The sequence below is a fragment of the Gossypium hirsutum genome, chromosome A04 (assembly GCF_007990345.1).
Source record: "Gossypium hirsutum isolate 1008001.06 chromosome A04, Gossypium_hirsutum_v2.1, whole genome shotgun sequence".
NCBI classification, from domain to species: domain Eukaryota; kingdom Viridiplantae; phylum Streptophyta; class Magnoliopsida; order Malvales; family Malvaceae; genus Gossypium; species Gossypium hirsutum.
Window position 1 is genome coordinate 13,752,021 of NC_053427.1, and position 72,089 is coordinate 13,824,109.

Sequence of the window (72,089 nt, forward strand, 5' to 3'; positions counted from 1 at the left end):
AAGTTGAAAAGATCACCTTTGAAGGGACATGGACGGAAGCGTCAGCCCCGTAATGCGAAAAAATGATGAATACTCATTGAGAAGGCTAAGAGCGGATTCTAAGCCTCATAAACCATTTTTGGGGAATTTTGACAATTTGGCTAGATAAATTTAGTGGCTCATGCTTTTTGGGGAAAAAGAAATAAACATAATGAAAATGGAATTTTTATTGAATAATATGAAATGAACAAAGGCTAAACTTTTTGGGAGAGGGAGTGTTTACAGAAAAGATGAGTCAAATTTGTGTCACTCCATCCCCTATTTATAGTATTAGGAAACTTAGTCTATTCCTAATTAAATTCTAAAAGATAAATACAAATAAATAAAGATAACTAAAGATAAAAGCTAAAATTAAATCTAAATAATAATCTTTAACAATTATCCTAATATAATTAATATTTAAATAGAGTCTTGTATTTATAAAATCCATTCTTTGCACTTTTTCCCTCAAGTCTTCCATACTTTGCATTTTCGGCACCACTTCTTTCCTATTTTGCATTCTAGCTCATTTTATCTTTAAATTTACTCTTTTTGCCCCAAAATTTCCTTTTGCCTTCAACTTAGTCCCTTCAAGATAAAAAAACCATACATAGCTCAAATTTGTAGGATCATACTCAAAATAAATGCGTAATTAATACATAAAAATATGTCATTCTAGAGTATTATCAAAAAGTCCCCAAATGAAAAGTTACGAAGTCACATACTGGAAATAATTAAAAATTACAAACCAAAACCAATAGAAACTGATTAATACTTCTTAAAAATAGTCTGAGGTCCAAGGTGATTTTTCGTATACGAGGTCTGGCCCTAATCTCGAGGTTTACCTAAAAAGTTAAACACTATGGGGGTGAGCTTATGAAAGCTCAGTGTGAGTCGAACAATTATTTAAACAGAAATAAATACCAAATACAGTGAAACATATTAGCATTAAGAGAACATAGAATCATCATTGGAATTTCATATCATTACATAGCCATTATTAAATCGATGTCAAGCGGTGTATAAGCATAGGCCATTGTTCATTCTAGTGTCAATCATTAATTTCGATACCATTCAGTACAACATAAGACAATACATTGCATAAATCGATAACACTCGAGTATGTCGTAAGCATGATGCAATACAAAACGGTTCCTACCAAAACCATCCGCTACACACCACGAGTTCCCCAAAACCCGTCTACCAAACTCCAATGTTTGTGAGCAAAGCTCGATGTGTTAGAAACCACCGTATAACATAAATGCAGAAAATTTACCTAATAACATATCATGCATTAAAATCTCCAATCCTCTTAATACTCCAACTGTAGTGCACTGACTACGTATAAATGCGGACTTAATATGCTGCTAGTACTCCATAGAACTCCTCCGTCAACCACAAAATAATCTACCCCAATGCATATGCAATATGTCATACAATCTCATACATAGCCATAATTCAATACTTTCACATTTAATTGACATTTACAACATATGCCATTAATTATCAAATACTTTTAGTGAATGGAAATAATATTGCAACTTTAAATTTACCAATAAAATGGTATCATTCAACAAATCACACTTTTATGTTCATTTACAACTTTTCTTTGCGTGCATGTGTAGCAGTCTTTCGAACATATCATAACAAATCATGTAACAGCCCGATTTAGGGCCTAGTCAGAATAGTAGTCTTGAGACCACAAATTCGAAGTTAAAAAAATTATTTTATTATTTTTATGAGGTTATAGTATGATTTTATTAGTGCATGAAAATTTTGGTGAGCTAATTTTAAGGTTTTCTAGCCCAATTTTGAAAAAGGACTAAATCGCATAAAAGGCAACAGTTGCATTTTAGTGCCCAAATGAGTTAAATAGCTAAAGAACTTAAATTGAGGGCTTTTAAAGGGTAATTACACCCTTTTTATTAGTGTTGGCCGGCCATGTGAATGATTTTAAGCAAATGGTCAAAGTATTAAGTAGGTGATGTCATGTTTTGGTGATAAAATAATGCCTAAAAGCCTAGCTATCACTTCTTTCTTCTCAACCAAAATTATCAGAAAAAATGGAGTTTTGAAGGCTGAAAAATTTCAGCAACTTAAAGCCCTCACAAGTAAGTGATCCCCACACCCTTTGTTGATGATTTTTGCATTTTTGAGACCTTTGAAGCATGAGCTTTCAAATGAGGGTGATATTTTACAAAATGGTCAAGAGTTTAGGGTGTTACCATGAAATGATTTGTGATGTTTATTGATTTTTTATGGAGGAATATGAGTCCTAGTTGTGTCATGAACAACTTTGGTGAAGGAGATTTCATGGAAAACACCTAAAGGGGTTATTTTGCAAAAGTTGCAAAATAGTTAGTAAGCATGTGAAATAGTAAAAATTCGAAGTTGCTATAAGAGTAAAAATAGTTCAGTTAGGCCTAAGATACAAAGAAATTCGATGAAAATCAATTTTCGAGCTTAGGGGCAAAATGGTTATTTTGTCAAAGTCTAGGGGCAAAATGGTCATTTTACCAAAGATGTGAATTTATAATTGCCTAATTGTAATTAGTGACTCAATGAGTGTATATTGCTATTATAGATCAAGATTTACCAAATCCGAACTTAAATCAAGGGAAGGCCAAGCAAACCGACTAAACCGAATAGCCAAGTACTTTTTGTAATCCGAGGTAAGTTGTACGTAAATGATACAACTACACTATTAATAATTGTATTCATATCTCCATTGAGTTGATATTGTATGAGTTGTCAAGTTATGAATTGAGAATGTCTAGTAATATTTGAGATAATAGAGATATTCCATTGAAACATTAGGATACGAACTGGATATTCATGCCAAGGCATTGGGTGAATTGTGTGCTAGTGTAAGACATGTCTGGGACATGCATCGGCACGCGTCTATGAGAGCCAATATAAGACCATGTCTGGGACATGGCATCGGCATCCAGACGAGGGCTAGTGCAAGACATGTCCGGGACATGCATCAGCCATACTATGATAGCCAGTGTAACACAATGTCTGGGACATGGCATCGGCACAGAGACGAGTGCCAGTGTAAAACATGTCTGGGACATGCATCTGCCTCGACAGAGATAGCCAGTGTAAGACGTGTCTGGGACACGCATCGGCTAAGAGTTATGCTAGTGTAAGACATGTCTAGGACATACATCAGCACGCGTATATGAGAGCCAGTGTAAGACCATGTCTGGGACATGGCATCAGCAATATATCCCATGTTGAAGGTTCATAGAATATCCAGTAGTATTCCAAACGTTTCAATGATGAGAGTTATAGATCAATTTTGATAAAGAAAGAATAATCATGTTGTGAGTGGTACAAGTACCTATATGGTAAGAACGAATAACAAGCCTAATTTAGAGAATGTGACTCGAATAGATGATAATGAGTAAGTTAAATTATGTTTACCTTTGAGCTATAAGTCTGATGACTAATGGTGAGATTGTTGTTGTATATTTATTTATATGCAACTTACTAAGCTTTATGCTTACCCTCTTTCTTTTCCCTCTTCTTTTAGTGTATTCAAGCTAGTTTAAGGATTCCTTAAAGTTAGAGATATCGATCACACTATCAGCCGCAATACTTGGTATAGTTTGATTTATATTTTTGAAAGTGGCATGTATAGGGCTAGAATAGGATATTGTATTAAGAGAATGATTCATGTATTTTAGCTTAAGTAAAAAGCCCTTCATTTTGTAATCAAACCTGGAATAATGGCTATTATTCATTGTGATGAGTGTATGTAATGTTCTTTTTATGGATGAATTAGTGCCCATTGTGAGGAAATTTATATATTGAAATGATCTTGTGTAGGTTGTGCAAAATGGGTGACAAAAGGGCTTTGGAAATAGCGTAGTTTTTCCACAAGGGTAAGACACACGGGCGTGTGTCTAGGCCGAGTGTCACACATGTTTCACACCCATAGGCGTGTGTTATAGTCGTGCGTCCCCTGCACTTAAATTTTCAAAATCATTTTAGCACACGGGTAGGACACACGGGCGTGTGTCCCTACCGTGTCATCAAGTCAGTATGCATGCTAGTAGTACACAGGCAAGAGACACGGCCATGTGTCTTGGCCGTGTGAATGACACGGTTATAGGGCACGGGTGTGTGCTTGGGCCGTGTGGTTTTGGTAGAATGCCTAGGTTTTCAGACACAGGTTTGGGACACGGGCATGTCCCTAGCACACGGTCGTGTGCTCTATACCCACACGGGCGTGTGTAGCTTTGTTGCATGAAATTTTTCTAATTTTTTTTATGAGTTCTCGATTAGGTTTCGAACCACCTTGGATGAACGTTTTGGGCTTGTAAGCCCATGTTAGGGGCAAATTATTTGTGAAAAGAAAAGTTTTAAATTACTTGAGATTTCACGGCCAATTTTGTTTAGTTAGTTGAGTTTAAGTCAGGTAGCACCACGAACCCTATCCTAGCGTCAGATACGGGCGAGGGGTGTTACATTTGGTGGGATCAGAGCATGGTTTAGTTGATTCTAGGACTAACTAGCCAGAGTACGAGTCTAGCTATACATGCCACGTACATGCATATTGATAGTGTGATGACTCCTGACGATTAAAAATTGTGTTTGTTATAATAATGGATCCTGATAGAACCACGGCGGATGACGTGGAAAGCAATACGTTGGCTTCCGCGAAAAGGACCGTACCAGGAGAGAGTGAGCCCGTAAGTATGGGCCAAGGCGGAGGGGCTAGGGAAGCCTACCTCTGAATGATGGATGCTTGGTATATGAAGTTTGTTCGTGCAAATCCAAACACTCCACCTCCCCCACCTCCTCTGATTCCTTAGTATGTCCCGATGGCTCCGCAAGGTGTGGATGTGTTCAGATGAGAGAAAGCCTCCGATAGTCAAGATCCAAAAGCAATGAGCCAAGGAATTTCAGGTTAGTGTAGATGATGACCCAGAGAGAGCAGAGTTTTGGCTAGAGAATACCATGAGAGTATTCGATGAACTGTTATACACGCCTGAAGAGTGTGTGAAGTGTGCCGTGTCACTTCTACGAGACTCGACTTATCAATAGTGGAACACTCTCATGTCTGTAGTATAGAGAGAAAGAGTAACCTGGGAATTCTTCCAAGGAGAGTTCCAAAAGAGGTACATTAGCCAAAGGTTTATGGACTAGAAAAGGAAGAAATTTCTAGAGTTGAAGCAAGGTAATAAGACTGTGACAGAGTATGAGCGGGAGTTTGTGAAACTCAGCAAGTATGCACGGGAGTGCATATCCACTGAAGCTACCATGTGTAAGAGGTTTGAGGATGGCCTCAACGAAGACATTTGAGTATTTGTGGGCATTCTGAAGTTAAGAGAATTTGTAGTGCTCGTTGAGAGAGTGTGCAAAGCAAAAGAACTGATGAAAGAGAGGAAGAAAGCGGCCAGCGAGTCACGAGACTTAAAGAGAAGCCAGATGGGGAAAGCATACCTGTCCTCATCCAAGAGATCAAAATAATTTTCTACCCGATCGAATGCTTCGGTGGGGTATTCGAAGAGAAATAAGAATCAGCAGAACATGGCGTCTAAAGCTCAAACTACTTCAGTTGCAAGTGTTGGTAGTGCTCGGCCAAATAGGCCAGAGTGTTCGCAATGTAGAAAGATGTCACTTGGGTGAATGCCGAGTAAACGAGAGAGGCTATTTCATGTATGGGTCACTTGACCACTTTATCCATAAATGTCCTAAGATGGACGAGAGAGAGAGAAAACAAAATGCGAAAGCAAGCAGTGCTCCCTTTAGGGGTAGACCTCAAAGGAACCCCGGGAGTGGAACTGGTAGTAGAAGTGCACTGAGAGATACTGCGATGAGGTCCGAAGGCAAGGCACTAGCAAGGACCTATGCTATACGAGCTCGGGAAGAGGTAGAATCTCCAAATGTGATCACGGGTACCTTTTCTATTCACGACATAACTGTTGTCGCTTTAATTGACCCGGGATCTACCCACTCTTACATATGCATAGATTTGATACCTCGTATAGACATGCTTATACAGTCCACTGAGTTTGTTGTGAAAGTGTCTAACCCATTAGGCAAGCATGTATTGTGGACCAAGTATGTAAAAATTGTCCTTTGGCGATTAGAGGCTATTTTTTTCTGGCCAACTTGATGTTGTTGCCGTTTAACGAATTTAATGTAATTCTTAGGATGGATTGGCTGACCTCCCATGGTGTTGTAGTAAACTGTGGGAGAAAAGTAATTCAGCTAAGATGTGAGAATGGTAATGTTCTTCGAGTTGGGCCAGATAAGTCAGATAACCTACCTGTGGTAATATCGTCTTTGACCGCTGAAAAATATTTGAGAAAAGGTTATGAAGCTTATTTAGCTTTTGTGCTGAATACCCAATTATCCGAGTCGAAGATTGAGTCAGTACCAGTGGTTTGTGAGTTTATAGATGTCTTTCCAGAGGAGTTACCAGGGTTACCCCTAGAGAGAGAGGTTGAGTTCAGAATCGAGTTGGCTCCTGGTACGACGCTAATCTCGATTACACCTTATAGGATGGCCCCTACCGAGTTAAAGGAATTAAAGGTACAGTTACAAGAATTAACAGACAAAGGTTTTGTTAGACCAAGTTGCTCACCATGGGGTGCTTCAGTACTTTTTGTGAAAAAGAAGGACGGATCAGTGAGATTATTTATCGACTATAGACAGCTTAACAAGGTGACAGTGAAGAACAAGTACCATTTGCCGAGGACCGATGATCTCTTCAATCAACTAAGGGGAGCCACTGTATTCTCTAAGATAGACTTGAGATCAGGTTACTAGTAGTTAAGGGTCAAGGAGCAAGACATGTCGAAGATTACTTTTCGGATGAGATATGGGCATTACGAGTTTCTTGTTATGCCTTTTGGATTAACGAATGCCTCGGTAGTGTTTATGGATTTGATGAACTGCATCTTCCGGCCGTACTTGGATAAGTTTGTTGTCGTTTTTTATCGACGACATATTGATTTATTCGTGTGATGAGGGTGAGCATGCAGAACATTTGAGAACTGTGTTACGGACTTTGAGGGATAAACAACTCTATGCTAAGTTTAGTAAGAGTGAGTTTTGGCTTAAGGAAGTTGGATTTCTGGGACACATTGTGTCGGGAGGCGGGATTAGAGTTGATCCGAATAAGATCTCAGCTATTGTAGAACGGAAACCGCCAAGGAATGTGACAGAGGTCCGCAGTTTTCTGGGGCTAGCAGGATACTAAAGAGATTTGTAAACAGATTCTCCATGATAGCTACACCGATAACGAGGTTACTGCAGAAAGGTGTCGAGTTCAAATGGTCAGAAGAGTGCCAACAGAGCTTAGAGAGATAAAAGGCTTTGTTGACTAAAGCCCTAATTTTAGTGCAACCTAAGTCGGCAAGAAATTTTTAGTTTTTAGTGACGCTTCCCTAAATGGTTTAGGGTGTGTGCTAATGCAAGAAGGCAAGGTTATAGCCTATGCCTCAAGGCAACTAAAACTTCATGAGAAGAATTATCTGACCCATGATTTAGAGCTAGCAGCTGTGGTGTTCGCACTGAAGATTTAGCGACATCATTTATATGGTGAGAGATGTCAAGTATTTACTAATCATAAGAGTTTAAAGTATCTCATGACTCAGAAAAAATTGAATTTGAGGCAACGACGATGGTTAGAGCTAATAAAAGATTATGAGTTGATTATCGAATATCATCCGGGAAAGGCGAATGTAGTCACCGACGCTTTAAGCAGATATTCGTTGGTTGCTTTGAGAGCTTTGAATGCTCAGATGACCATATCTAATGATGGTTCGATCCTAGCAGAGTTGAGAGCCAGACCGAATTTTCTTCATGAAATCCGAGAAGCTCAGAAAAATGATGAGAAGTTACAAGCCAGGAAAAATCAGTGTGAGTCAGATGTTGAATCAAATTTTCAGATTGGTACCAACGGATGTTTAATGTTCAAAAATAAAATTTGTGTACCTAAAGATGGTGAGCTCGTTCAGAAGATTTTACGAGAAGCACATAGTTCGTAGTTTGTCCGTCCACTCGGATAGCGTAAAAATGTATAACGACCTGAAGAAAATGTATTGGTGATCGGGAATGAAAAGGGATATTTCAGAGTTTGTTTCCAAGTGTTTAGTATGTCAGCAAATAAAGGCTGAAAACCAAGTACCTTCTGGGCTACTTCAGCCTATTATAGTTCCAGAGTGGAAATGGGATCGTATCACTATGGATTTCGTAACCAGTTTACCGTTAACCCCGAAAAAGAAAAATCCTGTATGGGTTATTGTCGACAGATTAACTAAGTCAGCCCACTTCATACCAGTGCATACCGATTACTCTCTTGAGAAATTAGCTGACTTGTATGTTTTCAGGATTGTGAGGCTACATAGTGTACCATTGTCGATTGCTTCAGATCACGACCCAAGATTCACCTCAAGGTTTTGGAAAAAGTTACAAGAGGCTCTAGGAACCAAGTTAAGTTTCAGTATGGCTTTTCATCCACATACTGATGGACAATCAGAAAAAGCAATACAGATCTTAGAGAACATGCTAAGATGTTGCGTCCTTGAATTTCAAGGAAGTTGGGAAAAATATTTACCATTGGTTGAATTCGCCTACAACAACAGCTATCAGTTGAGCCTGAAAATGGCACCTTATGAGGCCTTGTACGGGCGAAAGTGTCGAACACCCTTATATTGGACAGAGTTGAAAGAGAGTCAGATTCATGGGGTTGATTTGGTTAAAGAAGCCGAGGAAAAAGTTAAAGTGATTCGGGAATGCCTAAGAGCCACTTCAGATAGACAGAATCCTACGCGGATTTGAAGCAAAAGGAGATCAAGTTTGAGGTCAGTGATAAAGAATTCTTGAAAGTTTCCCCTTGGAGGAAAATCCTCAGATTTGGTAGAAAAGGGACCTTATGAAATTATCGAGAGAGTAGGGCCTGTGGCCTACAGATTGAAATTGCCGCTAGAGTTAGAAAAGACTCACGACGTGTCTCACGTGTCTATGTTATGCTGATATAGATCTGACCCTTCACATGTAAATGCGCCTACTGAAGTTGAAATTCTTCCAGATATGACTTATGGTGAAGAACCAGTCAAGATCTTAGCTCGAGAGGTTAAACAATTAAGAAATAAGAACATACCACTTGTAAAAATTTTGTGGCATAGACATTGAGTCGAGAAAGCCACATGGGAACTCGAGGAGTCTCTGAGAGAATAGTATCCAAATTTATTCACTGGTAAGATTTTCGAGGACGAAAATCCCTAAGGGGGAGAAATGTAACAGCCTGATTTAGGGCCTAGTCGAAACAGTGGTCTTGGGACCACAAATCCAAAGTTAGAAAAATTATTTTATTATTTTTATAAGGTTATAGTATGATTTTATTAGTGCATGAAAAATTTGGTGAGCTAATTTTAAGGTTTTCTAGCCTAATTCCGAAAAAGGACTAAATTGCATAAAAGGCAAAAGTTGTATTTTAGTGCCCAAATGAGTTAAATAGCTAAAGAACTTAAATTGAGGGCTTTTAAAGGGCAATTACACCCTTTTTTATTAGTGTTGACCGGCCATGTGAATGATTTTAAGCAAATGGTCAAAGTATTAGGTAGATGATGTCATGTTTTGGTGATAAAATAATGCCTAAAAGCCTAGCTATCATTTCTTTCTTCTCCACCAAAAATATCAGCAAAAATGTAGTTTTGAAGGCTGAAAACTTTCAGCAACTTAAAGCCCTCACAAGTAAGTGATCCCCACACCCTTTGTTGATGATTTTTGCATTTTTGAGACCTTTGAAGCATGAGCTTTCAAATGAGGGTGATATTTTACAAAATGGTCAAGAGTTTACGGTGTTTCCATGAAAGGATTTGTGATGTTTATTGATTTTTTATGGAGGAATATGAGTCCTAGTTGTGTCATGAACAACTTTGGTGAAGGAGATTTCATGGAAAACACCTAAAGGGACTATTTTGCATAAGTTGCAAAATAGTTAGTAAGCATGTGAAATAGTGAAAATTTGAAGTTGCTATAAGAGTAAAAATAGTTCAGTTAGGCCTAAGATACAAAGAAATTCGATGAAAATCGATTTTCGAGCTTAGGGGCAAAATGGTTATTTTGTCAAAGTCTAGGGGCAAAATGGTCATTTTACCAAATATGTGAATTTATAATTGCCTAATTGTAATTAGTGACTCAATGAGTGTATATTGCTATTATAGATCAAGATTTACCAAATCCGAACTTAGATCAAGGGAAGGCCAAGCAAACCGACTAAACCGAATAGCCAAGTACTTTTTGTAATCCGAGGTAAGTTGTATGTAAATGATACAACTACACTATTAATAATTGTATTCATATCTCCATTGAATTGATATTGTATGAGTTGTCAAGTTATGAATTGAGAATGTCTAGTAATATTTGAGATAATAGAGATATTTCGTTGAAACATTAAGATACGAACTGGATATTCATGCCAAGCATAGGGTGATTTGTGTGCTAGTGTAAGACATGTCTGGGACATGCATCAGCATGCGTATATGAGAGCCAGTATAAGACCATGTCTGGGACATGGCATCGACTTCCAGACGAAGGCTAGTGTAAGACATGTCCGGGACATGCATCAGCCATACTATGATAGCCAGTGTAACACAATGTCTGGGACATGGCATCGGCACAGAGACGAGTGCCAGTGTAAAACATGTCTGGGACATGCATCGGCCTTGACAGAGATAGCCAGTGTAAGACGTGTCTAGAACACGCATCGGCTAAGAGTTGTGCTAGTGCAAGACATGTCTGGGACATGCATCAGCACGCGTATATGAGAGCTAGTGTAAGACCATGTCTGGGACATGGCATCAGCAATATATCCCATGTTGAAGGTTCATAGAATATCCAGTAGTATTTCAAACGTTTCAATGATGAGAGTTATAGATCAATTTTGATAAAGAAAGAATAATTATGTTATGAGTGGTACAGGTACCTATATGGTAAGAACGAGTAACGAGCCTAATTTAGAGAATGTGACTCGAATAGATGATAATGAGTAAGTTAAATTATGTTTACCTTTGAGCTATAAGTCTGATTACTAATGGTGAGATTGTTGTTGTATATTTATTTATATGCAACTTACTAAGCTTTATGCTTACCCTTTTTCTTTTCCCTCTTCTTTCAGTGTATTCAAGCTAGCTTAAGGATCCCTTAAAGTCAGAGATATCAATCACACTATCAGCTGCAATACTTGGTATAGTTTGATTTATATTTTTGAAAGTGACATGTATAGGGCTAGACTAGGATGTTGTATTAAGAGAATGATTCATGTATTTTAGCTTAAGTCAAAAGCCCTTCATTTTGTAATCAAGCCTGGAATAATGGCTACTATTCATTTTGATGAATGCATGTAATGTTCTATTTATGGATGAATTAGTGCCCATTGTGAGGACATTTATATATTGAAATGATCTTGTGTAGGTTGTGCAAAATGGGTGACAAAAGGGCTTGGGAAATAGCGTAGTTTGTCCACACGGGTAAGACACACGGGCGTGTGTCTAGGCCGTGTGTGACACACGGCTCACAACCATAGGTGTGTGTTATGGCAGTGCGTCCCCTGCACTTAAATTTTCAAAATCATTTTAGCACACGGGTAGGCCACACGGGTGTGCGTCCTTGCTGTGTCATCAAGTCAATATGCATGCTAGTAGTACACGGGCAAGAGACACAGCCATGTGTCTTGGCTGTGTGAATGACACGGTTATAGGGCACGGGTGTGTGCTTGGGCCGTTTGGTTTTGGCAGAATGGCCAGGTTTTCAGACACGGGTTTGGGACACGAGTGTGTCCCTAGCACACGGTCGTGTGCTTTATACCCACACGGGTGTGTGTAGCTTTGTTGCATGAAATTTTTCTATGTTTTTTTATGAGTTCTCGATTAGTTCTGAACCACCCCAGATGAACGTTTTGGGCTTGTAAGCCCATGTTAGGGGCAAATTGTTTGCAAAAAGAAAAGTTTTAAATTATTTGAGATTTCACGGCCCAATTTCGTTTAGTTAGTTGAGTTTAAGTCAGGTAGCACCACGAACCCTAACCTAGCGTCGGATACGGGCGAGGGGTGTTACAAATCACTTGTACGAGTATATCATGCATAAGCTTTATTTTCATTCGTAAAGATACTATACATACAACCAATCATACATCAAATTAACCAAACATTCATGACAATGTCAATCATTCAACCATTTAGTCAAACTAGCAACATTGTTACCATGCCAAATAGTTAGGGCTCTAAACGTACCTGATTCAGCCACTTATAAATTAATTACTTAGCTAATTAAGCCAAGCCCAATCAGCAAGCTAAACCATCAATTAAATCATAATAATCATTATTATCGATCAAGTTATTAAGTTTAGGACCTACATATTATTTTCGCTCTTTCGTAGCACACTTGTAAATCTTGTGGTTTCTCTAATAAGCTTTAAAATTAACCTAAATTAAAAATTAGAATTAAAATCAATCAATATACCTTTTAAACAGCCCCAAAAAACCCACTTATAGGTTTAACCCAACCATTACAATTATATCAATTTTTCAAATCCAGACTAGTTAGATTTCTTACATTGAATTAATGTGAATCGTACGCGCAAACGTCTTTCGGCTTTACTGTTGGTTTGGTGGCATTTAATTCGACACCTAAAACATTTAAATAATGTAAAATAAGTATCTAATCATTAATTAAAATTCTTTATTTAATCAATTAACATTCTTTTCCCAATATCTAAACCGAAACTACACACTAGTCCATAATTAACCATACTTACACTTCTCGAATTGTCAAATCTAAGTCGCCGATCAGTCCAAATTGATTTTTTTTCCTAATTACACATGATTCAGAGATGATTAGGAAGGGTTCAAGAACCTAAGACATTGATAAAAAAAATAAAAGGAAAAAAATAAAGAAACAACAACCCCTTTTTGTGCCTCTAAGTGCGGTGCACCACTAGCTAGCTTGGAATCGGGGTTGTTTAAAATAGCCCCAATTCCTAATCATCCCCAATTCCACCATAATTGAAATCACTTTAAAGGCTGAAAAAATACTCATTAAATATTTAAAATTCACCCAAATTCCAAATCTTGAATTTTGAGTTTTTAACTTAGACGATTCATCAAGAAATTGTATGAAAACAAGAACTTCCACAAGGTAGGTGAAATGGGCAGCAAAGGAGTTCGTTTGGGGCATTAGTAGAGGCCAATATTGAGTGCTAAAATTCCATATTTAAGGCTGGAAATTTTATGATAAAATTATAGCAAGAATAGGAAAATAATGGTGCAAGAACCCGTTGTAAAAGGAAGAGAAATTAATGGTGAATTTTGGTGGCTGGGGTGGCAGCACACAAATGAAAAAAGAAAGAAAATTGATGAGAAAAGAGAAAGGAAAAGGGTGAATGACTAGGGTAGGGAAAATTGACTTAAAGGCTGAAAAATATAAGAAAAATTTGTATTTATACCTAGGGTTCAAGGGTATGGATGGCACAGACATTAAAAAAACAAAGGATTTTGCAAAACTTAATTATTTTACAAGGGAAAAGATTCAAACTTGGGACCTTAATCTAGTTTCCATGCTTTTTAATTTATCAATTAACCACAAGTTATTTCCTTATTTTTTACATAATTTTGTAATATTTATTTTAAAAATAAGACATGCCATATACTAAGGTTTGAGACAAAATTTGCAAAATAATAAAAATGGTGCGATAAAAGGGATTTGAACTTAGGTTTCAAGGAATGTTTCACTAGCATTTATCCAACAAACCAATACCTCATTTATTTCCTAAAAATGCATAGATAATCTCAAAAATTAGGGTATGACCACTCTCTCTCGATTCACAAACTCGGTTCTACTAACCCCCAATTTTTAGGATGTTATAGGCGTAATCATTTCCATCATCTGCTTCTTCGTCTACGATATCATCCTGGACATCGTCTACATCAGGGTCACTAAAATCTCCACCTTCATGATCAGAACGACCATTATTATCGGATCCATCTTCACCATGCACATCGGTCTCAATAACGACTAGACGAATCTGTAGAGCAACATGGTGTGGATTTTCGACCCATGTCGATGTGGCTCCACCGCCGTATTGGTCTAAACATCCAACATTGAGATCGATGTTAAAACAGTGCACAAACGACCTCCTATCGATAGATACTTTAGGAATCTCCGTACACGGGTCTTCAACTCCATCTTGTTGACTTAACGGAGTTACATCTTCAAAAGGCATTGCATCGGCTAACTCAAATGAATTGGTTCAGTGTTCACTCTCTCTGGCATGCAATATAGTGTGACCATTGTCTTGACATTGCCATCGTCTAAAAGTTCCATCTAGGTAAATTTGATAGGATTTGACGAAATTAGAAATTTGTAAAATAGTTTCAACATCCTTCTTCCACAATGTTGGGAAATTTTTGCAATGATCTTCTCTTTCATATCATCAACAGACACATTCTTATCGAACCTCATTCCTATTTTCTGGCGAGTTTCAAAAATACAATCAACGGTTGTTTCTAAAATAACACCATTGAAATGAATAGTTGCAAAAAATTGATTCTCCATTTTTTTCTAAAACTGCAAAAAAAAAACAACTAAATTTAGAAGTATTAAACAAACACTACAATATTGACATACACGATTCTAATTATTTAAATAAAAATATAATCCTACAAATATCGAAACTAACACAATTCTAATTATTTTCAAAGTTAAAATACCTTAATACTAATCTTGTCAAATAATATATCAATAAATAAACTTTTAACACAAATAAACTATTGCTAAAATAACTAATACTATTAAAAAAATCATATTGTTTCTTCTTGATTTTTTTCGAGAGCCTTCAGCTAGGGAACTCGGTTTTGTTTTTTCTTTCAAATCAATGAATGAATTTGTGGGGGTCCTTTTATAATAATGAAAATAATATAATAATATAAATATTTTAAACAAAAGAGAAAAAATAAAGCTAAAATATTTGAGTATTGGAATCCAGACGCATGACTGACGATTTATTGATATATTAATATATTAAGCACGCTAGCGGCACCAATAAAACATAATTTTTTATACGGTTTAATATTATACAATAGACAGTATTTTTTGAGGTGAAAGATACTGGTATCGTTGATTGCTCAATGACACCTTAAAAAAATTATTTTTTAAAAAGAATTAACTATTCCTTCAACTATCGATGGTAGGGGAAATTGGTGCCACTGATTGCTCAGGCGGCACCATGCGTACATTATTCATTTTGCCTAATTATGTAAATAATCATTCGAGTATCCCATATCAGTATTTAATTTTTTTTATATTATTGTGATAAAAAAACCCAATCAGAATATATAAGAAATTAAAAAATTTTACTTTTTGAGATATATATTACTTTTGACAATCATTTATTTGTAGTCAGGAAAGTCACATGAGATGACCCCACTAACTCTTAACTCTTCGTCTATAAATACAATGCCAAAAACCCTTCAGTTTCATACATTATAACCTTAAAGAAAAAGAGTTAAAATCATTTTGAATTTGTTTTGAGTTTGAAAAAATGGGAGATGAAAAGGTAGTATTGTTGGATTTCTGGCCAAGTCCCTTTGGGATGAGAGTAAGGACTGCTTTGGCGGTGAAAGGGATAAAATACGAGTACAAGGAAGAAGATTTGAGTAACAAGAGTGATTTGCTTTTGAAGATGAACCCTATTCATAAGAAAATCCCTGTTCTAATCCATAATGGTAAACCTATTTGTGAGTCCCTCATTCAGGTTCAGTACATTGATGAGATTTGGCCGCATAAATCTCCCTTACTCCCTACCGATCCTTACCAAAGAGCCATCGCTAAGTTCTGGGCTGATTTTGTTGAGAAGAAGGTTCTCTCTTCTCTTTCTTTTCATTTTTATGGTTTTTTTTTTTGCTTTACTAGCTTTGAATTTTTGAGCGTAAGCACTGCTTGCATAGGCTGATTTGGTTCGACTCGATTTTCCTATGTTTTACGTACTTTCCTTTTTGGGTAATTTTGTCTTGTATGGATAAATTAATGGTGAATGAAATGCAGATATACGATCTAGGGAAGAAAGTATGGACAACAAAGGGAGAAGAACAAGAAGCAGCAAAGAAAGAGTTCATTGCGTGCCTGAAATTGTTGGAAGGAGAACTTGGAAACAAGGATTATTTTGGTGGGGAGAATCTTGGTTACGTTGATGTTGTGTTGGTTCCATTTTACAGCTGGTTTTATGCCTATGAAAAGTGTGGGAATTTTAGCATTGAAAGAGAGTGCCCCAAGCTAATTGCATGGGCTAAAAGGTGCATGGAGAAAGACAGTGTTTCCAAGTCTCTGCCAGATCAACAGAAAATCTATGGCTTTGTTTTGCATTTGAGGAAAGTGGTCGGACTTGAGTAAAATATTGTGCTTACAACACATTTCAAGACACTGCTAATAACTATGTTTCTTAAATAAGCGGGTACTTAGTTGTGCCGTGGATGGTGATTTGATATTTGTTTTGTTTAAGGAGTGGAATTAATTATAATTTTTATGTTTCTTAAATAAATGGGCACTTAATTGTGCTTGGATGGTGATTTGATATTTGTTTTGTTTTAAGGTGTGGAATTAATTGTAATTTTTATGTTTCTTAAATAAACCGGCACTTAATTGTGCCTTGGATGGTGATTTGATATTTGTTTTTTCCCTTAATGTTATTGTCAATTGTCCAATTTTGGACTATCAAAAAATTGTGGACAAAACTGTACTAAGTGGAGTTTTTTTCCTTTTTTGTTATCAAACTTATCATTTAATGTAAAAAAAATTTAAATGTTTTATTTTATTTTATTTCTATTAATATTATCTTTTAAATACTTTACTTTTAATTCTAGGTAAATTACACTTGTGGTCATTCTAAAATAGGAATTGTCTTTGGTCATTATATTTCTTTTTTTAATTTAATCACTCTAAATAAAATAATTGTGTGAATTAATCACTTTTGTTAAAAATTTTGTTTTCCTCTAATGAATTGTTGATGTGTTACAATAGCCATTGAATATCTGTTACGTGACTTTTTTTTTGGTCAACTTTTAACAAAATTTTAGGACCTCCCTATTCACTTCATTGCTGCTATTAACATTACACGATCATCCCGAAACCAAAACCCCAAAACAACCAGCTCATCAATGAAGTCTTTAAGAATCTTTGATGTTTTTTCATCTCCATTTATAGTTTTGATCATTTGGATAATCTCTTTTATCTTCCTTTTGTATATTCTTAGGGTCAGTTTAGCATTATTTCTCAGAAGCATTTTTAAGTCAAAATGCACTTGTGAGAAAAGTTAAAATTTTTTATTTTGATTTTTGACAGAAAAAGTGCTTTTATAAAATATTTTTTATCTGGAAAGTACTTTTAAAAAGTTTAAAAGCATTTTATTTAACAACAATTTTTATCCCAAAAATACTTTTCAAAAATAATGTTAAACTCACCCTTACTATTTTTTTAACAGTTAAAAGGAAATAGTTAAACATGTGATCACTCAAATTTTACATTTTGATCTTTTCGGTTTTACTGCATTGATTTTTCTTCTATTCAACAACAGTGTCTACTTATATCATTATTGGATACCTTCTTGTCTCCATATGGAGTTGTTAACATTATCTTGACTTTTTATTTTCCTCAAAAATACCCATGGTTTTACCAAATATTTTAAAGTTTAATATAATATTTGGTATACGAATTTGACACTTTTTCTTAATTTGATACTTAATTTTTTCGGCCCGATGTGGTACTTGAACTTGATATTTTTAACTACAGCAAAATAGGTTTTTAGCGGCACTTTTTAAAAACGCCGCTAAAGATCGATTATTAGCGACACTTTTTTAAACACGGTGCTATATGTACACCTTTAGCGACGCTTTTTAGAAAACTCCGCTAATGCTTGATCTTTAAAACGCCACAAAAAAAATTAACACAACGTCGTCGTTTTGTATTGAGCCTTTAGTGGCTTTAGCGGCGCTTTTTAAAAACGCCGCTAAAGATCGAGTATTAGCAGCGCTTTTTAAAAACGCCGCTGTATGTACATATTTAGCGGCGTTTTTTAGAAAATGCCGCTAAAGAATTTTGCAAAACGCCATCATTTTGCATTGAGCTTTTAGTGGCTTTAGCAGCGCTGCCAATACTCGATCTTTAACGGCATTTTTTGAAAAATGCCACAAAAAATGAAAAAATTAAAATACTATTATTTAAAATAATTTTAAAGATTTTTGGTATATGACTAATTTTTTTTAATTTATATGTTAAATATTTTCTTATATAATTGTAAAAGAGATAGTATTAATTTTAAAATATTGAATTAATTATCATTATAGTTTAGGGTTTACAGTATATGGTTAAGGGTTTAATGTTTATGAGTTACTATTTTAAGGTTTATGGATTATGGGTTTAGGGATTATGGTTTAAAGGTGGTTTAATGGTTAGGGTTTAAGGGTTAGGTGCTAGGGTTTAAGGGTTAGGTGTTAGGGTTTAGGATTTATGTTTTAAGATTTATGGTTTAGGGTTTAAGAATTTGGAGTTTAAGATTTAGATTAATTAGTGTTTTTTAATTTAATTTATATGGTAAATATTTTCTTATATAATTATAAAAGAGATAGTATTAATTTTAAAATATTAAATTAATTATCATTATAGTTTATGATTTAGGGTTTAGGGTATATAGTTTAGGGTTTAAAGTGTATGAGTTACTATTTTAAGGTTTATGGATTATGGGTTTAGGGATTATAGTTTTTGGTATAAGGGTTGGGGTTTAAGGCTTAGGGGTTAGGGGTTAAGTGTTAGGTTTTTAGGGTTTGTAGATTATGTTTATGATTTAGGATTTAGGGGTTTAAGGCTTAGATTAATTAATGTTTTGTAATTTACATATTAAATAATTTATTATATAATTGTAAAAGAGATAATATTAATTTTAATATATTAAAATTATGATTATAGTTTAAATTATAGTTTAAGGTTTGGGGTTTGGGGTTTATGGTCTAGGATTGATGATTTAGGGTTTGGGGTTTAGGGGTTTAAGGGTTGGGGTTTAAGGGTAAATATAGTGAACTACTTAACTTGTGTATCTTGGATTTTTTTATAATATAAATCTAAATAAGATAAATATAAATTATTATTTTAAAAATATATATATCAAAATGGGTTAAATCCCAAAAGCATAAATTATGAACACAATTATTGATATAACATCATTTTATATTTATATATTGCATATATAAATATTTATATTTATTCAATATAAAAATATATTGATGTATTTATTTCTTTAAAATGTGTATGATTAAATCAAAATTAAAGTTTCAACTATACATTTAAACCACAATTAGAATTTCACGTCTACAATTACACATTAAACCGAAATTCATATATAATTCTGAGATGTATCTCTATCAAAATTTAGGTGTATGCATATAATTAAATATAGTTTAAATTATTTAAGAGATAATGATAAATTTTATATATATTAAAACAAAATAAGGGATTTTTAGCAGAGCAAAATGGTGAGAAAATGACTTTTTATGGCCGCAAAAAATTTTACACAAAACGGTGCCGTGTTGTTACCCCAAAATGCATTAGACTTTTTCCCCAAAATCGGTTCCCCCCTTCCCCCCGAAATCCCAAAATTTGACAAGAAATCTCTTCTTTTTTCCCTCCTTTCTTTTCCCAAAATTGGTTCCCTCCCCCCTCCCAAAAGAAATCCTAAAACTTCACCTGAAATTTTTTCTTTTTTTTTTCCCATTTTATTTTTCCCAAACCATTTCTCCCCTACCCCGATTCCCTTTATTTTTCCCCCAATTTCCCCAAATCGGAAGCCCTCTGCATCTTCGTTGGCAGCCCGCTGTTGTATCTCCGTCGACATTTGTTGTCAAGTATATTGAAAGAAGACCCAAGGTACGTACTAGGATTTTCTTTTCTTTTCTTTTTGCTTTCATTTCATATTTACAATTTTGATTTCTTCAGTTAATTTTCATGATATTGTATTTGTTTGCATTTTCTTTTTATTCATCGGCTAAATTGGGCTCCTTTTTTCTTGTTTAGACTCAATGGATTGATTTCAAGGGTTTCTTTAACTAGTAAACTCCCCTCTCTCTCTTTGTTTACTATGACTGTTTTTACTTGTAATTTTCATATTAACAACTATCTCTTCAAATGGGTTTTCTTTTCAATTTATATGCCATCGGGAATAGACCTCTTTAGTCTTCGAAAACACTTTCCCTGATCGTTAATTTTACTACAGTTGACAGTGTTCTAAGGGTTTAGACTTGAGAGTGTGCTATTGGTATGCTTGAAAAAGCTAAAAAGTAACTTCATTTGTTAAGTTCTCCTTGTGCTCAGAGATAAATTGATTCTTGTTTTTTTGAATTTTGCAATTTGAGAAATGCACTGCAATGTATTGATTTTATTTCTTCCTTTGATGATGAAATTTGTGCAAAATGATTAGGAATAAAAGTGGTTCAACAGGGGAAAACCCTTGTGATTTTGCTCTTGCTTACTACTTCGTATCATTCAAAGATCACTGTCTTTAAGAGATATACATGAATAGTGAAGGATGGCCGGTCTGGTGTTGATGACTGCTGAAGAATATATATATTAAAATGAAAAGCATTGATATTATCTTGGAAAGCATGTCTTGCTTTGTGTTTTGGTAGTCATATACATCAACCTCTATGCTTTGACTAGAAGAGGTTCCTTTAGTATGTGAGTTCTATTGATACCGTAACCTATGGGGCCATGATAGGTTCAACGCCATAACAAATTTAAGAAACACTGTTGACAAGTATGCGGACCAAGTTGTAACTGTGATTACTATTTTGGCTGTCTCATATTTTAAAGGAAAAAAGTTTCGTTTTCTATCCATTAATTTAAACAGACTAAAGGAGTTTTTCTATTAATTTAAAGTAGGCTAAAAGTCGGAAGCATATTTTTTACCCCATGTTCAAAACATGTAGAACAAACATGGGTGAGGTATATATATTGAATTTAACTAGTGTTTTTTATATTGAATTTCATTCTTTTCCATTTTTCATTAACTGTTATTTGCTTTACTGCGTCAGGCAAGGTTTTTCTTTCAGCAACTGATATCAGGAGTGAGTTATTGCCATGCAATGGTATATATACTAATTCTGAAAATAGTTTTCCATTTTTTGCCTAATATCTTATCTAAATCTAGATTTTTCACCCTTTTTTATACAGAAAATTTGTCATAGGGATCTTAAGCTGGAAAACACGCTGTTAGATGGGAGTACTGTGCCGAGACTTAAAATATGAGACTTTGGCTACTCTAAGGCAATGAACCTTTATTGATTTTCAACATCAATCTTGATTACTTGATATAAAAGCTATGTTACTTGGACTTAAGTGTATATGTTTGATATGCTATAATATTTGACACGGGCTTATTTAGTTTTTTTTTTTTTACTTTTTTCCATACACTTAGCTTGGATGTCAAACACCGACCAAAGAGTCCAAAAAACATAGCTATAAAAATTAAATTATTAACTTTGTACTACATTTTTCAGTCAAGTTTGTTTCATTTCAGTCAAGTTTGTTTCATTCCCAACCCAAATCTACTGTAGGAACCCCAACCTACATTGCACCAGAGGTCTTGTCTAGGAAACAATATGATGTGAAGGTAATTCTTATTCCCTGTTTTTGTACTTTTTGGTCTAAGAAATACTATTCCTAGTTGAGCTGAGTAGAACTTCATATGAATGAAAACTTAGAGACTCAAAAATCTATTCTTGCTACTTAATTATCAAAAATGGGTGCATCAACAGACTTAGCCCTCGATCTCGATGAACAGATCTCGCAGCTCATACAATGTAAGCCACTTTCGAAACAGCAGGTACTTTTTTTTTCACGATCTATTTGTTTCTCAAGAAAGTATGGAAATTTTGAGCTCTTAATTTAATTGTATAATTATTTTAATAGATCAGGCTATATTTGGCTGCGAAATGAATACCAAAACGATTTTGAATTGAATATGTTTTAAGATATTATTCCAATAGCACTAGGTTCTATCGTCGTGTGAATTTTTAGTTATAATTAATGAAAAAAATCAGCTTTTTTCTCTCTTCCATTTAAAACATTTATATATTCTTTTGATTTATTTGATGTAGTTGATTTCGAAAGAACTTGGTGTATTTGCACGAGAACTTTTGTTTGTTCGCTGCAAGACTTTTCTATGTTTTACTTGTATTGTTTTGTTCTCAGGTTGATCAATAAAAGTCCCCGTTTTTCTTCCCTGTTTCATCTGGGTTATAATTGGTTGTAACTCTGTTTTAGTGTTATCTTGTTTAGGTTAGAGCATTATGCGACAAGGCAAAGGAAATATTAATGGAAGAAAGCAATGTCCAGGTTTTTTATTTTACTGTGTTTAGTCTCTAACATCGGGCTTCCATGATCAATATGTGTTTATTAACTGATGTATGTTAGAGATGTTGAGATTCCTTATTCTTGAACAAGAAAAAAAATTGATTTGTTTTTTTTTTTATTCTTTTTCTCTATCATAGCCTGTAAAAGCCCCTGTTACAATTTGTGGTGATATTCATGGGCAGTTTCATGATCTTCAAGAACTTTTTTGAATTGGGGGGAAGGTACTTGTTTTGATTATGGCCTTTCTTTAAATTGGGTTTTTTGTAGGCTGATGTGCAAGTTAGACCCTTCCACCTATAATTAATTGGTTTTAGGTTGGATAATGTAGTCGTTACATTGTCATCGTGCACTAATATTTTGTCATGACAAATAGTGCATCCTAACTCAAATCTTCATTACAGGATTGGACTGGTTTGAACTTTCAGGAAATAATGGATGAAGTAGAAAAAATTCGAATAACGGTATGTGGCATATTTTATGTTGTATTCTTCCTAAATGAGCCATTGTCTGGTCGTACACTTTACAGCCCCATCTCCATGAGTATGCTTACAGGTGCATACTTTGGCTTTCTGTTCCGGTGTTTTGGATTCTCTAGCGGTTGAATTGAAAGCATCAAAGGACTTCTCTAAGTTATATGCAGGCATTGCAATACTTTGGCTTCATCCAAGCTTGAACCAGACCTCTGTTATATATTGTTTTTTCTTCTTTTTGATCTTTTTCCTTTGATTAATGAGAGGTGATGATCATTTGGCATTCCTTTCTCATCAGGATGAATTTTGTTTTAAAAATAGTAATACTTTGTGTGGTTTTTATGTATTAAATTACATATTGAATCAATGTTTATGTATTAAATTTAAATTCATTAATTTTTATATTTAGTTTTAAAGTTCAAATTTCAAAAATTTAACATAATATTAATTAAAATAAATAACAAATATTAAATTAAAATAAATAATATTAAAGCATAAATAATAAATAATAAATATTAAAGTATAATATTTATCATAGAAATAAAAAATAAATATTATTTAATTAAAATAATATTTTTAAATGTTTTGTTCTTTGGCGGCGTTTGTGAGAAAAACGCCGCTAAAGGTCTACTCTATAGCAGCGTTTGTGGAAAAAGCACCGCTAAAAATTATAATTTTTAACGGCTTTTGTGGGCAAAGCACTGCTAAAAGTCATGGTTTTTATCGGCTTTTGTGAGGAAAGCGCCGCTAAATGTCATGTTCTTTAGCGGCATTTTTTGCAGCGCTTGTAAAAGTGCGGAAAAAGTTTTAGTGGCGCTTAAAAGCGCTACTATACGCCTAAAAAAACGCCGCTAAAAGTCAATTTTGCTACAGTGCTACTTTAGTGTCTAAGATTTTTTTAAGTTCAAATTGATATCTAAAATTATTAAATGTTATACAAATTACTCTAAAACGTTAATGTCTCGTTTAGTTACTAGTGTAATAATATGAGGAAAAATTTTATTAATCACACATGTATTACAATAGTTATACATAAAATAAAGAATAGTTGGTAAATATTTAAACTTGAAACTACAAAATTAAGTAAAAATCTTGCAAAAAATAAGGCCTCTTTAAAATAAATGAAAAATTTCCCTCTCTTTGCTAAAAGTAATTAGTGGGCTAGATATTACCAACTGAGTTAATTTATTGCTAAACCATATACTAAAACATGTGTAAAAAAATAGTACTCACACCAAACGTAATATAACAATGTTAAAAATTTGTATTATGTTACAAAAATATTGTTAATATTAAAGAAAATTCATGTTAAAAAATTATGCATTAAGCAATGTTTAACAAAATAATATTTGATTAAGAAAACAATAATTTAAAAAAACCTAAAATAAAATGAAACAAATAAATCAAATTAAAAGTAATTTTTAAATATAAAAAAAAATCATGTCATCTACCACATGTTGATCATACATTGATTATTTTGCTACCTCATAAATATATAACATTGTTGACATATTGAAGTAACTTGTATAAAAGAGTCGACTCGGTCTGTCTTTTTACACGATTTCTCTATCTGTTGACACGTCTCTCTCACAATTTCTTTTACCTTTCTTTTCCCTTTCAAGTGTATCTTTCGTTTTTCCTGTTATTTTTCGGTTTCTTTTTTAGTGTGTTTTGGTATGAATTAGCCAATCTAAGACTATTGGATGAAGAAGAGGAGGCGTTCTAGGAGGATGCGGCAGTGAACCAAAACTATCAATTCTGCTTGGTGAGGCGATGTCTTATTGATATGTTGTCCATTTCCCTTCTTTACGTAATACAATGGCTGATTTGTGGTATCCAATTGAAGGAATATGTATTAAGGATCTTGGAGACAATGTATCTTTTCTAATTTTTCCATGAGGTTGATGTGCAAAGGGTGCTTTCCAGAACTCCTTGGTTTTTTAACAACCATTTGCTTATCTTGCAATCAATCCAAAAAGGAGAGAATCCGTCAGCCATGGTATTAAACTTTACTAAATAATGGGTCCAAGTTCATGATTTGCCTCCAGGGCTGATGTCTGAAACTATTGCAAAACAATTTGGTGACTTTTTGGGGAAATATTTAGAATACGATACTGCTATTCTGACTTTGGGTATTAAAAGATTTATACGTATTCGTGTTCTTTTAGATGTATCTACTCTGTTGAAACGAAAGAAAAAGATTCAGATTGGGAAGGATATAACTGTTTATGCCCGTTTCAAATATGAGAACTTGAGTCTATTTTGTTTTATTTGTGGCAAGCTAGGACACAGTGAGAGCTACTGCCGTTTTAGACTTTGGATTGAATCGGCCAATATTGTCTTTGGTTGGGATATATCTTTGCGTGCAGTGGCGCGGTGACAAAGCACGGTGATAAGCAGGTGGCTTTGCTAAGCTGATGGATCATAGTGGAGTAGTGTAAATATGGAAGAAAATACTTATAGTAAATGGATGAATGATCTTGGGAGTAATTTCAGGGGGGATCCAAGGAATCAATCTTTAAATCCTAATTTACTCCCGTTAAAATCCAATCACCAGATCTTATATAAGGAATTCGATAATTAGCGCAATCTGGGCAGTGGGGTATTAAATGGAAATGTTTCTGGAAATAGGCCCACAGATTTGATGTTAAAAGAGGAAAATGATCCGCTATTTAATTTAGAACGCAAGAAAAGGAAAACAAAAGTAGAGGGATTAATTCTTACAGGAATATCGTGGAAGCAGGTCATTTTGATTTAACGGCTAGTTCTGGGGAACAAAGCAGTCAAATGCAATAAAAGTCCTTAGCTAGAATGTTCGTGGTTTGGAGAGACCACGAACTGTTAAGAGGCTCCAGAACAAATTGAGAGCCATTAATCCCCGTATTTTGTTTCTTATGGAAACAAAATTAAGTGCAAAAATGATGGAAATGGTGAGAATGAAATGCTATTTTTAAAATGGGATTAATGTTGGGTCGGTGGGGTCAAAAGGAGGTCTTTCTTTGGGCTGGAAAGGAAATTCTTTGTTTCAACTTAAGAGTTTCTTCTCTTGACATCAAGGTTCACGATAATGAATGTGATGTTGTTTGGCGTTTAAGGGATTTTATGGGAATCCGAAAGAAAGGAATAGAAGTGAGTCGTGGGATTTTGGGTAAATCTTTGTCTTAGATACCAATTAGAACACTTGAATGGTGGTCGTTTAAGAGCTGAACGTCAGATGGATGATTTTAAAATGGCTTTGGATGATTGCAGGCTCAATAATCTTAGGTATATTGATAGATGGTTTACCTGGGAGCGAGGAAGGTTTTTATCAACAAACATAAGGGAGAGGCTGGATCGAGGGGTTGCAACATTGAATTGGGTAAATCTTTGTCTTAGATGCCAATTAGAACACTTGAATCATTCTTTCTCAGATCACTGTCCCATCCTTTTGGATACCATGGGAAAGCAAAGGGATTTTTCGTGTCATAAAGAAAAGTCTTTTCGGTTTAAGGCCAAATGGTGTTCAGAAGATTCTTTTAAGGAGGAGATAAGAAGAAATTGGAATGATATTTCAGGAAGCGTCTCGAATAAGCTTGGAAGATTGGGTCAGCAACTTCAGAGGTGGAATAGATACAGAGCTAGAGAATATAAGAAAAACCGTGTGAATTTTGAAGAGAGAATAAATTGCCTTTATATTCAGGATCCGACAGATGAAATTTTGGCTTAAATCACATATATTCAGTTGGGCCTGAATTTAAAGGCTGATCAGGAAGAAATTTTTTGGGACCAACGTGCCCGTGTCAATTGGCTGAAAAATGGTGACAAAAATACCAGTTATTTTCATAAAGTAGTGACTCAACGTCAGCTTCGTGATCAAATCAAAGAGTTGAAAGGGAGAATGGTGAAAGAATTTCCACAAATGAAGAGATGTTCAAGATTGCTTCGGATTTCTTTGGTAAGCTGTTTTCGGCTTCGGATTTGGGTTCAGATGAACGTGTTTTTGGATTAGTGGAGAAAAGAGTTAATGATAATATGAATGATTTTCTTCTTCAACAATTTACAGAGGATATCATCCACGCTGTTAAAACAATGGCGCTGTTGAAAGCTTCTGGGATTGATAGTTTTTCAGCAATCTTCTTCCAAAGGTATTGGCATATTTTTGGATCTGATATCTCTAGATATTGCTTATCTGTTTTGAATGGTGATTCTGAATTAGGGGATATTAATAAAACATGCATTGTTTTGATCCCCAAAATGGATAAACTAAAAAATTTCTCACATTTTATGCCTATAAGTCTTTGTAATTTAATTTTCAAAATTATTGCGAAAGACTTGATGAATCGTATGAGTACTATCTTGGGAAGCTGCATTAATGAAGCCCAAGGGGCTTTTATCCCAAGAAATATTTCGGATAACATGATAATCGCTTATGAGGTCCTTCATTCTTTGAAGATGAAGAAGAAAGGCAAGAAGGGGAATTTTGTACTTAAATTCTACATGAGTAAAACGTATAATCATGTCGAATGGGATTTTTTGGCCGAAATGATGACTCATTTGGGATTTCATGGGATTGGATTATTCTTATTATGAGGTGTGTTTGTTCTATTTCTTATTTGGTGAGCTTTAATGGGTAGAATAGCGAGTGGTTCTCACCATCAAGAGGATTAAGGCAGGGCGATCCACTTAGCCCTTACCTTTTTCTTATTTGTGCAGAAGGCTTTTCAACTTTAATCAATGAAGCTAAGCAAAAAGGGTCTGATGAGGAGGGCTTTTGTTGGAAGGGAAAGATTTTCAATCAACCACTTATTCTTTGTGGATGATTGTATCCTATTCGGAGGTACCTCTAAAGAGGGAAAAAATGTGGTTCAAGAGATTACCAATGAGTATAAGGTGATATCAGGTCAGAGGGTGAATTCGAAAAAGTCACTGATCTATTTTGGGGCTAATGTCTATAAAAATGTCAAGGATACCATAACAAATACCTTAGGTGTAAGGGTAGTTTCAAACCCTGAGAAGTACTTAGGGTTACCTATGATGGTCGGTTGAAAGAAGAATTGGGCTTTTGGAAACTTTCTAGACCAGTTTAGGAGACGTATCACAGGATGGAGTTTACGCTACTTATATATGAGGGGAAAGGAAGTTTTTGTTAAATCGATCTTACAGTCTATTCCAGTTTATGTTATGCAATGCTTCGCTCTGCCAAAAATTTTATGTCGTAAACTTAAAGGCATTATGAACAAGTTTTGGTGGTCTAATAATAAGTCCAATAAGGGCATCCATTGGAGTAACTGGGATACGTTATGTAAACCAAAAAGTGTTGGTGGATTGGGTTTCAAAAATTTGTTTTTGTTTAATAAAACCTTATTAGCAAAACAGGTGTGGCGTCTTTTAACCCAGCCCAATTGTCTTTTAGCCAAAGTCCTTAAAGCCCGTTACTATCCTAAATTAGACATTTTATTAGCAAAGATAGGTTCTTACCCTTCGTTTACCTGGAGGAGCATTTGCAGTGCTAGGGATCTTATTGCAAACGGAATTCTGTGGTGAATCGGTAATGGATCTTGCGTAAACATATGGAATGACCTTTGGCTACCTGGAATAGAGAAAAACAGAGTATCAGTTTATCACATATTTCTGAACTAGACGACGGTAAACTAGCTGATTGAGGAAGATTCTAATACCTGGAATAGGGAGCTGATTTTTAATATTGTTGATGATGAGCAGACAAATAGCATTCTTTCCATCCCACTTTTCGAAGCTAGGTCGGAGGATATGTTGGTCTGGAAATATGACGGTTCTGGGGATTACTCTGTAAGAAGTGGATATCAGGTACTAGTTATGGAATATCTCCAGAGCAATAATTACATCACGTCTAATTTTGAGGCTTAAAAGGATTTTTACAAGTCTTTGTGGCCTATGCACATCCCAGCAAACATTAAAATACATCTATGGAGATTGCTTAACAATTTTCTGCCTCATTACAGTAATTTGTTACAAAGAACATTGAGGGTTGATGTTACTTGTCCTCTTTGCAAGAAAGCACCAGAAGACATGGATCATCTTCTATGGTCCTGCGACATCCTTTAGAGTGTATGGACGTCCCTTCAAATCCGAACTGTTCCAACTAATAGTAGTTTGAGCTGCAAAAATCTTTTCCTTAATACTTTGTGTAGCAGATGAAAAAAACAAACATGTTATTGCTATTTCTATATGGGCCTTATGGTACAAAATAAATAAGTTGATCCATGAAGGTACTAAATTTTCTTTGCAGGATCTTTTGGGATTCATTCGTGGATATAGTCAAGAATTAAGTCTGTGTCAGGAAAAGATAGGAGTTAATATCAGCCTTTTCTTTCAAAAAAAAAAAAGCAATTTGTATAGTTCAGATGTCGAATTGGATGAAAAAAAAAAAGAGATTAAGTACCAAATTAAGAAAATAACAATAATTTTAGAACCGAACTAGATTAGCCAATTAGATTCAGAACCAGTCGGGTAATCAGTCCGGATACACTCAAAATATCAATTAGACCGAAAACAGAAAAAACCAAGATTGGACCATGACCTAAGACTGGAAAAACCGGTTGGACCGGTTTTTAAAAATCCTGGGCTAATTTAGTTTGGGGCAAGCCGGAAAATGGGCTAAACCAGCCCAATATACACCAAGGCCCGAGTTTTTTTAAAAAAATTTGGCACAAATAATCTTTTAAATGAAAAAGAAAAAGCGATATGAAGAAAAACAAAAGAAACAGACTACTAAAGTCACTCAAGTGAAGTCTAAATCAAAACAAAGCTGAGAGTCTGCCCTCAGTCCTTTACTCACTTCAGCCCCCTGTACTACACACACTTTCAGGTCCACCACCCAACCTGTCGGTCGTCAGCGCTCTGCTACTTCAGATCTGCCTCTGCTTGCTGTTGCTGTAATGGCGACTGCTGCTTCACTGCCCAGCTTCAGCCTCTTTTTTATTTTTTATTATTTTTTTAAGATCAAAGTAAAAGAATGATGGTAGATAGATGTTTTGAAGATCAAGGTGGGTAAATTGTTTTAACATAAAAAAAAGAAGAATGATAATAGATGGAGGCATTTGTAAGTGGATTTTTTTTTTAAAGAAAGTTTCAATTTCTTATAGAAGGGAATAAAGTTGAAAGTTGGAACCATAAACTCTTGTTGGCATTCACTATTAACTTATTAGATATTTTGTTGCTTCTCTATTATTTATTAAATAACATATTTTATTTTATTTAAAAGATTTATTATACTTGATTTTTTTATTTTTTATTTTTATTTTTATACCGGTTGAATTAATTGTTAAATCGATTGAATTAATTAAATCGAAAATTGATGATATAATCAATTCGATCATTAAAAAAATGTCAAATTTAGATATTAAATTAAAAAAAATGTGCCAAACTTACATACTAAACCTTTAATCAAAGAAAAGATATTAAAAATAAGCTAAACTATAAAAAATAGTCACTTTTGTTTGCTTGAGATTACATTTTAGTCATTTTATGTTTGAAATGTTACGTTTTAGTCATTTATGTTATCATTTTGTTACGAAGTGGTCATTCTACCGTTAAACTTCGTTACCTCCCTAACGGCAGTTCTACGTGGCAGTCCAAATAGGTTTTAAATGCTAACTTGGATGTCCAGCTAGGATGAAAATAGATTTTTAATTAAATAAATTTAATTTGGACTGTCACGTACGACATCCAAGTTAATATTTAAAACTCATTTAAACTACCACGTGGGACTACTATTAGGGAGGTAACAGAGCTTAACAGTAGAGTGATCACTTCGTAATAAAACAATAACATAAGTGACTAAAACGTAACATTTCAAACATAAGTGACTAGAATGTAATTTGAGGTAAACAAAAATGACTATTTTTGTAATTTACCCTAAAGTTCTCAAATCATATATAAAGAAAAGAAATTGACCTTAATATTCCTTCAATGCCAAGTCAGGGTATATATATTGATGTTTGGCAATTTCAACTAATACAAGTCTCATTAAAACTAATTCAACTGTAACCTATAAAACCATTATTTACACACTAAAGGGATCAAAAGCAAACTCTACAACTGATTTGAGCTCATCCCAGTTTGCATGAGTAAAGAAATCATTATTTTCTGGACAACTTGAAAAGCTTGAAGATGACACCATTGATGAAGGTTGAGCAATGCTCAATTGCTCTGCATGCCACTGGTTTCTTCCATTCATACCACTGAACCCCGGCTTCTCATCACAGCTTTGAACAAGTGGAGAGCCAAAAGCGATGCAAGTCTCATGAATGTTGGATCCCAATCCCATGCTGCAGATAATTTGGGGGCTTGGTGTGGCAGTTGAAGTGCGGTTTGAGGCGATTTCTCTCCAATCTGGTGTGTACTTTCTATGCGATACGCTTCGCTTGAAAATTCGACATATAGTCCACACTTCCTGCAATCTCAGCAAAGTGTATGAAACATTAAAACAACTTTATCCCATGAATGAATGCTTGGTAAATACAAGATCCTCAATTGCAAACACGATTTTATAGTCATTTCTTTTTTTTTCAGCACTGATGCACAATTCAAATGACAATAAAATCATATGTTACATCTAAAATGGTATTATAGAGTGAGCAATGAAGCAGAGCGGGATTGGATATTGCAAAATCCACAACCACCATGCTCTTCACATACTTTGCCTTTCCCTCGCCCTTGAAATTTTAATACCACCACCTTTATAAACCTTGAATATATCTACAACCACCTCGTTTGGCCTCATCTTTTTTTATTTTTTATTTTTGAAATATAAACTTATACTTTACGCGTTAGAACAATTATAAAATAGAATCAAATCATTATAATGTATAAACAAATCATAAATAATTTAAATTAAAATCCATACATGCATATCTGCACCTAATAAAACTAAAAACCACACAATTATGCATAGTAAGACTCAATTTTTTAACACTCAAGGTTAATTATTTTAGTTCTTTCCATCAGCATCTATTTACAATTTAATACCATTTTCTGGTTAGAATTATAAACTACTTTAAAATGGGTTGAGCTATAAAATAATAAAAAAGAATTATATTTATATGGATAATAGTTATTTTATTTTCTTTAAAAAAAATTTAATACACAGTTGATGCATAAATTTTATGTATTATTGATAAATAATAATACGCAACCTCATTATTAAAAAAAAGTAGAGGGCTTATAAATAAATACTAATAACTTTATTCAAACATAATTAAATGGCATAATACATAATCTGGTATTTAAGTTTGATACTTTTTAATGTGGTACTTTTATTATTATTTGGTCCAATGTGGTACTTATATTTGATCAAAGTTATACATTTTTGGCACTTGAAGGTAATAATGCTGTTTTTAGTGTTTGATTTGAGTTTTAAAGTTGATTTGATGAAAATTTATAACTAGTTAAATATTAGAAGTTAACTTTCATTAAATCAACCCTAAAATTTGAAATAAATCACATACATTAAACTATATTTGATAAATTAAACATAAAATCAACAACTTCGCAATTAACATTAATTTTTTTCTGATAACAAAATCATGAAAAATTTAAACCTACTAATTTTAGATTAACTTTATTTAGTCCACCCTAAAACTCGAACTAAACACTAACAAGGTAACATTGATATTTTAAGTAATAAAATATATAAATTTCGTTAAATACATGTACCAAATTGGATAAAAAGAACATAAGTACAACAATAAAAAAAACCAAATTCAAGTACTAAATGATATATTAATCCTAATTAAATAATAATTAATTATAAATATATGTTAAAATCCTAAAATATAAATCCGAGACCCTAAACCTTAAATTTGAAATTTATTAATATTTATTTATAATAGTTTAAAATTAATATTTAAATAAAATTATTAGTATTTACTATAAATCTTTTATATTTTTTTATTTAATTTAATAATTATATGTTAGGTTATTGTTCACTAAAAGGAATTGTATTAACTACACTCCACTCCAGTCCACCTTTTAAGAAAAACGACTTCACCCACCATTATTTTTGGGGAAAAAACTAATCCCTTGGGTTTAAATGCTACGGTGGTTGAAAAAGAATATGAAGCAAAGAGAATCATAAAGCTAGTACTTGTTCTTACAGCTTCCTCTGCTGCAAGAGACTTGGGGTTGGAAAGAGTGGCGTTACTAGCGTTGATGTGGGTGGAATTGGGAAGGCGAAACTCATGCATCATCCAATCAGTTTTGGTTCCTTTGCCAGCAGTTCCACGGTAGTATACCAAGGTTTTCTTTAGGCCGATGCAGGCTGATCCTTCATTTGAATAAATAGGCTTGTCAATGCCGGTTGCTTTCCAAAATCCTGATCCCGTCGCTCTGTTTGGTCTAATGCTGTTTCTATACTTTCTTCCTCGTCTGCAGAAGAAATATGATTCAATCTCTCCCTCACGACTGCTTGCTTCTGGATTCATTTATTAATAATCAAACAAATGAAACGCATATTCCTACTGAACTTCATTTTCTTTTAAAAAAATGGATGCTGAAATTTCTTTTTATTTGATATTACAAGAATGTTTTCATTTTCATTATATATTATATAAATATCTCAATAAGAGACAAACCGATTTTCGTTTCATATGAACAAGATCTTGGAAACTTGGTCATTTGAAGGTTTGTTTCCATCTCTAGTTGAGGTTAAAAATTTTAAAACCTATCAAATTTCTATCGTGTTTCATGGTTTCAAGGTGATTTGCTAGTACTAGGAAAAGGGTAGCTGACCTGTATACAGTTAAAATTGGCATATGAAGTATTAGGGCATAATTTAGCTAACTACAGACATTTCGATTGATTATGGAAGCCAAGATAGAGCTTAAAACATAATTTCAAAAAGAAAAGAAAAAGATATAAGTATGAGATCAAAGGTGTAAGATGGGACATACTTGGGAGATCCCAGGGATCAAACTTGTAGATATCAATCTGTTTGATAAGGTCGATTTTGAGGGGTTTATTATCAACTTTTCGTTGAAGATAAAACCCTACAAGCTCTTCATCTGTAGGATGGAAACGAAACCCAGGAAGTGGAGCATCTTCTTCTTCGTCCTTGTTATCAGCACAAGCTTGGACGACGCCGTTCATCTTCTTTATTCAATCTTCTAATCCCTACAGGTTGCTGCTAAGTGGAGTATTTGAAGAAAACAAAATGATTTTAGTTTGCTTCTTAAATCTCTGGAATCAACAATGATAAAGGCTAAAATCTAGCTTTGAATATTATTGTCGAACCTTCTTAAATAATGAGAATTTGGAGTCATCTGAAATTATGTGGTTGTTCAGGTCAAGTCAATTTATTGACACTTAGGCCAAGGAGGAAAAAGTCTTTCTTACTACTTTCGAAATCCTTTATATCAGTCGTGGCAAAATAAATGTCATAGTTATTCATATAAATTTTTTTATTATAAAGTTATTCTCATATACTTTGATTTGGTATATTACACCCCAAACATAATAAATGTCAAAGTTGACGCATCCCAAGTCCTAAAGCACTCCCTCAAATTTAGGAGATTGATTTCAGGAAATGCTTCAATATATAGCTTATAATGCTTTATAATTTGATTTGTTAGAAAATTAGTGAGACCCATAGACCAAATGTCAAATATAAGATATGGTTTTGAACATTCAAAATCATGTGAGGTGGCCACATATTGAAAAAGAAAGGAAAGAAGAAAGTATAAGTCTTTGGAACATGAAAAGGTACAAGCTCTTGTTCAAAAATGGCTTGAGAGGCCTTTTAAACGGTCAAGTTGTTGCTGTTTTGGCATTTATTGTTCCATTTTGACATATGGAAAGAAAGTCGAGCTTGAATTATGCGTGCTTGAATTTTCTCTTCAATCCTATATATATAATTATAGTACATATTTCTAACTCGGGTGAAATGTTTTTAGGAATTGGTTGATAAATTAAAAAATTAAATGTTAAAAAATTTAAGTATTGAATTTGATTTATAAATTTTGCTTGATACATTATTTAAAATTGATTTATAAACTTTGTTTGTTATATTATTTAAAATTAAGTATAATATATAGTTAAACAATTTGATAAATGTAAAATTTGAAAATTTAAAGATAAAATATCTAAGTGATAATATAATGTTAAAAATTAATTTAATTTTCTTTTTACATTAAGTCATAAGTGGTTCATTATCTAATTATCATCTTTTCACTTTTTTATAGAAAATCTATACCAATTGTTTTTGATTATGAATTATTAGATGTGTTCAAAAAAAAAAAAACTGAAAATATTATTTTTAATTGATTTAACTTTTAATGAATTATCAAACAAAGATTAATTGTTAAAACTAATATTTTAATCCTAAAGTTATAATTGTCTTTTCAATTTATTTTTACTCTGAGGTTATCTGAAAGAAATGACATCTTATGTGTCGATTAGCTTGATATTTGTTAGGACGTACCTAATGAATAATAGTGAAATTAGAATTCAATTTGAAGCTTTAAATTGAAAGTTAGGTTAGTCCCGATTTTAGGGACTAAATTGAATAAATTATAAAATTTGTATTTGATTGTGAATGGGTTTATAACACCCCCTAACTCTTATTCGTCCCCGAAATAGGGTTACAGAGCATTACCATACCATTCAGATCAAATAAGAATAGTAATCATATCATATAGCATATATATCATAAATTAATCATATTGTCCCTTTTATAGGCTCTCGAGGCCTTAAATATGTATTAGAAACAAATCGGGACATAGACAATTTTTCATGAAATTTCAAAATTTTTCCTTGGTTCAGGGCATACACGCCCGTGTGGTCAAGGGACACGTCCGTGTGACCTTATGACATGCCTGTGCTTCAGGTTGTGTCCTACCCCGTGCAACTCTCTGACTTATAACACACGGCCAAGTCACTGTGCTAGGTCGTGTGCCTCACACGACTGAGACACACGTTCGTGTCTCTACCCGGGTGGAAATACATGAGCATTCTGTTTTATATTTTTTTAAGTTGCAAGGAACACACGGCTAAACCACACGCTCATGTGATAGTCATGTGTCTCACACAGTCTAATCACACGCCCGTGTGCTAGGCTGTATGGACTCAAAAGAAGCCTTATACATCTAGTTTACCAACCCTGCAAGCTTAAACTTCAAGCAATTCAAAAAGACAATAATTCAACCAATCCAAATACATCTAATTATGTCACAACCATCAATCTAATGACTTAACTCATCCAAATTGCAAATCAATAACTCAATTCAATGTATTCAAATTAAGTTAGGATCATGTTTTAATCATGTAATATTATTATCATGTTTATCTGTATCCAAACTTACCTATTTATCTAAACATGTATGTACAAATTATTACCAACTAATCTTTTTGAAACCAATTATCATTGTACTTATATGTTTACGCATAATCAATATGTTTTTAGATACCTCTTATGCATATTCAACTACCATTTTACCTCTCACCATTCAATCATATCAATATTATAAGGCAATCATGCAAACACCACAATACCAACACAAGCTAAATACATGAAAAATTTTAATAAAACACCTATAAACTAACATTTAGACAAAATAACCTATACATGCCATTATAACTAGAACCAAGTCATCAATAATTACCAATAAACCAAGGGATAGTGTGATATAGCTCTAATAAGGTTCCAACTCGTTCGAGCTTTCGATAATCTGTAAAGTAAGTAAATAAAACAAATACGTAAGCAATGAATGCTTAGTAAGCTCATATAATCTTTAATCACGCTAAATCATTTCAAATATAAAATTTATACATATCCAAAAATAATCCAATATTGTTACCATAATACTCATAATACTATATTTATTAATTCACAAGGTAAATAAATCTATAGTATCACACATATACTCATTACCCAAGCTTAGTAAAATTTGTATATAACTTTAACTTTCCCACACTTATTCCATATAAATATCATACAAGTCATATACATATCATTCAGCCATGGTCACAAATTAATGCATTTAACCAAAGCCTTTTACAAATTGAACACATAATAAGTCGTTCCGTAAGAAATTGCATAATTTAAACCTTACCATTTCAATACTTCAAATAAATAAACATATTACTATTCAGTCAATAGCTTGGCACTTGCCTAAACATCAAGCAACAACAATAGTTAGCGTACTTGCACATCTTACATATAAATTCAATATTGATAAACTTATTTTCTCGACATGTCACCATATACATGCTTTTCTTGTACCAATATATCAAAGATAATCACATATTTACATGTCACTTTTTAATATATTAAATAAATATAATTTCCATATCACGTTTCAATATATCAAGTAAATATCATTTCCAAGACACGTTTCAATATATATATACCGATAACAACCATAAGTCTTTCAATATTAATTCACACATATTTATAGATCATTCATAGCACATTCAATTTTCATTAAATTTGCTATCTCAAATGGCTTTTCACAATTTAATACACAATTCATATGTCTCATTTTCATTTCACATTTGGTATTATCAATTACCATTCATAATATCATTTCATTTAATTTTCCCTATTAACACGACTCAGACTTTGACGGATACACGGATCCATCCAAAACACACCAGTTTGGCACCTAGTGCCTCATTGGATAATTCAAAGAATAAGTTAACACCTAGTGTCTCATCGGCTATGCTGAAGTAATTTGGCACCTAGTACCTCATCGAATTTATCCGAAGTAACAATTTGAAACCCAGTGTCTCATCGACTCGAAGTCGAAGTAATCCCTGAACATTTCCTATCTTATGGCATGCCAACTATATCCGACTCAGCCCGATACAGTTAATAGGGTTTAAAATCATTTTTCCATTTCAACCAATAGTCACTTCAATTCAATAATCACAAATCCTCAACAATTCAATTCAATATCATAATATCAAATACTCACCTCATTCCACTTACTATACGCATTAAATAATAATTACAACAATTAATATTTCATGTACCATCATTTTTATGAATTTCATGTATATTTATTTCGGTAACAATTCATAATTATTTATATACATAATTATTAGGTAGGTTTCATATACATAAAATTTTCCATGTCACTAACCAAGTCTTTCCAAATCAAAGAACGACTTATGGATATGAGTACATTATTTTCTTTGTGCCATAGTCCAACTATGGTCTTACACATGCATTGCCATGGCCCTGCCATTGTTTTACATTTGTAGTGCCATAACCTAGTTATGGTCTTTTCATTAAAATGACATAGCCCAGCTATGGTCTTACATTTAAACATTGCCCTGGTCTAACCATGGTCTTATCCATCAATTCATCCTTTGTCACAAACGATGGTACTCAAATCCCGCGTTTCATTTAACCCGAACATTCATTTTAAATTCATTATATAGTAGGATTCCATGTTTTTAACTAATAATATAAATAAATACATAATATCATACATCAATTCAATATAAATATTAAAGTTCAACCATATGAACTTACTTAGGGTAGATTGTGGAAGTTGCAATAATTCAAGGACTATTCGACTGATTTTCCTTTTCATGTTTGTCTTCGGATTCTTGATCTATAATATAAAATTATTCATTCATTAGCATTTAATTCAATTCTAATTCACTTTACAAATTATACCCTTCAATTTCTGAAATTACACATTTATCTCAAATTTTACAGTTTTAACAATTTAGTCCTTATTAATTATCCTATCAATTGAGCTAATTTTGCTCAATTGACAATTTACCTAATTATTTTAGGCTACCATTAAGCCATTGATATTCATAATTTCAATACTAAACCATAATTCTTAACCTTTTTACAATTTGGTCCTAAAATCAATATCTATAAAAATCACTTGATAAAATCATCAAATAACAAAATTAAAGCTTCAAATCTATGTCAATTCATCATAAACATCCAGCACTCATCAATGGTAACTTCCAAAGTTACCCATAAAATAAAAAACTAATGAATTATATAGTTGAACCTAATTGCAAAAGCCTGAAAAATACAAAAAATACAAGAAAAATGATTAAATTGACTAACAAATTAAAATTTAACCCAAGAAGTCCCTAAGGTCGTGGCTTCCTTTATTCTTTCTCTTTTTCTTTTTTTTTTCATTTGGTTTTCTATTCTGTTTCTTTCTTTATTTGTTTGTTATATTATTTTATAATATAATATAATATAATATAGGCAATTTACTAAAAAAAAGCCCTTTTATATCATTATTTATCGAAATAGCCCAATTTTTGGCACGTGGCCACGATAAGCCAGGGGTGCAAATTGGACCCGAAACTAATCAGTGCAATGATAGAGAGGTGGAGACCCGAGACGCTCACTTTCCATCTTCTATGTGGAGAGTGTACTATCACTCTAGAAGACGTGCAATTGCAATTAGGATTACCGGTCAATGGGTCGCAGTCACCAGGTCTGCTCAATCTACCGATTGGGGGGTCGAATGCTACGATCTTTTAGGTGCTATTCCGGATAATATTAACGAAGACCGGATCGAGATGGGCTGGTTATGGACACATTTCCAAAGCCGGATAATGATTTGACTGAATTAGAAAGAATTCAATATGGTCGGGCATTGATCGCGTGATTTCGTGATAGGTTTTAAATATTTATAATTAATCGTTCTTGAAATTAACTATTATCGTGATGTAGGCAAGTGTACCTATCGAACAGTAGTATAGCTTTAGCAAGACCGGATTGTCGAACCCAAAAGAACTAAAAGTACTAGTAGTGACTGTCTTTTTATTATCTAGCCTAAGAATAAAGAGGTTTTTATTTTAACTAACTAATTATTTAAACTAAGAATTCACAGAGAATAGAATTAGGGAATTGCTTTTGGGAAAATCGATTGAATTAAGACAATACCTAAAGAAAAATCCACCTAGACTGTACTTGTTATTCTGGCTCCGAATCGGACGATTTATTCATTTAACTTGTTCCGTAGAGATCCCTAAGTTATGTTATTATCCCTATTCAAGACTAATAACGTGTAATCCCTAGATTGAATAATTTGTGAATTCTAACTCAGAGTAATACCTAAAATTTGTGGAAACAACCTAAGATTTTAAATTCTTAAAAATCAACTTATCATGCTTGATTCTCTAATGTCTTGAGGTTTAAACAATCAATGCATAAATGCCTATGTTTTAATTCAAGATATATCAATCAAAATTTATCCTAAATATGATATGAGAGTTTTTCAAGAGAACAAAGCAGTCATTCAGGGATTTTTCTGATAATGAAATAAATACCCCCCACACTTAAGATGTACATTGTCCTCAATGTACAAAGATAGATATATTGAAAAGAATATAAAAATAAGATAAGGAGAGAAGTGAAACTTCCTGAATTAAGAATGGATGATATTCTTGGATTGGCAAGATCGGGTATTGGAAATAAAGCTGGAGGGCAAGCATGATTCTGAATGATAAAAAGAGAGTTAAGGGAATAATCTGATAGTAGTCCTAAAGATAAGCCATGTTTAAAAAAACAAATGAATCTTAAAAACTTAATAAAAGAAAAATAAAATAAGAGAAATAATCTAATTTTTCAAATGGCACGGCCGGTTCACACGCCCGTGTAGATCGTGTCCCGTCCGTGTTTGTCGCAAAGTGAGATGTTATCACACGGCCTTCGGGCACGCCCGTGTGTATAGGTCGTGTGTCTTCATGATCATGTTACACGACCGTGTGTGATATGGTTCGCTTCTCCCACGGTCGTGTAGGTCTTCGCACGTCCGTGTCATTTTGACAGTGTCTTCCATGGGTGCTAGACACGGGTGTATAGCATGCCCGTGCTAGTTTCTCAGTTTCAACCACGGTCTTAAGGCATGGGCGTGTCACACGCCCGTGTTGTTTCAGCAGGCTCGGTGACGGCCATGTCGCACGGCCGTGTTTTGGGAATATTTTTTCCCTGTTTCCACACGGTCCTAAGCATGCCCGTGTGCTTGACCGTGTCTCTATGGTGAACTTGTTTTCAAGAGCTCCATTAGTAAGTTAGGTGTTATACACTAATATTTAAAGAAGTTAATACAGTTAGTGCTCGGGTTGCCTCCCGAGAAGCGCTTATTTATAGTCTAAGCTCGACTTTCCTCTCCGTTGAATGATCATGGTGGTTTGAGGAGTTTATACTCCTCATTCTTGCTATCAATCTCATCAAAATAAGGTTTTAAACGGGTGTTGTTTACCTTAAAAGTGCCGAACTTGGGATGACTCACCTTGACCGTACCGAATGGGAAAATGCTGAGTACCGTTAGAGGGATTTCTTCATTCAATGTGGTAGCGAAAATGTGGGGATCTGCGGCATCTAATAAGACTATATCTCCAGCCTTAAGTTGATTTGAAAAAGTATTGATCTCGTTCTGCCGTAGATTCGGTTTGTCAGGTGTTCTCGGTTTATGCGCCCGCCATTCATCTAGCTCATCGATTTGTAGCCTTTGATCTTCATGAATAGGTCATCTATTATTGCTTGAGAATGGCTCATGTACTTTCTTTAGAATCATTTCCTGCAAAGAAGGTTGCACCATATTATCAGTTTTAGTAGAATGGTTTAGACGATCACCTTCAATTTCCAATGTGTTGCCGGAATTGCGAGCTTGAAGAGAGATTGTTTCATCTCCCACATGGAGTGTGAGTTCACCTGTGCCAACATCAATAATTGTTTTAGTAGTTGCTAAAAAAAGCCTTCCTGGAATTAAAGGAGTGTTGTTATCCTCCTCTATGTCTAGAACAATGAAGTCAACGGGAAATATAAATTTATCAATTTTAACTAGCACATCTTCAATAATGCCCCTAGGGAATCTTATAGTTTTATTTGCTAATTGAATACTCATCCTAGTCTGTTTGGGTTTCCCGAGACCTAGTTGCTTAAACATTTTGTAAGGCATGACGTTAATACTAGCCCCTAAATCAGCTAATGCATTATTAACATCTAAACTACCAATTAAGTAAGGAATTGTAAAACTCTCTGGATCTTTTAATTTGTTCGATAGCTTATTTTGCAGAATAGCTGAGCACACTGCGTTTAGCTCCACATGCGACGCCTCGTCCAACTTCCACTTATTTGCTAAAAGCTCCTTTAAAAATTTCATTGCGTTCGGCATCTGCGATAGCGCTTCAATAAACAGTAAGTTAATGTGTAATTTTTTTTAAGAGTTTAAGGAATTTACCAAATTGTTCATCTGAGCGGTCTTTCCTTGTCATGTTGGGTACGACACACGAGGTTTATATTTGACATTCACTGATTTGTTTTTATTATGACCTACCTCACCTTGACCTTTGCTTACCACAGTTTCTTGCCTCGGTTCTGGTTCAGGCTCAACGATTCCTTCGTCATCTTGAATATTAATTGCGTTGAGCTGTTCCCTTGGGTTGGGTTCAATATTACTTGGCAAGCTACCTTGTGGTCGTTCGGAGATTAGTTTGGAAAGCTGGCCTATCTGAGTTTCGAGCCCTTGGATCAACACTTGTTGATTTTTAAGTGCTGTCTCGATGTTCTAAAAATGGGTTTTTGACACCGATATAAACTTTGAGAGCATCTCTTCAAGGTTTGACTTCTTTTCCTGTTGATAGGGTGGTTGTTGAAAACCCGGAGGATGTTGTGGTCTTTGATTTCCTTAACTGCCCCACGAGAAATTAGGGTGGTTCCTCCAACCTGCATTATAAGTGTTACTATATGGGTTTTTTTGGGATCGAGAGTTATTGTTACCCATATATTAGACTTTTTCCTCCTCGATGCTAGGGTTGAAGGGTTGATACTCTGTGCATGCTCCTCCTCCATTCGTCTCGCACCTCATTACTGGATGTACCTGAGTAGAACCAAGTAAACCATCAATCTTTTTATTTAGAAGTTCTACCTGATTTGACAGTATAGTAACCGAATCGATGTTATAAATGCCTATTGTTTTAGTTGGCTTAGTCCTCATGACTTGCCACTGATAGTTATTCAGTGACATCTCCTCTATAAACTCATAGGCATATTCAGGTGTTTTATTATTGATGGTTCCGCCAGTAGCTACGTCAACCATTTGTCGAGTCGAAGGATTCAGGCCATTATGGAATGTTTGAACCTGAAGCCAAAGCGGTAACCCATGGTGAGGGCACCTTCACAAAAGGTCATTGTATCTCTTCCATGTATCATAAAGAGTTTCTAAGTCTATTTGCACAAACGAAGAGATATCATTACGTAATTTAGCCGTTTTAGCTGGCGGAAAATATTTTAATAGAAATTTTTTAGTCATTTGTTCCCAAGTAGTGATTGACCCTCATGGTAATGAGTTCAACCACTGTTTAGCCTTGTTTCTCAATGAAAAAGGGAATAACCGACTATGAATGGCATCATCAGAAACACCATTAATTTTAAATGTATCGCATAGTTCCAAGAAGTTTGCTAAGTGAGCGTTAGGATCCTCATCCTGCAAACCATCAAACTGAACAAATTGTTGTATCATTTGAATAGTGTTAGGTTTTAGTTCAAAATTATTTGCAGCTACAGCAGGTCTAACTATGCTTGATTCAGTTCCTGTTAAAGAAGGTTTAGCATAATCATACATAGTACGTGGAGTAGGATTTTGATTAACCGCAATTGCAGGAGGTAGCTGATTGTCTTGGTTTTTAGCCATCTCCTCGGTTGGGGGTTGAGTATCATCCTCTTACTCGTTCTCTGTGTATCTTAAGCTTCGCCTTATTTCTTTTTGATGTCTGCGAACTGTGCGATCAATTTCTTCGTCAAAAAGTAGTGGTCCTGACAGGTTTCTTCTAGTCATAAACTATAAAAACCTTCCAAGAGAAAGAAAAAGTAAATTAATAAATAATAATAAAAAATAAAAATTAAATTGCAAGAAAAATAAATGGCTAAAGTAATAAAAATTGAGCGTTCGTAACATCTTAGTTCCCCGGCAACGGCGCCAAAAACTTGATCGCGTGATTTCGTGATAGGTTTTAAATATTTATAATTAATCGTTCCTGAAACTAACTATTATCGCGATGTAGGCAAGTGTACCTATCGAACAGTAGTATAGCTTTAGCAAGACCAGATTGTCAAACCCAAAGGAACTAAAAGTACTAGTAGTGACTGTCTTTTTATTATCTAGCCTAATAATAAAGAGGTTTTTGTTTTAACTAACTAATTATCTAAACTAAGAATTCACAGAGAATAGAATTGGGGAATTGCTTTTGGGAGAATCAATTGAATTAAGACAATACCTAAGGAAAAATCCACCTAGACTATACTTGTTATTCTGGCTCCGAATCAGATGATTTATTCATTTAACTTCTTCCGTAGAGATCCCTAAGTTATGTTATTATCCCTATTCAAGAATAATAACGTCTAATCCCTAGATTGAATAATTGAGACCTTTCTCTAATTAACACCCTAGGGTTGCATTAACTCGATCTATGGATCCCCTTATTAGGTTTTACCCTAATTTGACAAAATCTTGTCACCCTATGTCTAGGCGCTCAAATAACTCCGCTTAATTATGACAAATGTACTCTTAGACAGGGTCCATTCCTCCTCTGAATAAGAGCTTATCTTGAATCAGTATCCTGGGATATCAAAACAAGAATTAAGAACAAGTTAAATATTTATCATACAATTCAGAAAATAATAACAAGATTCATCTTAGGTTTCATTCCCCTTAGGTATTTAGGGGTTTAGTTCATAACTAAATAAGAAAACATCTAAGAATAATAAATAATACAAAACATAAAGAAAACCCAAAACTCCTGAAGGGGAAATTGAGGAGAGATATTCAGTCTTGATTGGTGAATCCGGCTTCTGAGATGGATCAATCGGCTTCCTTGGAGTAATTCCTTAGTCCCTCTTCTATGTGTCCTTTTTCTTCCTCCTCTAGGGTGTATTTATAGGCTTAGGAATGCCTAGGAGCCCTCAAAATTAGCCTTTTCTGAATTGGACTCAACTTGGGCTCTGCAGGGACATGCCCGTGTGAATCGTGCTTCGAATCTGCCAAACTGACACGGCCGTGTGGTCTGCCCGTGTGAGGAGGTCCAGGCCGTGTTGATTTCGTACTTGGGCCCATTTTATCCGTTTTTGGCCCGTTTCTCGTTCCTTTCGCTCTCCTATGCTCTCCTAAGTATAAAACATGAAATTAAGGCATTAGGAGAATCAAATTCACCAATTCTAATGGGAAATCATCCATAAAATATGTTAAACATGGGGTAAAAATATGTATAAATTACGGTTTATCAGGCATACATTATTGAGATGATTGGAGGTTATCTGATGCCGGACTTGTCACGAAACTGCGTACATTTGAGATGGCTGCTGAAACTCATTAATTTTAGAGCAACAGGTGAATTAAGTTGGGGGTCTGCCATGTTAGCAACATTGTACCGGGAGATGTGCAGGGCGACACAACCGAATAAAGCCAAAATCGGAGGATGCCTATCACTACTGCAATCATGGGCACGGTTTCACTTTCTATTTTTACTTCCTCGAGTGAACCACCCATATACATTCCTAATAATAACGAGGTAAATTTTATATTAGATTTTACAATTATTATGTAGATTTAAAATATAGTTGTATGCTAAAAAATTATTTAATTAGGTGGAACCATTCAGCAAGTTATGTTGGAATACCCACATCTCTTGAAGATATATGGCTTTTATTAGACCAACGGTCGAAAGCACAAGTTAGTATTAAATAAAATATATATACATAATAAAATAGTCGTTTCGTATTTAGTATTTAGTATTTAGTATTACCTATATAACTAATATTTTTATCATGTTCATATAGTTTTAATAGACACCATACAAGGATCCGACAATTCGGACACTAATTCCGGATGAATTTTTTCAAAATCTGAACATTTGGCATGTGAAGGTCCCATTGGTAAACTATGCTATCATGGAGATGCACCAGTCAAATCGGGTATGGCGGCAATTTGGATTCTAACAACCGAATCCCATGGAACCTGAGGTGCTCGATGATGAGCACAAACTCAACTAACGTCTATTGAATACGGATTGGCCGAGACATTAGTTAGAATATATCAAAATGTGAGAAAAACGGTATGACTATATATCTACTCGAGAACTGATCATTGTTCCTGAGTTAGCATGCGTGCCAGAATACATGCCATGGTTTAGGATCTATGGCAAGCCATATTTACTGTCGGAAGAGGAGAGGTGACGACAAATTTGTGTGCAAAGGGAACGACGGAGCCCTTTAAATTCAAGAAGAAGGGATGATAATGTGGGCCCATTAGCAGTGCCCACACAATCACCGGGCCCATCAACAGCGCCCACACAGCCACCTGGCCCAACACTTCAACCGACGACACCCATATCATATCCTTTTCAGATTATGCTAGATGCATATCCTAGCCCTTATATGTATCCTAACCCTTTTATGTTTCCTTTTCCTAGTCTTATAGTAGGTTGAAATGCATGGTCCGATTCATCTCCGTTCCCAATTACTTTGAGTCAACCGCCGATCAATAGGCCACCGTCGCATGAGGGACCACACGAGGCGCCGTCGAGGAGCTCTTTTTTTTACCATTCCCCATCGCCTTATGGGATTCAAACACCTCTACCATGGGTGATACAAACACCTCCGCATTCATTATTCTATCAAGGTGGGTCATCCTCCCAACATCCACAACCAGATCTCCCACCGAAAGAACCAAAATCCCTACCGAAGCAACTACAACCTTCGTCAGAAGCTGAACCAAAGAGGAATCCAGCGCGTAACCGTCGACGACCCCCATATGGCATTGATTTCGACCGACACCAACATTGACTTTTTAAATATATTTGTAGAAACTTATTTTATATGGTTTCATATAATAAAATAAAAATTGTTTTTATTATTTTAATTGTACTTTACTTTTTTTACTTTATTAAAATAAATGTTCTTTTAAATTAAGAAATATTTTTTATTATTTTTATATTTAATTTTTATATAGTTTGAATTAATAAAATAAAAGTTGTTTTTAATATTTTAATTGTACTTTACTTTTTTTAGTTTTATTAAAATAAATTTTCTTTTAAATTAAGAAATATTTTTTATTTTTTTGTATTTAATTTTTATATAGTTTGAATTGAAAAATAAAAGTTGTTTTTAATATTTTAATTGTACTTTATTTTTTTAATTTTATTAAAATAAATGTTATTTTAAATTAGCCAATATTTTTATTATTTTTATATTTGTTTTTTATATAGTTTTAAATAATAAAATAAAAGTTGTTTTTAATATTTTAATTGTACTTACTTTTTTTAATTTTAATACAATAAATGTTCTTTTAAATTAGCTAATAATTTTTATTAAAATAAGTGTTATTTTGGCTACGACAATATTTTTAATAAAATATAAATAATGCAACATAATTTTATTACAACAACTATCAGCTATTCCGATTTGGACATGATCGAGTTATATGGCCTGGGTTCTTACACCATCTACATAACCTCTGTTGGTTCGTTGTTTCTTGGATATCCATATTGTTACATATTCTAGTCGAGTAAGGTCGACCCTTTGGTTTGCGTAGCAATTCTCTATCCGGTAACAGCTTAAACGAAGCAAGCGATACAGACGGCCACTTACGTTCATCTGGGATCAGTGGGAATACGTGTCTCCACACATTGTACATGTATTTTATTTTGTACACTTGGTTGACATACGTCATGGGATCTAGACGGAGATTCTGACAAGCTGCAATTGCATGAGCGCATGGATAACGTAGTGCGTCAAACACCCCACAGTCGCATGTCCTATTTCTCAAGTATACACAATATTTCCCGCCAATAATACCTTAGTTCGGTCTGTCAAAATCTGTCACATGAAACCATAGGTTGTCGCGATTGTGACACACTATGTGCATAGTGTTGGCTCGTGCCTTCACCTTGTTAATCTCTCGCAATACCTTCACGTACCATAAATGGCCTCTCTGCATTTGGCCTTTATAACTCGCTGCTCGTTCTGGAAATAGTGCCGCTAAACGAAAATATGTCTCTCACACAATGGCTGTTATCAGCAAATGATGCGTTCCTTTTAGAATAGAATTTATGCATTCAGCCAGGTTTGAGGTCATATGACCATATCGTAAGCCACCGTCGTATGCTTGTGTCCACTGTTCGAAAGGTGATGATGAAAATTATATTAATAGAGATTAAATACCTATGTTGGTCACTTGTCATCATTCAGTTGTAGATGGATATTGCCCATAGTAGTTGGATGCAACGTGCCTTAGGCAATACCGATGGTGTGTGCAATGCCATTGGCTTCCTTGTCGCTCAATTGCGGCTAATATTCCAGTGCCCCAATCCGATATAACACATATATCAGGTTGGGGGCAGACATTCCTCTTTAACCTAGAAATAAAGAAATCCCAGTTATCAGCTGACTCCCTTAGTGTTATTGCAAACGCAATTGGAATGATTCTCCCACTGCCATCCTATGCCACAGCTAGCAATAGCCGATGGGTATATCTACCATACATAAAGGTAGCGCCAATTTGTACCAATGACTTGCAGTATATAAATGCGTCCCAACATTACTTAAAGCTCTAGAATAGACGTTTGAACACTTGGCATCCACTGAGCAATCAGTTGTTGTAGTACACAGGTGCCGTTTCAAGGTCTCTTATGCAACCTAGGACATATCTCTCCAGCACCTGACACCACTGCCACACTTCATTATATGAAGCTTCCCACCTACCATGCATCTTTTCCAACGCCTTCTGCTTAGCTATCCAAACCTTGCGGTAAGAGGGCGTGTACTTCAATTTGCTATGAATATTGGCAATTAAGACCGGCACTGAAGTCTTCGGATCCGCCTTCACCGTCGGCAATATTAAGCTAGCTAACATATCTGAATCCATCTTGGGATGATCTTGTGAAACACGTGTCAACGAAGTATGTTAAATAATGCAACGTTACGTAATAACAGTATTATTCAAAAACACTAAACACTTAGTGATACTTTACCACCAACACATGTATGTGGACCTTTGTACTTTTTTATCTCCCACAAGCCTGTCCTTTTCCTCAATGAGACCATGATTTTCCATGAACATGTACTGTCTTGCACTGCACACTTGGCCTCAAACTTATCAGATTTGGATTTAACCACGTTGTAGTTAACCCCATTCATGATGTTATGTTATTTTAATGCACCAAGAAAACTATCCTTATTGGAAAACTCACTACCAACTTCCATTTCACCCGAAACCAATGATGAACTTGTACGGTCACGCCTTCTGTGTGGTCGATATGGAAACTCCAATGCATCATCTTGATATAGATCGACATTATGCATGTGGGCTAAAGGTGAGTACATCTTGATCTTCATCGTCCTCATCTGAACCCCCTTCAACATCTTCAGGTATGGTTGGAACAGGCTCCAGTTCAGAAAATAATCCAACTTCTGCACCATCAGGGCTGGGCTCTTAAGGTGGATCCATATCGGACTCATCATCCGACCCACCATCATCTACAGTGAATGAGGTCCCCTCGTTAGTGGATGTCGTAGGGAGTACATCATCCCTTCTTCTGGATGTTTCATAACGTCCCCAATCCGATGTGGATTGCCAACCAATAGAAGTTGATGTCATTCTCCAGTACGTATTTTCAGTATCAAACATTGACCTACTGAGGTGCATGTCCCATCCACCAACGGAGTGTCATGCAGGGGTTGTGTATTCCATACCGCTACCGAACACGGGCGCTTCCGTGTTTTGCCACCCACTAACGGAGTGTCGGGCAGAGGTCGTGTATTCCTCTCAAACAACATTAGATGTTGAAGTCGCAAATGCATCATTTGGCAATGAAAATTGTACATATAACTCAAGATAGAGTGATCCACTAGCAAGATGAGTCTGCACCATTGCCTTCAAGCTACGAGGACCTTTGATGTCGAATGAGTCATAACTCAAGGGATCAACCAAAGTACAAAATTGATACTTAATAGACAAAACCTTCATTGGCATCATTCCGAAGATTTTACGCCTAATTCTTTTACGAAGTTCTGTCAAATCTATGTTCTGATTAAAAACCAGTCGCGCTGTGTTCTCTAATAAAAAAACAACACTATTCTCGGTGTCACGGACCTCGCCTTCATAGTAAATAACAACACTAATACGTTCACTTATCTTCAGTTTCTATTTTACTTTAGCCTCAATTTCTCTTGCTGTAACTTATGCAACCTGAGAATGAAATTTGGCTCATTTATAGTCTAAGTCTTTTTCAAATACTACTGTAGCAAAAGAGCGTCCACGTAAGAGATTTTTTCCTTAATTTTGCTGACAGTGCATCCTTCTTGAAGTATTTTTGAAACTATTTGTTCAAAAACATCTTATCAAAATTAATTTTTCAGATACTACTGTAGCAAAAGAGCGCCCACGTGAGAGCTGTTTTCCGTAATTTTACTGACAGTGCATCCTTCTTGAAGCATTTTTGACACTATTTGTTCAAAAACATCTTCTCAAAATTATTTTTTCAGATACTACTGTAGTAAAAGAGCGTCCATGTGGGAGCTTTTTTCCGTAATTTTGCTGACAGTGTATCATTCTTGAAGCATTTTTGACACTATTCATTCAGAAACATCTTCTCAAAGTTATTTTTCAGATACTATTGTAGCAAAAAAGCGTCCACGTGGGAGCTTTTTTCCGTAATTAATAGTTAATTTAATTAAGAAACCCTAAAAATCCTAAACCCTAAGTTAATTAATTTTTTTTAATTTCATAGTTAATTTAATTAATTAACCCTCAACTCTAATTTAATTAATTTTCCCTTAAAAAATACTAAAACCCAAAACCCTAAAAACCCTAAACCACTAAACCCTAGCCCTAAACCAATCAAAAACCCTAACCCCAAAAAAATAGGGCAAAACACTTCCCTGGGGGAGCGTTTTGCTGACATATCCCCTGACTTTGCGCTGACGTAGACGCTCTTTCGGGAAAAATAACCATTTCCGGTAAATAATCAAAAAGTCGGGCCATTTCAGTAAATAATGATATAAAAGGGCTTTTTTTAGTAAATTGCCCATATAATACATATAATATATAATATATATACTTAAACATTAAAAAAATATATAATAATATATATATATATAATAAACTTATAAATATTTAACTTCTGCTACCTCAGCTTTAAGTAATGGCATAATTCCTTCTTTGGTCCCTTTAATTTTTCTTTAATCTATAATTCAACTTTCGCCTTATATACAATTTAGTCCTTATACCTAATTACTTTTAATTCAAGCTAATTCACTTAACCGATACCTAATTAACTATACAATTAGCTTCCTAAATATTTATTAAAAATATTTACGAGTCCGACTTACGGGAACGGAGTCCTGGGAATGCACTTTTAAAAAAAAAATTAATTTAGTCCTTTTTAATTAACTATCCAAACGTTAAAATTTCCTAATGAAACTTTAATACTAACTCAATGGCACTCTGTAAATATTTATAAAAATATTTACGGCTCAATTTATAAAATCAAGGTCTCAATACCTCATTTTCTACTCATTTTACCTAAAAAATTCTCCTAAAACAAAAATCATTAATTCAAAAGTCTTCCTAAAATTACACTTGACTCATAAATAATAATTATTAAAATTTTTTAAATTCACTCGTCGAATTTAGTGATCTCGAATCACTGTTTCAGACTAGGGGTGAGCATTCGATCGAGTTGAGTCGGATCGAGTCAAAAAATTTCAAGTTAGTCGAGTTGACGAATCCTATTGTAGCAACCGAACTCAATTTGAATTTTTTTTCGAATTGGATCGAATCGAGTCAAAAAATTTCGAGTCGAGTTAACGAATCCTATTATTTGTACTGAAGTTGTGCTTACATGAACCGATTATTTAACTAGGAAACGAAGTATAAAATTATTTAACAACATAAACAATATAATGGTTTTGCCTTTTAACTTAATTAGTAAACATTTATCAAAACAACATAGTTTTACCTTTTAACTTAATGGTTTTGACTTTTAACTTTAGAAAAGGTAAACATTTATCAAAATGACGTAGTTTTGCCTTTTCTTATTCGGATTTTTGGATAACTCGAATTGTGTAATTCACATTCGAGTTAAACTAAAAAACTTATTTTTTATTTGAGTTGACCCAAATAACTTGATTAACTCAAATAACTCGAACTATTTAATTCAAAATTTAAAAATTTTATCGAGTTTTTCAAATTGAATTGGATTTTTCTCACCCCTATTTCAGACACCACTGAAATTGGGCTATTACAGGGTTGATTTTTAATAGTGTAACACCTCTAACCCGTAACCGTCGCTGAAATAGGTTAAGAGGCATTACCGGATTTATAACTCAGTTCAGAATAGAGGTGCTTATGGGCCGGGCTGGGTTCAACTAAAAATGTAGGCCCATTCATTAGGCTTGGGCCGGGCCGGGCCCAAAATGGGCCTAAAATTTTGCCTAAGCTCGACCTAAATAAAAATGCAAAAACTAGGGCTCGACCCGGCCCGACCATATTAATTTTTTATATTATTTTATATAATTTTTAAATATATTTAATACATCAAAATACTAAAAAAATCAAAATAAATATTTTCCAAAAAATTGAAAATAAATTTTAAAAAATATGTAGAATTAAATAGCACTAAGATAGATGTAACTTAACAAGCAAATACCTCTAAAATAATAACAAAATTAACAAATGCCTTTAAAATAATAACAAAATTAATAATAAAATAAGTTTTATACAATATCTAAACAATAACAACAAAATACTAGCAATATAATAGTAATGGTAGCAAAATAGGGAGAAAACAACAAGAAAATAACATTAAAAAAAAGTAATTTTTTTTGTCATTTAGTGAATCCGACCCGGGCCCAGGCCAAAAATACCTTACTCGAGGCCTGACCCATTTTTGAAACGGGCTTTATTTTTTTGTCCAAGCCCATTTTTCGTGCCTATATTTTTGCCCCAACCCTCCCATATTTCGGGCAGGCCTTCGGGCCGGGCCGGGTAGCCCGACCCATGAGCAGGTCTAGTTCAGAACAATCATTTATCAGTTGTCATCTCATTTTAGTAACTATCATTCATTCACATTCAATACGTACTTAAATCAAGTATACTAAGCTTTAGTCATGCATTCAGGACTAAATTCATAACATATAAAAATTTCAGAAACTTAGAAAATTTTTAACATCTCAAATGTCACACGTCCGTGTGAATAGGCCATGTGCCTCACACGACTAATAGACACACCCGTGTCTTAGAACATGTGAAAATAGGGCATTCATATTGACTTGTGTCACACGGCTGAGGACACGCCTATGTGCCAGCCCGTGTGCCACACACGGCCAGTAGACACACCCCGTGTCTAGGCCGTGCCAAACCTATAAGGTATACTAACTTAATTTCAAAGGGTACCTCAGGGGATACACGGCCGTGCAGCATGACCGTGTGTTGTACATGGCTGCGACACACGCCCGTATCTCTGCCTGTGTAGACAAAAATAGGCCATTTGTAAAGCCATTTTGCCATCCTAAAAATATAAGCATTCATAAGCATAGATAACCATATTTTTACAACTCATTAGGCAGCCAAGATAACCATTTCAATACACATAATTTACCATATCAAAACCTAACAATTACATGCTCAAATACCTATTTAACATCATGCATAATCCATTCATTTAACAACTACATATCAAAACTTTACTTGCATAATTTCATTCCATCATTACCTTGCCAAAATATACCATAATTGAACACTTAAACACAATCAAATATGATACCAAAATAAGCCAAATCACATGGCTTAGCACATACAAAATATACCAAAACCATGATATCATCATCTTTTAAACTAGCCTATACATGCCATATTTACACATATCCAAAAGTTCAAAAGTACCAATAGAAAATTGGATAATGTGATGTGCAACTCCAAGTTGTCCAAAACGAGCAAGCTAACGAACCTCTATAAAACATAGAAAAAGAAACAAAGTAAGCTTTATAGCTTAGTAAGGCCATATAATTCAGAATTAAACTTACCATTTGTACATAATCAAAGCAACATTAAATGTCAACAATTGAATTAACCAATGCCTAATCACAAGCATCCATCACATGTTAGTCATTTGGAAAATACATAAAACCATCCATTAATACAATACTTTGCATCAATCCAAAATTCACATATCATATATATAACATTAGTAACATTTATAATCTGTAATTTATTTGTATAAACAGTTTTTAGGCCCGTTGAATCTATTAGAACTTCAAAAGATACTCGAGTGAACAATGTCAGTAATCTGTCAATTCATTATCATATATGCTCTTTAGAGTCATGATCGGTAAGCTCTTCCTGAGTTGATGAACAGTAAGCTCTAATGAGCTGAAACGGTAAGCTCTATCGAGCTGAATAGTAAGCTCTATTGAGTTGAATAGTAAGCTCATACGAGCTGAAACGGTAAGCTCCAATTAGCTGAAAACAGTAAGCTCCTACGAGCTAATATTTCAGTAAGCTCATACGAGCTGTGGTGAGTCTGCAACAAATGCAGGAGCTCGACCAAAACGGTAATCCTAGTAACATGTCACTCGTATCTAATGAATCTATACAGTTCAAACAGGGCTTAATAACAAATACATTATATCAATAAGGCATTTATACTTCAAATATTTCCATTATACACATCTATTTTAATAATTAGAAGTATATAAAGTTTGATTCTAATTATACGAACTTACCTCGTATCCTCGGATAAAACTATTGACTATTCATCTACTTTTCGTTTTTCCTGATCTAGTTCCGGTATTTACTTATCTTGATCTATAATATATCAAATTAACTCATTCAAACTTTCATTCAATTCAATTTAGCCTAAAACATTTATTTTGGCTAAATTACAAATTTACCCCTAGACTTTTGACTACCTTGCAATTTAGTCCTTAATACATAAAATGCAAAATTACACAATTAAACCATAATCCCATGGTAGGCGAATTTCATAGGGACTTCTAGCAACCCATTTCTTTCATTATATCAGAATTTTAACCACCTAATTTTACATTTTCCTAATTTAATCCCTATTTGACATTTTTGTAAAAAATCACTTTACAAAACATGTAAAACTATCATCAAGCTTCCATAATCTATCATTAAACATCAAATAACTCAAGTATTCAACAATGACACTTTACAAAATCATGAACAAATTCAAAAATTAAGGCAGGGGCTAGCTAGAGTACGAAGCAATGATCTCAAAAACGTAGAAATCATTAAAAACCGAGTCAAAATCGTACCTTAATCAAGAATTCATGCTTGACCAAAATCTAGGCTTTCTAAAATGGTCTCCTTCCTTCAAAAATCATTTCCAAAAAGATGAACATGCATGTTTCTATTTTATTTTCTTTACTTAAAAGCTTTTAATTGTAATTTACAATACTAACCTTATAAAAAATAACTTATAAAACACTTAAATCATGGACACAAATGTCCAATAACCTTAATATTGATATAATAACATTATAAGGACCCTTGATTTACTAAATCATAGCAATTTAAACACTTTTAACATTAGAATGCAACTTTTATGCGTTACGTGATTTAGTCATTTTTATCGAATTAAGCATTCAAACAGTAAAATTTCTTTATGAAACTTCCACATAATTAATCTATCATGCTGTAGACCTTATTAAAATAATAAAATAAATATTTTAACTTCGGACTTGTAGTCCCAAAACCATTATTTTGATTTGACCTAAAAACGGGCTGTTACAGATAGTGCCACATGTCTTTTGTTAATTTGTAGCTAATGTCGACCTGAATTCTTTGAGAGAGAAAAGAAAATCCAAAGCCATCGACGAATAGCTTAGAATTTCCGGTTTGTAAATCTATAATCGAGGAACTGATTATTTTTTGCGTGTTTGTATCATTTTACATTATATGAAGCTGAAGGTGAGTATTGATGATTGCTTGAGCTGAATTGATGTGATTCAGATTGAATATCAAAGCAAGGACTAAATTGAATAGAATAGAAATTTAATGAGTTACTTGATATATGCAATATGTATGAAATTGAGTTGGAACATGTTATATTATGTGTTTAATTGATAAATTGATTATGAATTTAGCATTATGAATTTAGCATGATAAAGTATAATCTGAATTGTATAATGAAATTGGAATTTGGTTACTCTATTAGCTATTTAGACTGAGTCTGTGCCAAGTTAATAGGGTTAAAATTTTGTGAACTAGCTAAATGGTAAATGGATGAAATGAAATGTGAAATTTGAATATATGTGAAAATCCCTATGATTAGGTTAAAAATAAGCCTCGAGGGTTGATTGATTATGAACGAGGCTATAAGCTCAAATTCTCTAAATGATAGCATGAAATTGAAGATGTTTATTTACATTTTTTGAATGAATTCAAGTGGTATTCTATTGCTTATAAATGAATATGAATAACTTACATGGTAATGGTAGTTTATCATATTTAAGCATATGAATTGGCTTGTAAATTGATATAAGCATAGCTATATGAAAGTGAAGTCATTTTTCATGAGTTAACATAGGTTAGATTATGAATAGAATATATGCATCTGTATGAATTTGTTATATTGCTTTGAATTGTAGAATTAGCACTGAGCATTTCGTTCAGCATACGATTTTTTTTCTCTATGCGTAAGTAACTTAGTTTTCCGATATATCGTGGGATGGTCATTTCATCATCCAAAATTAGAACCAGACTCAGTGATGTTTGTGCATGGCATGTACCAAATAGGTTAAGTTTCATTGGTATAACATGTTACCTATAACTTAGATGTTGTATTTGATGTTTTAGGAATTGTTAGGATCAACCTGATTAAGCAACAAGTAAAAAAAATAGCAGAATAAATTGAAAAATTGAACACACAAATTTAACGTGGAAAAACCCCTCCAAAGATGATAAAAAAAACCACGGGAAAAGATAATTTTACTATAATGGCAAAAGAATGAAGAGTACAAAAGATAGAGATAAAAACTAAACCCCAAAAACCTGAAAATAGAGACCCCACAAAACGTAAACACAAAATTCTCTAAATGTGTTATGAGTTCTAATCTCTAATTGGTGTATTTTTCTAAGGTTGTAAAAGAGCCTATTTATAGGCTAAATTCATAGGTCAAATAATAATAAAATAATCTAAACTAATCAGTGTTTGATTGAAACAAGTAAACAAAGTTTAACTGAAAGATTATTTTTCAAATTTGACCGAAAATAGGATTCATATTTAGCAAATCTCCACATTGACTCATATTTCCACAATGCCATCTTTGCCAAAGCCCGCTACGAGTCTATCTTGAACTATGCAGGGAATTAACTGAGTCTAATTTGTGCTTAGAAACTAGAAGACTTCTAGCCTTTGACTTGTACACTATCAAATCAAAACTAACCCGGGTCTGATTTTCACGAACACAATGCCCTAACTTTTCAAAACCTGTATCCAAAAGAGAACCTCTCTTCAATGAAATGGTCATACCTTTTTCCCTCCTATAACCAAGTTGCTTCGCTCCAAATGAGTTGACTTCAACTCTGTAATGGACGAGGGACGTCCGATTTCACTAGTCATTGTAGAACCTTCTAGAATATAAAGATTGCCGGTTCTTTTTCCTTTTAAAAAAATGAGAACTCCATGAGATACTTTATGCCGCTCGACTCGATGTTAATTCTGCATCCTTTCAAGTCTAAAATACTCAAGGAGATGAGATTCTTTCGTAAATCAGGTACATACCTGACATCTGAGAGTGTCCTAATCGTCCCATCGTGCATCTTAATTTTAACAGTACCAATGCCAATTACCTTACTAGATGAATCATTTCCCATGCACACAACTCCACCTTCAACTGAACTGTATGTAGAGAACCATTCTCTATTAGGACACATGTGGAAAGAACATCCTGAATCTAAGATCTACTCGAACGTGAGCTTGGAGTTATCGCTTGTTGACACCAACAAGAAATCATCACCATTTTCATCGGCCAATTAACACCGGCTACATCTTCCTCGTTACTCTCAATAGCTCTTTTATTTCGAAGTTTATAATAATTTGCTTTGACGTGACCTAACTTTTTACAATAGCGACACCTTTTGTCTCATTTCTTTGATGCTACCAAAATAGAAGCTTGCCTCTCCATCTTGCTATCCAAATGAAGCTCATTGTCGAGTTTGTCTCTACTCAACAAATGACCCTTCACATCTTCAAAGAGAGTTTGTCTCTGCCATAAATCAGGGTCTCCTTGAAAGACTTGTATGAAGGAGGTAAAGAACATAATAATAGCATAGCTTGATCTTCATCGTCAATATGAACCTCAACGTTCTTTAAATTATTTAAAAAAGTAATGAATTGACTGATGTGATCTCTAAAAAGCTCACCTTCATTCATGCGAAATGTAAATAGACATTGTTTCAACACTAAACGGTTAGCTAGAGACTTAGTCGCATAAAGAGTTTCTAATCTTTTCTACAAGGCAGATGAGGTCCTCTCCATCCTCCTACAATACCGTATTCACGAGGTACAACTGGATTGCAGACAAAGCCTTTTCATCAAGCTCTTCCCATTCTATTTTATTTAGATTCTCTGGCTTTTTCCCCGTAACAACATTTTTCAAACCAGATTGAACTAGAATTGCCATCATCCGAACTTGCCACAGATTGAAATTTGTCTCACCATCGAACTTCTCAATTTCAAACCTTGTTGTTGCCATCTCTGAATGAGCTGATCTGTGAAAATTGAACTAGCTCTGATACCATTTGTTAGGATCGACCCGATTAAGCATCAAGTAAAAAAAAGAGTAGAATAAATTGAGAAATTGAACACATAAATTTAATGTAGAAAAACCCCTCCAAAGATGATAAAAAAATCACGGGCAAGATAATTTTACTATAATAGCAAAAGAACAAAGAGTATAAAAGATAGAGATAAAAACTAAACCCCGAAAACCTGAAAACAAAGAACCCACAAAACGTAAACACAAAATTCTCTAAATGTGTTATGAGTTCTAATCTCTAATGGGTGTATTTTTCTAAGGTTGTAAAAGAGCCTATTTATAGGCTAAATTCATAGGTCAGATAATAATAAAATAATCTAAACTAATTAGTGTTTGATTGAAACAAGTAAACAAAGTTTAACTGAAAGATTATTTTTCAAATTTGACCGAAAATAGGAGTCATATTTAATAGAAATAATATATGTTTTATGTATATATATGTGACTTAGATTTGCCTTAGTTGATTAAGGTATGATGTATGAATGGCATCCTAGTTAAAGTGAGATGTATGAACATTATATGCTAGCATCTTTCTGTTGTGAAATTGACTAAAGTTAATTAAAAGTTAAAACTGTTTCAAAATGGCAATAATAAAAAGAAAAATTAAATAAATGAAATAAATAAGACATTAACATGATGATAATAATAATAACAATAATACTGCTTATTCATAATACAATAAAAGAATCAAGGTAATATAAATAAATAATATTAAAATGTATGTAAGGGGAATGTATAAAAAAATATAAATAGACATGAACATAAATAAAATGAAATAAGAATAAATAAAAATTATACAAGTGTGAATAAATATAAAATATTAAAACAAAGTGAATAATTAACATTAAATATATATTGTATAAATGAAAGTGAAATAGAAGATATAAATGTAAATTATTTATTACAGATGGAAACAAAATGACATAGATTGATTTTAGGACTAAAATATAAAAAATGTGGAAGACAGAGGACTGATGTAGCAATTAATTTTCCTTTAATTTTTAAATTCTAGAGTAAATCGAATGTTTAAATAAATAAAAGGGTTACGGGTGTAAATAGGTCAGAGAGCAAGGGCAGTGCTACAAAAAACGAGACATTTTTTTGTAAATTTAAAAAGTAAGGGGGTGAGAATAAATTACCCATTTTTGACACCTATAAGTGAAAAAAATCTATTCATTCATTCATTTTAACCTCATTGTTTTTCAAAAAAAAAAAAAACCTTTTCCTCTTCCTTTTCCAACTTCTATTTTGGCCATGGCTCGACCACCGGAGAGCCTTTGGCCGCCGCGTACGATGGTCAGAATTTTTTTTTTTGCAAAATCAAATTTTTCTTTAGAAAAAAAATCATTACTTTTCTTAAAAATCAAAACCTTATTTCGAAATAATTAACAAAAAAATCCTTTGTTTTAAAAAATTAAACTTTCCTTTAAAATGTCTTAAAAAAACAGATATTTATTTTTCAAATTCTAAACTTTCTCCCTTTTTTTTTTTTAAAAAATACACTATTTTTTCTTAAAGATTAAAGCTTTTATTTTGAAGTAGTTAAAAAAAATAAAAACTTTGTTTTAAAAATTTAAACTTTCCTTTAAAATAACTACAAAAAACAATTATTTATTTTTCAAAATCTAAATTTCTCTTTTTTTTAAAAAATACATTATTTTTCTTAAATATTAAAGTTTTTACTTTGAAATAGTTGAAAAACAAATAAAAATTTTGTTTTAAAAATTTAAACTTTCCTTTTAGATAACTAAAAAATAGATTTTTATTTCTTCAAAATCTAATCTTTCTCATTTAAAAAAAACATAATTTTTCCCAAAATAAATTTTTTAAAGAAACCTTTATTTTAGCAAGTGAGGAATAAAAACAGGATTTTTGGGGGCTCCTAGGGGCGAAGGACTGACGGTCCGGTAACGTCCCCTTCATCGAAACCCAAAATCTGATTCCTCATGACATACCTATGGCCAAAAATAAAGATAGAAGAAAAGGAAAAAAAAAAGAAAGAAATAGAATGCTTGTAGTTGTTGTGTTTTTTTTACCTTGTCTTTTAAGAACAAAAATAATGAAAAGCCTCATCTTTTTCATGTCATTTCTTGTTTATATATTGTTTTTTGTAAAAAATGATAATAATAGTATTTAATAATAGTAATAGTAGTGATAATAGTAATAATAATTTGGGCCTTTGACAGGCCCAAAAAGGAAAGTAGAAAAAAAGAAAACAAAAATAAAGGTCTCAAACAGACCAAAACTGAGTGGGCTTTAAATGACCCAAGAGAGAACAAAATTTCTATTGAGTCAACTTGTAAATATTATTTATGGAATATTTTTGGAGTTATTAGGGTCGTATTAATTTTTTGTTAAGAAATTTTATCGTTTGGATAGCTAATTTATGAAAAAGAATTAATTTGTAAAAGATGCAAAACTTATCAATTAATGCAATTGGATGATTTAATGCCTAACTAATAAATGTGGGAGGACCAATAGAGAAATTAGTCCTTATTTTAGATACTGGACGGTAATGGTTATTAAATTTAAAGAAAAATTAAATACAAATTTAGTATAATGAGAATTTTGTAATTAAAACAAAGTTAAAACGAAACTAAGTAAAGATTAAGCACTTTCTTCTTCATTCTATCTTCAACCTAGCCAAAAAACCATGGAAAATTAAGCTTGGAGAATCTACCACACATAGTATCTTGCATGCGAGTGATTTCTATACATGTTTCTTGTAATTCTTATGTTTTTTAGATCATTGCAACTAGGTCCAGCTAGCCCGTTCCTTCATTTTTGAATTTGTGATAAATTTTAGAAGTTTCCATTGATAAATATTGATTTTTTTTATGATAACTATGTATTTGAAGCTTTGATTGTGCTGTTTGGTGATTTTGTGAAGTAATTTTTGTTAGATTTTGATTTTAGGATTAAATTGTGAAAATGTTAAAATTTCAGGGTCTGATAATGAATTTGATATTTATTAGATATTGTTTAAGGGCCTAAATATTCAGCTAAAATGTTGACTTGAGAAAATAGTTAATTTAATGATTTTCGGGCTAAAGGACTAAATTGCAAAAGTTGTAAAAGTTTAAGGTAATTGTGTAAATTCAAAACATAAAAGGGTATAAAATGTAAAGTGAATTGGTAGGTAAAATTTAAGCTAATAATTGAGACATTTTACATTTTAGATCAAGACCTTGTTAATATACATTTAAAAGGAAAAATTATGGATTAATCCTTAAACTTCTACAACTACTACAGTTCAGTCCATGTAAGTTCGTACAATTTATAATTTAAAATCTATATGAAATGTTTGATGGTATAAATATAATAGATATATTTGATTATAAATAATGTAAAGTTATTTGAGAAAAATTGTTGAAATTCAACACTTGAATCGGATTGAACATAGGATAGAGTACAATCGAGATATGGTGTGTTATGGTGGATTGTAGTGGAGTTGTTGTGGAGTGATATATATATGTTTCCCAAGTAGACTGAGGTTCAGCATTTTTTGCAAAATCTCGTGTTATACTCCTTATTTTGGTGTGTTTCGGTTGGACTAGCTCTTCAAAGCCATTGGTTTGTTATCGGGTAGACTGGCTTGTATGAGCATCTGGTGTGTTTCGATTGGAATATCGATGTACTCATATTAGTAAGTCATTCATCAGATTATAGATCTCTATAATGTAACTTGTTTTGTGGTTTTGATGGTTATGGCATGTATTTGGACTTTGAATCAAATTTTGCAATTCACTTGGTTGAGATTACGGACGACAGGGAACACACATATGGTTGTATTATTATAGAATGATTTGTTGTACTTACTTCGGTAAGATTTATCGTTTCAGTACGTCGAACTTACTAAGCTTTAATGAGCTTACTTGTGTTATTTTTTGTTCTTGTAGATACTTTGAAGGTTGGAGGGTCAGATTGGCACCCAAGTCACACTATCCACACATTTTCGGTAGTTTTTGGAACGTTTATTCCAGATTATATGGCATGTAATAGGCTTATATGTCATTTCTATTGTTTTGATATGTAAATTGTTAAAGTATGATCTTAAGTGAAAATAGTCAACTTATATGATATATGAGAATAAGGTAAGATGTTTAAGTGCAAGTTCATGGTAAGTGTGATTAGAATGTTGTGGTTTGAGGTTCCTATGATAGGCACATTGGTTAGGTGTTAAATTTTGTGAATTGATAAGTTGTGATTAATGATTCATATTGATGTGTAATTGTGTATACTTGTGGTACCAATTAGGGTACATTGGTTAGTCACTTATAATGGTTGATTTAGCATATTTTTGGCTTGTTTAATGTCACTTTGAATAGGTCTTTTGGCTTGTAAATGGATTATTTAGAGTCTAAGTAAGCTTGAATTTGTAAACTTGGTGTTTAAGGTTTATTTTGGGTCCACACGGCTTGAAGCTAGGGCGTGTAACTCAGCCGTGTGAGACACACGGTCTGACAAGACAGTCGTGTGTCATTCGATGAGTTCTTTAGGGTACAAGTCAATGAGTTACATGACCCAACACACGACCTGGCACACGGGTGTGTGACCCTACTTAGAGAATTACACGGGTAAGGATATGTGCAAGAACACAATTGTGTGTCCCTAGTTCGATTGTCACAAGACCTGAGACACAGGCGTGTGTCTAAGCCGTGTGAGGCACACAGCCTGGCCACATGGCCGTGTGACCCTTGTTTTGCAAATTTTATATATTCTTTTACTAAACTTTCTAAACTGTTTTAAATTGGTCCCAAATTATTTCTAGGTTATTTTTATAGCCTCGAGGGCTCAATTTAGGGATGTTGTGCATGAGTTTGATTCGTTTGTGATTTGATTATTATATTGATTGATAAAATGTTCAAATATTTTTAATTGTTTTATAATACTTTGTAACCCTAATTCGACGATAGAGATCGATTAGGGGTGTTACATTTAGTGGTATTAGAGCTACAATTTAGTCGGTTCTCAAACTAAACGTAGTGGGTGAAATGTTTAGATTTACATGTCATATAAACTTGTGATAGTGTGACATGTTTAATCTGGTCTAACTGTAACAGCCCATTTTCGGTGAAATCAGAACAGTGGTTTCGAGACCACAAATTTGAGCCAAAAATTTAAAAATTTATTTTATGTTATGGTTGGTATTAGGATAGGAAGGTCACATGAAAATTTCGATGTGAAAATTTTATCAAATGTGTGGTTAAGTAGGTAAAGGACTAAATTGCATAAAATGCAAAAGTTTAGGTATCAAATAGCTATGGAATTCAAAGCTTAAGGTCCTTAATGGTAATTAGACCATTGAAGGGTAGTTAGTAGATATTTTAATGACTCATCCATGGAAAAATTAGAAATAGCTAGGGAATAAATTGGAAATCACTAAAATAAAAAGATGACAAATAATTAAAAAGAATTATCATCTTTTCTATTCATCTTCATCCCCAAAATTTTTATAGAAACCCTAGGAGAGAGGATGAAAACTTTTCAAGCTCAATAAGGTATGAAATCAAGTCTCGTTTTTAATGATTTTTATATTTTTAGAATCGTGATAAACTAATCTCTCTATTTAGGGGATTAATTTGAACAGTTATCAAGGTATAAATTTGGGTCATGGATGAATATGCTGAAAATTAGAAATTTATGGTAGAAAAGGAGAGTTTGTTCATAGATAAAAAATTTTTGCAAAGCAATTTTTCATGAAAACTTGATTTAGGAACTAGAATAAAAACGTGGTAAAATTCATGGAAAATGATGAAATTTGTGGAATGTATATGCTGTAAAAATTGTTATTAAATTTCGGCTAGGCTTGGAAAGAGGGCTAAATTTCATGAATTTTATTTTCCGAGCCTAAGGACAAAATTAGAATTTTTGAAAAGAATAAGGGCAAAATGGTAATTTTGTCTAGGACGTAATAGAATGCAAATGTAGTTGAAATGTGATAGATTAATATTTAAATTTATCCATATAGATCCAGAAAGACCAACAACGAAACTAGATCAAGGAAAGCAAAAGGTTTCGGATTAGTTGATATTCAAATATGAACCATTTTCAACGTAAGTTCGTGTAACTTAAAAATGTATGGTAATATGCTTGATTGAAATTGTAAAATGGTGTTGATATGTATGAGATGATATGTACATAATGATATAGTTTTAAGTTGTATAGTATGAATAAATTATCGTGTTCCAGTTGGATGTTGAATTTCAATGGGTTAGGTATAATAATGCATATGTTGCAAATATAATTTAGCCTAGACAGGTAATTCTAATGCAAGCCCGCTTGAGTTTAGGTTATAAATTGAATTTAGCCCGAACGGGTAATCCACATTAAGCTTTTTGGAGCAAATGCTACTGATAGGATTTAGCCTGGACTAGTAATCCTATTGTAAAATGTATGACTCAAGAGTGTGCTTTCTTATTATGTATCCTAATGGCACATGTGTATATTACCCGAACATTCATTGAAATTGCAATAATTCAACAAAAAAGGAATCCTAAAACATAGAAAGGGGAAAATTTATGGAACTTGTAATGTGATGAGCTCATCTATGTTTTACTTGATATTCTCATGAAATTATGTGACTAACTTGTTTGAATAAGTGATTGTGTATTTAGGTAACTTACCCAAAATTGATGGAATGTGTAATATGTATGCTTGTTTTAATAAATGTGATCGGTAAGTTTAATTTCCGTTATACAAACTTATTAAGCATAAAATACTTACTCCGTTTAATTTTCCTTGTTTTATAGTGCTCAAAGCTCGCGAAGGTTGGAAGTCGGTCGGAGTAATCATCACACTATCCAATATCTCATTTTGGTATATATAGAAATCTCCTTTTGGTATAATGACATGTATAAGCTTAATTGGCCATTGTGGCTTGATAATGATGTTTGTAACCTAGCCATTGGAATGGCTAGAAATGGTTATTTTGATACACTTGTAATGTCATGCTATGTTATCTTCGTATATATTAAGTAGCTGTTTAAGTGTGTCTATCAAATAGTTTAGTCCATGGTAAAATTATAAACATGTATGCATGTGGTGGAATGCCTTGTATATGATGAAATTTGCTTGAAATGAATGTTTGAAATGGTTGGATTGTATTTGGTATGTTTTAGTGTAGGAAAATGGTAAATTTGGGTGACAAATGAGGCTAGGAAATGACTTAATTTTGTCCATACGAGCAGGCACACGGGCGTGTGTCTCAGCCGTGTTGACACGGCCTTGGACACGGGCGTGTTACATGACTGTGTAAAACCTACACCTAATTCGAATTAAATTAATTAACCATACGGCCTAGCACACGGCTGTGTGACTTGGCCGTGTGATCTCAATTTGTTCATGAGTTACGAGTCAGAGAGTTACACGGGTTAGGGACACGGGCGTGTGAAGTACACGGCCTGACCACACGGGCATGTACCCAGATCACACGAGCGTGTGAGCCCTTCACCTAGGAAAATTTTTGAAAAGTTGTGAAAAATTCTTAAAGTTTTCGATTAAGTTCCGACTTGATTCTAATGCTAGTATGGGGCCTCAAGGCCCAATCAAGGGACGTTAGAAATGACCTTGGTAATTGAACAGTAATTTCTCTAAGATAATTGTAAATGTTTAAAAGTTTCAGTAATGTCCCGAAACCCTGTTCCAGTGATAGATACGGGTTAGGGGTGTTACACTAATCTTTTTTTTCTTATAAATTGTAGAGATGTCAGACAGATATGATCATGCTGATAATTATGAGGTTAATAGTAATATATGAACCTTAGATCAATGGATGAGTAGTAATATCCTGGTTCCTCAAGTACCTAAACATGAACTTCAAAACATGTTCTTTGGGTTTATGAATTAGTGGTTCAATAGGTTTATGCAAATGAATACTTCGACTCAACGACCTCCACCCCTGTCATACCTCTTGTTGCACCTTCACCTCCTCTTGTGACTGAATCTAGTTGACGTATTTTGATAAAGAAGCTTAAGAAGTGTGGTGTCAAAGAATTTTGAGCTAGACCAGAAGATGATCTGGTTAAAGCCAAGTATTGGCTTCAAAACGTCTTGCAAGTTTTTGAAGAAATGACTTCCCTCTCGATGATTTTCTTAGATGTGCCATTTCATTGTTAAAGGAAGAAGCATATAGTTGGTGGACTATGTTGGTAGCTGTGATACTAAGGGAAAAAATTTCCTGGGATTTCTTTCAGACCGAGTTTAAAAAGAAGTATGTTGGGAAACAGGATCTAGACAAGAAAAAGAGGGAATTTCTTGAGTTATGACAAGGAAACAAGTTAGTGGCTGAGTACGAGAGAGAGTTTGTGTATTTGAGTAAATATGCCCGAGAAATTATGCCTACTGAAGAAGAGATGTGTATCCGTTTTGAAGATGGCCTAAATAATGAAATCATAATGATGATCGAAGGTAATCAAATTAAAGAATTTTTTGTTTTATCTGATCGTACACAAAAAATGGAAGAAGTGTACAACCACAAGACACAAAGGGATAGATGGATTCAAGAGTTTAACAAGAGAAGTTTTTCCAAGTTGTTTTTTGTACCACTAACAAAGAAGACTAGAGAAGACTTTAGTCGAGCTACTACCGCATCTGGGCATCTGAACAAAAATAAATTGATTCAGCATGATTTTAAATCTCCTACAAAACTAGTTGATAGTGTGGGAAGTGTATGAAATGCTCCAAAGCCTAGCTGTAAACATTATGGAAAAATTCATCCTGGTGAGTGTAGAGCTAAGTTGGTAGCATGTTATAGATATGGATCGACTGATCATTTCCTTTGAAAATATCGAAAACAGTTAAAGGAAAATGAAGAACAGAATGAAAAACAAATGTCTACATATCAGAAAGGTAAACATCCAGGCTAGGATATTACTGCTGGGACTACTCGTACGAGAGTAAAAGACACTGTTTTTCGGTTAGAGACTAGAACACCTGCTCACACATATGCCATCCTAGCCAGAGAGGAAGCTACTGCACCTGATGTGATTACTGTTACATTTTCTCTTTGATGTTACAGTGTTCACACTGATTAACCCTAGGTCAACTCATTCTTATTTTTGCACTGCATTAGTAACAGAAAAGAAATTACCTGTTGAATCAACTAAATATGATATTCAAGTTACTAATCCACTAGGTTAGAGTGTGATTGTTAACTTAGTTTGTAATAAATATCCACTAAAAGTTAGAGGTTGTGAATTCCCTGCTAATTTGATGTTACTACTCTTTCAGGAATTTAATGTTATTCTGGGTATAGATTGGCTATCATTACATGATGCTGTGGTAAACTGTAGATAGAAAGAAATTGATTTGAAATGCTAGATAGGAGAGATGATTTCAGTTGAATCTGACAGGCCGAATAGTGTTGTTAGAATCATTTAAGCTATTTTCACACAAAGATTGATAAGTAAAGGTAGTGAAGCGTTTCCAGCATACATTCTTGATACCAGAGATTCAGAGTCAAAGTTAGAACAATTATTGATTGTTAGTTAGTTTACTAATGTATTTCCTGAAGAGTTACTGGGTTTGCCTCTTGACTGAGAAGTTGAATTTATGATTGATCTGGTTCTTGGAACTACATTGATATTGATATCACTGTATCGTATGGCACCAGTTGAATTAAACGAGTTGAAAGCATATTTGCAAGAGCTGTTAGACAGCGGGTTTATTCGACCGAGTGTATCTCCTTGGGATGCACCTATGTTGTTTGTGAAAAAGAAAGACGGTTATCTGAGATTGTGTATAGACTACAAATAGTTGAAGAAAGTTACAATAAAGAATAAGTACCCCTTGTCGCTTATTGACGATTTGTTTGATCAATTAAAAGATACCATAGTGCTCTCGAAGATAGATATCAAATTCGGGTATTATCAGTTGTGGGTTCAAGATAGTGATGTGTCAAATAATGCATTCAGAACTTGTTACGGTCATTGAGTTTTCTGGTAATGCCATTTGGCTTGACTAATGCTTTTGTTGCTTTTATGGATTTACTGAATTGGGGTTTTTCAGCCTCATTTGGATAGATTTGTGGTTGTGTTTATCGATGATATATTGATCTATTCCAAGACCGAATTTGAGCATGCTCAACATTTGAAAATTGTGTTACAGACTTTGAGAGAAAAAAAATTGTACGCAAAGTTCAATAATGTGAATTCTGGCTTCGCGAGGTTAGATTTTTCGGTCACATAGTATCAGTTAACGGGATTCGAGTTGATCTGAACAAAGTTTTTGTTGTGATGGATTGGAAAACTCCGAAAAATGTTTCTGAGGTGCAAAGTTTCCTAGGTTTAGCTGGTTATTACCTTCATTTGTTAAAAACTCCTTGATCATTGCTTCACCAATGACTAGGTTACTACAAAAAAAATGTCGAGTTTGTTTGGTCTGATAAGTGTCAACAGAGTTTTGGTCAACTGAAAAACATGTTAAGAAAAGCTCCAGTGTTAACTCAGCTTGAGTTTGGGGTAGCATATATATTTTTTATAATGATACATCTCTCAACAGTTTGGTTTGCGTGTTGATGCAGACAGGGAAAGTAGTAGCTTATCCTTCTCGACAGTTAAAGTTACATGAAAATAATTATCCTACTCATGATCTCAAATTGTCTACGATTGTATTCGCTTTGAAGAGTAGGAGACATTATTTATATGGCGAGAAATGTCATACGTTCACTGATCACAAGGGTTTAAAGTACTTATTGACTCAGAAAGAACTAAATTTGAGATAGAGACATTGGTTAGAGATACTAAAAAATTATGATCTGGTTATTGATTATCATTTTGGAAAGGCTAATGTGGTTGATGCTCTCAATGAAAAGTTATCATTGTTTGCACTTTGAGAGTTGAGTGCCAATTTAGCTCTAAATGAAGATGGTTCGGTATTGGAAAAATTGGGAACTAAACCCCTGTTTCTACAATGAATTCGGGAGTTACAAAACAACGATCCTAAATTGATAATGAAACAAAAATTGGTTAAGAATAATTTGATTACTAAGTACAGTGTTGATGATGATGGTACATTGCATTATCATGATGGGATTTGTGTTCTGAATGTTTAGATTTGAAACGTGACATGCTGTCTGAAACTCACAGTAGTACGTATACGTATTCTATTCATCCTAGTAGCACAAAGATGTACTATGATTTGAAACAGATGTACTAGTGGCCGGGTATGAAACTGGGAATTTGTGAGTTCATAGCTAAATGTTTCATTTGTCAAAAGGTAAAAGCAGAGGATCAAGTCCCGTCGAGTTTACTGCAACCTATTATGATTCTTGAGTGGAAGTGGGAGTGAGTCACGATGGATTTCATATCTGTTTCCCTATAACTCTGAAAAAGAAAGATTCGGTCTGGGTAATTGTTGACAGATTGACTAAGTTGACACACTTTATTCCAGTCAGAATAGATTTCTCACTTGAGAGATTAGCGGAACCATATGTGTCTGAGATTGTGAGATTACATGGAGTTCTAGCATCTATTATTTCTGATTGTGAACTAAGGTTTACATCAAGACTTTGGAGTAAACTTCACGAGGCTTTGGGCACTAAACTCAATTTCAATACGGCATTTCATCCTCAGACAGACGGGCAATCAGAACGAGTAACACAGATTCTACAAGATATGTTGCGATGCTATTTACTAGAGATTAAAGGTAGCTGGGAAAAAGTATCCACCTTTAGCTGAATTTGCTTATAATAACAATTATCAGTCCAGTATAAAAATGGCACTGTTTGAAGCTTGATATGGAAGAAAATGTAAAACACTGTTGTATTGGTCTGAATTAAGTGAACAGAAAATGGTGGGAATTAATCTGATTTGAGAAACTGAGGACAAAGTTTTAATTATTCGAGATTGTTTGAAAGCTGCATCTGATCGTCAAAAATTTTACGTGGACTTAAAAAGGAAAGATATATAATTTACTATTGGCGATCGTGTATTTCTAAAAGTTACTCCGTGGAAGAAAGTGCTACATTTTGGCAAGAAAGGAAAGTTGAGTCCAAGATTTATCAAACTGTACAGGATTATTAAAAGAGTCGGCCCTGTAGCTTACAGATTAGTTTTGCCTTCTGAATAAGTGAAATTTCATAATGTATTTCATGTTTCAATTTGAGACAGTATAGATCTAATCATTCACGTGTGATTCCTCATAGTGAGATTGAATTACAGCCAAATTTGACGTATTCTGAGGAACTAGTGAAAATTTTGGCATGAGAAGTGAGAGAACTATAGAATAAAATAGTATTGTTAGTAAAACTTTTGTGGCATCGTCATGGTACCGAAGAAAATACCTGGGGAACTGAGGAATTGATAAAACTATAGTATTCAAATCTATTTTCAGGTAACAATTTCGAGGATGAAATTTCCTAAGGGGGAGAGTTGTAACAGCCCGATTTTCAATGGTGATGGAACAGTGGTTTCGGAACCACAAATTTTCATTGAGTCAACTCGTAAATGTTATTTATGGAATATTTTTGGAGTTATTAGGGTCGTACTAATTTTTGGTTAAGAAATTTTTAGAGTCATTAGGGCCTAATTAATAAATGTGGGAGGATGAATAGGGAAATTAGTCCTTATTTTAGATAGTAGGGGGATTATATTCAAAGAAAAATAAAACTAAAAAATTAGTATAATGGAAATTTTGTAATTAAACAAAGTTAAAACAAAATTAAGTAAAGATTAAGCACATTATTCTTCATTCTATCTTCAACCTTGCCAAAAAACCATGGAAAATTGAGCTTGGAGAATCGACCAAACATAGTATCTTGCATGTGAGTGATTTCTATTCCCTTTTCTTATAACTTTTATGTTGTTGAGATCTTTGCAACTAGGTTTAGCTAACCTGTACCTTCATTTTTGAATCTGTTAAAATTTTAGAAGTTGCCATTGATGAATCTTGAATGTTTTTTTATGATAACTATGTATTTGAAGCTTTAATTGTTTTGTTTGGTGATTTTGTGAAGTGATTTTTGTTAGATTTTGATTTTAGGATTAAATTGTGAAAATGTCAAAATTTCAAGATTTGATAGTGAATTTGATGTTTATTAGGGACTATTTAAGGGCCTAGTATATTCGGATAAAATGTTGACTTGAGAAAATAGTTAATTTCATGATTTTCAGGTTAAGGGACTAAATTGCAAAAGTTGTAAAAGTTTAAGGTAATTATGTAATTATAAAAAATAAAAGGGTGTAAAATGTAAAGTGAATTGGTAGGTGAAATATAAGCTAATAATTGAGAAATTTTACATTTTAGATCAAGACCCTGTTGATATATGTGAAAAAGAAAAATTACGAATTAGTCCCTAAACTTCTACAACTACTACAATTCAGTCTAGGTAAGTTCATATAGTTTATAATTTAACATCTATATGAAATGTTTAATGGTATAATGTGATATAATAGATATAT

At 33.7% G+C, this 72,089-nt stretch overlaps 3 protein-coding genes across 13 annotated transcripts; 2 read left to right on the forward strand and 1 right to left on the reverse strand.

Annotated features, from left to right (window-relative positions):
* The first annotated feature begins 15,510 nt into the window (after nucleotides 1–15,510).
* On the forward strand, nucleotides 15,511–16,695 carry LOC107948580 (probable glutathione S-transferase). Its single transcript, XM_016883187.2, has 2 exons — nucleotides 15,511–15,898; nucleotides 16,084–16,695. The coding sequence occupies exons 1-2, from the start codon at nucleotides 15,581–15,583 to the stop codon at nucleotides 16,426–16,428; spliced, it is 663 nt and encodes a 220-aa protein (XP_016738676.1). The 5' UTR covers nucleotides 15,511–15,580; the 3' UTR covers nucleotides 16,429–16,695.
* A 2,959-nt stretch (nucleotides 16,696–19,654) lies between these two features.
* On the forward strand, nucleotides 19,655–23,294 carry LOC107948581 (uncharacterized). 11 transcript variants are annotated; one of them, XR_005925485.1, is made up of 9 exons: nucleotides 19,668–19,950; nucleotides 20,098–20,132; nucleotides 21,114–21,167; nucleotides 21,253–21,691; nucleotides 21,837–21,904; nucleotides 22,360–22,416; nucleotides 22,572–22,655; nucleotides 22,836–22,895; nucleotides 22,987–23,294. XR_005925485.1 is itself a non-coding variant. In XM_041110980.1 (7 exons), exons 4-7 carry the CDS (start codon nucleotides 21,821–21,823, stop codon nucleotides 23,158–23,160), a joined length of 375 nt encoding a protein of 124 aa, XP_040966914.1. In that variant the 5' UTR covers nucleotides 19,669–19,950; nucleotides 20,098–20,132; nucleotides 21,114–21,167; nucleotides 21,253–21,820; the 3' UTR covers nucleotides 23,161–23,294. The 11 variants fall into 11 exon arrangements, 4 of the variants coding, with proteins under 4 accessions (XP_040966914.1, XP_040966915.1, XP_040966913.1 ...); XR_005925490.1 differs by having other exon boundaries at nucleotides 19,664–19,950; nucleotides 21,253–21,904; nucleotides 22,345–22,416; XR_005925488.1 differs by lacking the exon at nucleotides 20,098–20,132 and having other exon boundaries at nucleotides 19,666–19,950; nucleotides 22,345–22,416.
* Nucleotides 23,295–30,769: 7,475 nt separating this feature from the next.
* Nucleotides 30,770–34,185, reverse strand: LOC107948582 (transcription factor JUNGBRUNNEN 1). Its single transcript, XM_041110983.1, has 3 exons — nucleotides 33,815–34,185; nucleotides 33,020–33,336; nucleotides 30,770–31,317 (listed from the first exon to the last, which is right to left on the reverse strand). The coding sequence occupies exons 1-3, from the start codon at nucleotides 34,008–34,010 to the stop codon at nucleotides 30,928–30,930; spliced, it is 903 nt and encodes a 300-aa protein (XP_040966917.1). The 5' UTR covers nucleotides 34,011–34,185; the 3' UTR covers nucleotides 30,770–30,927.
* Nucleotides 34,186–72,089: the final 37,904 nt, after the last annotated feature.

What these genes read in the sequence shown, in the direction of transcription:
- LOC107948581 (XM_041110980.1), top strand. Translation starts at nt 21,821, where the DNA reads ATGGGTGCATCAACAGACTTAGCCCTCGATCTCGATGAACAGATCTCG. An exon ending in AGCCACTTTCGAAACAGCAG is followed by an intron (nt 21,905 to 22,359) that starts GTACTTTTTTTT and finishes TATCTTGTTTAG; the next exon opens with GTTAGAGCATTATGCGACAA. An exon ending in TAGAAAAAATTCGAATAACG is followed by an intron (nt 22,896 to 22,986) that starts GTATGTGGCATA and finishes GTATGCTTACAG; the next exon opens with GTGCATACTTTGGCTTTCTG.
- LOC107948580 (XM_016883187.2), top strand. Translation starts at nt 15,581, where the DNA reads ATGGGAGATGAAAAGGTAGTATTGTTGGATTTCTGGCCAAGTCCCTTT. An exon ending in CTGATTTTGTTGAGAAGAAG is followed by an intron (nt 15,899 to 16,083) that starts GTTCTCTCTTCT and finishes AATGAAATGCAG; the next exon opens with ATATACGATCTAGGGAAGAA.
- LOC107948582 (XM_041110983.1), bottom strand. Translation starts at nt 34,010, where the DNA reads ATGAACGGCGTCGTCCAAGCTTGTGCTGATAACAAGGACGAAGAAGAA. An exon ending in TGATCCCTGGGATCTCCCAA is followed by an intron (nt 33,337 to 33,814) that starts GTATGTCCCATC and finishes AAATGAATCCAG; the next exon opens with AAGCAAGCAGTCGTGAGGGA. An exon ending in CTCTTGCAGCAGAGGAAGCT is followed by an intron (nt 31,318 to 33,019) that starts GTAAGAACAAGT and finishes CTGAGATTGCAG; the next exon opens with GAAGTGTGGACTATATGTCG.